The sequence below is a fragment of the Balaenoptera acutorostrata genome, chromosome 7 (assembly GCF_949987535.1).
Source record: "Balaenoptera acutorostrata chromosome 7, mBalAcu1.1, whole genome shotgun sequence".
NCBI classification, from domain to species: domain Eukaryota; kingdom Metazoa; phylum Chordata; class Mammalia; order Artiodactyla; family Balaenopteridae; genus Balaenoptera; species Balaenoptera acutorostrata.
Window position 1 is genome coordinate 100,177,470 of NC_080070.1, and position 69,530 is coordinate 100,246,999.

The 69,530-nt window shown below is 40.4% G+C and overlaps 1 protein-coding gene and 1 non-coding gene across 2 annotated transcripts; both read right to left on the reverse strand.

The window, feature by feature from the left end:
• Window positions 1–6,615: 6,615 nt before the first annotated feature.
• SYPL1 (synaptophysin like 1) lies at window positions 6,616–32,184 on the reverse strand. The gene is made up of 5 exons (XM_057550344.1): window positions 31,999–32,184; window positions 16,121–16,245; window positions 14,585–14,792; window positions 9,643–9,831; window positions 6,616–8,053 (listed from the first exon to the last, which is right to left on the reverse strand). The coding sequence occupies exons 1-5, from the start codon at window positions 32,065–32,067 to the stop codon at window positions 7,919–7,921; spliced, it is 726 nt and encodes a 241-aa protein (XP_057406327.1). The 5' UTR covers window positions 32,068–32,184; the 3' UTR covers window positions 6,616–7,918.
• Window positions 32,185–36,764: 4,580 nt separating this feature from the next.
• LOC114237078 (U6 spliceosomal RNA) lies at window positions 36,765–36,868 on the reverse strand. The gene has a single exon (XR_003622865.1). It is a non-coding gene; the product is annotated as a U6 spliceosomal RNA (small nuclear RNA).
• Between the last annotated feature and the right edge of the window lie 32,662 nt (window positions 36,869–69,530).

A 69,530-nucleotide genomic window follows, 5' to 3' on the forward strand; every position in this document is an offset into this window, starting at 1 on the left:
AAATCCATTTCTCTAGTTCTTAAAACAATCTGGTAATGGTCAGAACAGACTTTACATTCCCCATGCGGGATAATGGCTTGAGACTCCTTTCTGTAAATTATTGACAAATCTAGTTTTTCAGCTCTGTCCAGAAGGTGCTTTTTGTCAGTAGGAAGCGATACTACTCAAACTTTAATATACATACAAAATCACTGGAGGAATTTGTTAAAGTGCAGATTCTGGTTCAGTAGATCTGAAGTGTGGCCTGAAATTCTGCATTTCTTCAAGCTCCAAATTGATGCTGATGGCTGCTAAACAGTGGACAAATCAGATTAAATATTTCCCTCTCTAAAAAGGTGATCCTTGGGGCTTCCCTGGTGGCGCAGTGGTTGAGAATCTGCCTGCCAATGCAGGGGACACGGGTTCGAGCCCTGGTCTGGGAAGATCCCACATGCCATGGAGCGACTAAGCCCGTGAGCCACAATTGCTGAGCCTGCGCGTCTGGAGCCTGTGCTCCGCAACGGGAGAGGCCACGATAGTGAGAGGCCCGCGCACCGCGATGAAGAGTGGTCCCCACTTGCCGCAACTAGAGAAAGCCCTCACACAGAAACTAAGACCCAACACAGCCATAAATAAATAAATAAATAAATAAATAAATAAATAAATAAATAAAATTAAAAAAAAAAAAAAAAAAGGTGATCCTTAAAAGCATGGCCCATTTGGAAGTGATCTTCCCATCAAGGAAATGAAGCTTCAGCAGAACCAATGATGAATTTGTCATTTCAATCTCCTGGGGTTATGCTGATGGCTAATGGGGTACTGTGAATACCCAAAGACTATCAGTGTGTGACAGGGAATCAAAGCTATCCCTTGGAAACACACGAGATAGTTCATATCCATTAGAATAAGTGAATTTAGCAAGGCTGCAGCATATAAGATCAATATACAAAAATAAATTATATTTCTATATAAAAATATTGATAATGGCATCAAAAATATTAACTACTTAGGGATAAATCTGACAAAACACGTACAGAACCTGTACACTGAAAACTACAAAACACTCCTGAGAGAAATTAAAGACCCATATAAATGGAGAGCTGTATTATGTGCATGAGTTGAAAGACTCAGTATTAAGATACCAATTCTTCCCACATTGATCTACAGAATCAACACAATTCCAATCAAAACCTCATGAGGCCTTTTTTCTAGAAACTGACAAGATGATTCTAAAATTCATATGGGGGCTTCCCTGGTGGCGCAGTGGTTAAGAATCCGCCTGCCAATGCAGGGGACACAGGTTCGAGCTCTGGTCCAGGAAGATCCCACATGCCGTGGAGCAACTAAGCCTGTGAGACACAACTACTGAGCCCGTGTGCTGCAACTACTGAAGCCTATGCACCTAGAGCCCGTGCTCTGCAACAAGAGAAGCCACCACAATGAGAAGCCCTCACACCGCAACGAAGACGCAACACAGCCAAAAATAAATAAATAAATTTATTTATTAAAAAATAAATAAAATAAAATTCATATGGAAATGTAAAAGACCTCAAATAGCCAAAACAACTGGAAAAAGAAAAACAAAGTTGCAGGGCTAGGCCTACCTGATTTCAAGACTTATTATAAAAGCTACAATAATCAAGACTGTGGTATTGCATCAAGATATGGGTCAGTGGAACAGAATATAGTGCAAAATGACCCATACGTATATGAACAACTAATTATTTTACAAATGTACAAAGACAATTTGGTGGAGAAAGTATAGCTTTTCAACAAATGGTGCCAGTACCATCAGATACCCATAGGCCAAGAAAAAAAGGAACTTTGGTCAATATCTTGCATCACGTACAAAAATCAACTCAAAATGAACCATAGTCCAAAATGTAAAACCAAAAACAGTAACACTACTAGAGAAAAAAATAGAAGATATTTATGACCTTGGGTTATACAAAGATTTCACAGATACAACACCAAGAGCACAATCTACACATGATCAATTTGAATTCATCAATATTTAAAACTGCTCTTCGAATAAGAATGAAATGACAAGTCCAATAATGGATTTGTATCTGGACTGTATTCTTTTAAAGAACTCTCAAAGCTCAATAAAAAAACAAATAAAAGTAAGCAAAAGTTTTGAATAGGTACTTCACCAAAGATATACAAATGGCAAATAAGCACATTAACCATTACAGAAATGCAAATTAGAATCACAAAGATATACACACCTATTAGAATGACTAAAATGAAAAAGACTGACCATACCAAGTGTTGACGAAGATGTGAAGTAACTGAACGCTCACACTGCTGGTGGGAATTTAAAATGGTACAACACTTCGGCAGTTTCTTAAAAAGTTAAACATTTCAACCATATGATTCTGCTACCCCACCCACTCCTAGCTGTTTACCAAGAGAAGCATATGTTCATACAAAGACTTTTATATAAATGTTCGTAACAACTTTATTTGTATTAGCCCCAAACTGGAAACAGCCCAAATATCTACCAGCACGTGAAGGTATAAACCATATGTGGTATATCCACACAGTGGAATAACAGCTATAAAAAGAATGAGCTGTTGATATACACAATATGGATCTAAAATAATCATGCTTAGTGAAAGAAGTCCAACAAGAAGAATACATGTTGTATGAATCCATTTACATACAACTTTAGAAGATGCAAACTAACAGTAACAGAGATCTTTGGTTGCTGGGAAATATGTGGGATGGATGGGTGAGAGGGATTATCAAGGAGAATGAGAAAATATTGAAGGGTGATAGATAATAGGTTCATTACCTTGATGTGGTGACAGTTTCATATATACATGTATATTTAAATAAAATAATACACATATACATATTGGGTTGGCCAAAAAGTTCATTTCGGGTTTTTCTGTAAGGTTACAGGAAAACCCGAATGAACTTTTTGGCCAACCCAATACTTACTGAATTGTGTTCTTTAGATATGCGTTTACTGTATATCAATTATATCTGAATAAAACTGTTTTTAAAGCTCTAAAGAGCTAGGGACTTCCCTGATGGTCCAGTGGTTAAGAGTCAGTGCTTCCACTGGAGGGGGCATGGGTTCGATCCCTGGTCAGGGAATCAAGATTCTGCATGCCACATGGTGCAGCCAAAAAAAAAAAAAAATCTAAACAGCTATATTTTTCAAATTTGACTAGCAAGCAAGGCTTCACTTGTAATTATTATTCTTATACACGTAAAATCCAAATTGTAACAGTTAAGAAATAGACTCTGTATGACAATATTATAAAATATATTAGTATTATCTTAATCAGTTTAACTGATAAGTATTTTCCATCTATTTGTCCGTTCCACAACACTAGAATTGTTGATATTGATCAAATTTTACATATCACTAGAATGACCAATATACAATACGGTGTAAATTTGCAGTTTTGTGGTTAAGTTTACTACACTGAAACAAAATAGCAGCTATTATATTTTCAAGTAACTATATAGTTTTCATTTTTCATGGATTCCAATCACAAGTATAATGTAACTATAATTAGAGAAAGATAATAGGAGAAAAAAGACTTACTCTAACTTCCAAACACAATGAAGAAACAAAACGATCATTGTTTGCAGATGATATAATTATCCACAGAAAAAGTAGGAGAATCTACAAATCATTAAAATTACCAAGAAGTTTAGAAAGATTGCCTTGTAGAAAATCAACAGATAATAGAGAAATCCTGTACACCAGCAGTAAAAATTACAATTTAATTTAGAATATAACTTAAGTGTTACTATGTATAATAGTAACCAAGGCTACAAGACACAAATGTAAATCTAAGTCTTTATGCAGAAAATTATAACTTTATTGAAGGACATAAAAGACATAAATGGAGATATACTTTGCTCATAAGTACAAAGCCTTGGCATTATAAATATGACAATTCTCCCAAATTGATCTATAAATTCAATGCAATTCTTTTCAACTGAAACCCCAAAGGTTTTTAGGAACTTGACCAGCTGATCCTAAAATTTCTATGAAAGGGTATAGGGCTCATGACAGCCAAGACCACTGTCAATAACAATAATGATGGTGCTCTGGCGCTTATCCTCTCAGATGGTAATTCCTTCCATAAAGTTACATAATTAAAGGGTGATAGAGCTGATATGATATTGGTATAGAACATAAAGAGCTACAAATAATATGGAAATGATAAATGAAAGAGGGAACAAAAAGAACTTTTTAAAAAAATTTTTTTCTTTTTTAGGTAAGAAGTGGATTTATTTAGAGAGAAACACTTCACAGACAGAGTGTGGGCCATCTCAGAAGGTGAGAAAGGCCCAAAAGATGAACTTTTAAATAAAGGGTACTATGAAAGCTGGGTATGAATATTAAAAATTATAAAAATTAGATCCCTACCTCAAACTATATACAAAAATATACTCCCAATGGCTTAAAGACCTAAAAGTGAAAAACAAAACTAACATATTCAGAAGAAAACAGGGGTGGATATCTTTGTGATGGTGAGAAGAGGACTTCTTAAGACACAAAAAGCACAAACCATGACGACAGTGAAATCAGTATTACGATAAACTTTTGTATGACAAAAATGACAAACTGAAAATACAAGCTATGGACAGGAAGAAGATATCTGTAAAGGATTAGTATCCAGAATAAAGAGCACCTCACATCAATAGGAAAATGACAACCACAATAGAAAAACTGGCAAAGGACATGAACAGGCAGTGCAGAGTAGGGCAAACCTAAGTGGCCAATAAATACAGAAAAGGACTACCAAACTCAAATAGCAATCTGAGAAATACAAATTTAAAAACATCAAAGACATTATCTCAAATCCATCATACTGCCAACAGTACAATAACATCAAGCATGGGCAAGAATACAGGGCAACAGCAACTCTTACATATTGTTAGTGGGAGACTAAACTGATATGATACATGCACCTTATTGAACAATTTTGTAATACCTAGGTTACAACTGAAAATGTGAATACCTCACATTCCAACAGTTCTACTTCTAGTGATACGTCCTAGAGAAGCCTTCACACATTTTGCAAAAATATTTATTTCAGTGCTATTTGTGCTATTTCTAATAGTGAAAGGTGAGAAAAATCTACTTCAGTAAGGAAAAGGCTGTATCTGTAATGTTTTATTTCCTTAAAAAGACAAAACCAAATCTGACATAAATAAAACAAAATGTTAACATCTGTTTTCTTTAGTGGTGGAGACTTGGTTATATACTATTTATTATACTTACCTATCTTAAATGCTACACAATTTTAAATTTTTAAATTAAATGTGAAACATAAAGTACATAACAAGCAACTAACCTTAACATTTACAGTAGGCTAAAAATTAAGTATCTTTATCCAAGTGACTTCAATTCACAAAAACATTAGTAATAACGCTGTTTACAAAAAATTCTTTGCAACCTATCATCTAGTAAGTCAAAGCTTTTATTGCTTCTGTCCTGGAAATTATCCTATAAATCACTTAACCCTGTAACGTTGACTCAAAATCAGAGAGTGAAAGGCAACAGAATCGACTCTTTCCTAGATCTACTGTGATCTCATTAGCTATTAACATTTAATGTCATTAACTTTATGTACATCTAACATCAACAGAAAAATATACATCAAAACATCTAGGACTCTGAGGAATATAAAGGGAGACCCATGTAATCCTGAAGCTCATCCTACCTCTCTGCCCAAGACCACCACCCTCCCCCCACCTTAGCTCTGTGGACTCAAGAATCTCTATCTTACATGCTATCAGAAGTTAGCAATCACAGGCAAAATTTATAAAGTAATGCTAAACACTGTTCCAAGGACTTTGCATTTATTAACTCACTTCAACCTCATAAATACTCTGTGAGGTGAGCATTCTTATTCCTGTTTTTCAGATAAGCAAACTGAGGCATACAGAGGGTAAGTAATTTGCCTAAAGTTAACGAGCTAGTAAGTGGTGAAGCCAAGATTCAAATTCAGGCAGTTTGGCTCCAGAGCATACACTCTTAATCAAGAATCTTTGCTGCCAATTGGACAGTCAATTAGAAAAGGGTTATCAGTAAAACTTAACCTGAAAGTTACAAATAAGCATTTTAAAAATGAGACTGAAAAAAAAAAAGGATAGAACCAGTGTCTCCAAAGCATTTTTTAAAATTTCTTGCCAAATATTAAAAAAAAAAAAAAAAACTGGGCTTCCCTGGTGGCGCAGTGGTTGAGAATCTGCCTGCTAATGCAGGGGACACGGGTTCGAGCCCTGGTCTGGGAAGATCCCACATGCCACGGAGCAGCTGGGCCCGTGAGCCACAACTACTGAGCCTGCGCATCTGGAGCCTGTGCCCCGCAACGGGAGGGGCCGCGATAGTGAAAGGCCCGCGCACCGCGATGAAGAGCGGTCCCCGCGCCGCGATGAAGAGTGGCCCCCACTTGCCGCAACTAGAGAAAGCCCTCGCACGAACCGAAGACCCAACACAGCCAAAAATAAAAAATAAAGTAGCTATAAAAAAAAAAAAATGCTTTAAAAAAAAAAAAACTATTGTGATATTCTATTTCTTGCTTTGTAAATCAATTCTATTTTGCATTGCTCATGCCTTTAAGAGGAAGGTTCCTTTTTAATATAACAATCAGTGCACTCTTTCCTTTAACTTCTTTATTAAGCTGGTTGCAAAAAAGATATACATTCTCATATTGACAATTCTTGTCATGAACAAAAGCAACAAAAATAAGGCAATAGTAAGATGTGCTTCACATATAAACAATTATGTGGTAGTAGGAAATCTGGCCCTGTACAGCAAAAATATTAGGTAGCAAAATGTGAATAAGCCCTATATTCAGAAGATACCCAAATGTGTGAGCAACGACAGCACACCCATAATAGAGCCCACTTAGGTTCCTTGTTTATTATGCATAATTCCTTAATTATCCATTTGTGAAATAAGAATAACATTAAGAAACATGAGATCCAAATGGCATTCGTTTTCACAATATCAATACTAAACTCAAAATAGCAACTTCATTGAATATAAATGTTAAATGTTTCAAAAGTAAAAGGCAACCTTAATTTTTTGTAACCCTATGAATAGAGTCTGCAAAAAAAGGTAGATTATTTTACTGTACTTACAAAGAGACGAGGCCTCAGCCTGCACTGAAGGAGTATGAGCAACAAAGGACAGCAAACGAATTATCATTAGGAGTAATGCCCGTACATATCAAAATATCTCCGTGAACCATGTTCTACTTATATAGCCAATCTATTAAATAACCAGCATAATGGAAGCTTACACCTCATGCGAGAGAATTACTAAATTAACTATACATCTATTAGAAATTTCTAAACCCCACTCCCAAAACAATTTTAGTACACCTGTCAAGTACTGTAGGTCATTTAGAAAAACAGAAATAAAACATACATGCAGCCTTTGTATTAAAAATTTTTCATAACACATAAACAATGTTCAGATATAAACCATGAACTAAATGTTTTTTCTAAGTATGATTTATGTAATCAAGACTTTCTTAAACAAAGACAGGTCTTAGGAATATGATCTGTACAAACTTACAGTAGTGTATATTCCAAGAGATTTTCTTCCTATTATGATATAACAATATAACTCTTTTCTGAGTGAAGATATATGTTAAGGCTTAAGGTGTAAACACTTTGGAAGGCAAACAACTTAGTGAAGAAATTACTGTTCATTTAAAAATGTGTATCATCTCATAATAGGCCCCAGAATTTTCAAATTCACATGTGAGAATACATTTACATCTTAAATTTCTAGGAAAGGCACAAGCTTTATGTAAAAAAGCAGCAAAATTTTAAACCCACCAATTTTTTGAAAAAGCCATTACTTTTATTAGAAACAAAAAATGCTTCTCAAGATGTTGGCAACAGGTCATAGTATAGACATCTATTTCAAACAGTGTACTTCTCCCTTCAATTATATTCCAGTTGGAGGAGGAATACCTCCTTGGCTATGGGAAGTAGAAGTATTTGAGGGACTGTGTAAGCTGGTCTCCTTGTACACAAACCATGCATTTCCTCCCCAAAGTATCATATTCAGAAAGCCAAAGATCTAAGAAAGAGAAAAATAAACATGAAAATCTAGTATAAAATTAAAATTTCATAACTATCTTTGTTTTCCTGTAAATATTTAATATCTACAGGCCGTATACCATTATTTCATTTAAAGTTTGAACTACACATAAAGTGGAATTAAAAAAGGAAGACTTTGCATTTCAATGCCAGATTTGGATACATAATGACTTATTCCCAATGAAATCTCTAAATTTGTAACATATAAAATCATGACTAAAAGATATCTTATTTTTGCATGCTCATTATTACAAGATGGGATTAAATTTGAGAAAAGTAACTAAAACCTTCCTTTTATTACTTTATATTTAGACTTCAGTGCTTCCAGGTGAAGAGGAACAACAGGAATCCATGGTTCCTTCTTTGGGAGGGCTTTTACTTTTCTCCCATCTGAATGGTTATAAACATCCTTTGTGCATCTTTTCCTATTTCCCTACTTTATCCCCCTACTACCATCTCCCTTACTTCCACAGCTGCAGCCAGAAGAGAAAAGGAGTCACAGAAGAACTTTACTTCACATCTTGCATTAGTCAACCTAAAAGAAATTAGCCTTCCTAGGTATAAATCTGACAAGACGAAAGTCTCAGAGATAAACAAACTGAAGATACCCTATTTTCAGTTTTTTATAAATACAAGAATAATAGTCACTTATGAGGTAAGAGTGAGGTAAAAAGCTTGAGCACTATCATATTACTGAAGGCCAACTGCTTTCTATCTTTTTGTATATTTGGATATAAAAACAACATTTCTGAAACTGTCCATCTCAGATCACTGTCAATATATATGCAAAAAAAAAAAAGACTTTTAGATTACAAAGTTATAAAACAAAAGTTTGGTCAAATTGCTTTATAAGGCAGGACTGACTTTATCCGCTGGAAAAATATTTTCCTGAAAAGACATGAGACCTTCCTAAAAATAATACCCTTGTTATATTAATAATATATCTATATTTGGATAAAATAACAGACAAAATAATATTTAAATTTAAATAGACCAAAATTTTAGGATTTTTTACGGAACTCTAAAAGTATTTTTTTCATACACCCAGAGCAAATCAGATTAGAGAAGGGGCTTACTTTAAAGTCAGATCTGGTTCAAACCTCGGCTTCGCCAACTTACTAGTTGCGTCACCTTGGGTGAATTAACATACGAGCTACATTTTTTCCCAGTTGTAAAATGAAGACAGTAATACCACTTTCCACATTCCTCTCAGAATTGTTGGATAACTTAAATAAGATATGAGTGTAATGACCTTAGCACACAGTCTTAGTAAATGTTAGTGACTATTATTAGTGCCTTTTGGGTCAAAGTCTTGCCTAATCAATGTTAATGAAAAGAAAGACTCAACCATGATCTTGTTCAAACCTGTTTACAAGTAATAATTTTCTTTACAAACTTTTTTTTGTTGTTATAAAGGTAAAGACTATATGATAACTAGGATTCTGATAAGGCTGGTAAAAATAAAATACATTCATCCAGAGATTTATTAAAAACTACTGTTTTCTTAAATCACTAATAAGGTTTTTCTACTAAGTGAAATAACATATTTTATAAACACTGTATACTTACCACAGATACATTTAGGGATCCCATACTAGTCACAGAGCCAAAATGACATATCACGTCTAGTTGTTTACAAGGCAGAAGTTCCTGGACAATATTGCGACCGGTAGCTGTTTTAATATCTGTAAGAGCTTTAGCCCAGGCCGAAGTGCTCACCAACCACAAAAAAGTGGCAACAAGAGTAACAACAAAGTCCTAAAGCAAAAATAAGTATGAATTAATAATGAACAGTTAATTTAAAGATACTAAATTTCAAATCCATGATGAAGGAATTGAGATCACAATGAACCCTATGGCACTGAGAAATGGCCTTCATGACATACTTCATAAAAAAGGCCACAGTCAACACAGCAAACATTGCTGTTTACTATTGCCAGCCCAGTGCCTGAGATACAACAGTAAACAAGACTTAGTTATCTCCTGAGGAGTCAGATTTTCACATGGAGAAATCAAAGTTTTACACAGCCCTCACCACAACTTATCTAAGCCTCTCCCTCTCAGGATCATATATTGGATCCTGTTATCACTAATAACTGTATACCTCCATCATCTCTGTTTTAATCACCCCCTCTCCAATATCACCTCTCTCTTTCTAGCTTACTCCCTCTGGCACCCCAACCTCAAAAATCCTTTGACCTCACTGAGACCTACAATCTGATCTTCATTTCCCTCTTTAATTTATATTCTGAGGTCTTTCATTATAATCTCTTACATATACTCTCAATTCCCTTACCCTTCACCTGCTTCCTCATACTGTTCTGGAAAACCTCTAACTTTAGTTAAATCTACCTCTAATAATGAAATGGTGAAAAGCACACATCCTGGATGACTTGTCTCTTTTTAAATTCATGACCACAAAATTTTAAGAATAAGCATTATATTAAGAAAGGGACAACAAAAAAAATCTCTCAGGACACCCTGTCACTACCAGTTTTCTAAGAAAGTCTTTGCCACTTACTACATTCCAAGAATAGGACCGAAGTTTTTAATATTTTGGATAATCTTTTACTGAACTAATAAGATAAAGAAAGAAAAAAATTTATTTTCCTTAATCTATTCTGCTGGGGCACTAGAATTCTGTCAACTAGTACAGACTACAAAGATCTAAGTAACATTTTTTTAAAGTATGCATTTGGATAGTGTAAAGAGTAAGTTCCACCTCATTTGGTCTTCCTTTAAATTAACAACCAAAGTGGGAACAATATAAAATTTGTATCTTTTAATGTTATGTATTCTAAGCATTCAGATATGCTCAAGACTATGAGTCCTTACATATCTGCAGCAAAAATCTCTCCAAGCTCAGAAATGGGTTTTGGAGCTTATCACAGAATTGTTTTGTTTTTTAAATAAATCTGGTTAGTTTTAAATTACTTTTGCCAACGAACTTTTAGTCATTTATGTCGGATAAATACCAGTGGTCATGTATGAGATATAGAAACTGTGATATATATAGCTTGTCCACTGGGTCAAGATGGCACTGAATAAATGCCTTGTAATTAGAGAACCAAAACAATGACTAATTTTACAAGCATGGTGGTACAATGTATTTGCATTTTGAATTTGAGCTCCCCACTGCTACTGGCCCTCTTAAAAAATGTATATCAAAGAGAAAAGAATAGAGACATTATAGCTTAAATATTTTGCACTGTGGGAGTACTCCCCTTCTTGCTGCTGTACTCTGCTGTACTTTGTGCTGCAGGTAAACATCTTCTAAGCACTTGCTAGAAATACAATGCCTTTTGAAGAACTGATAATTAGTATGAGATTATCACATGTTAAACAAGTTCTCTCTGGGCTAAAGTTCATAGTTTTCACCAACAGATGTCAAATCCTCTTAATTTTTAGGTTTCTTCCTTCCAAATTCCTAATTAAAAATACACTGTTTTTTTCTGATTATGCTCTTTATGTCCATGTCGTTGATGGCTTAAGGCATGACATTCTTATATTTCAAAAGCAGGTACTTTTCTGAAAATGATGCACGAAGTAATCTTAGGGTGAGGGGAAGTGGGAGAAATGTGGGCCTCTGAAGACAGTCTGTGTGACTCAGGACTCTAGTTAGTTCTGGAGTTATGCAATGCACAACCTGCCTGTGACAGCCCTAGTACTACCAATAAGTTAGGATATGATTCATAACAGAGCTTATGATTTGGGATACCCTATCTTTGTTTAGTTTCATTTTATGGTATTTCTGATCCTCCACATGGCCTAGAACCCTTAAGCTCCTCCTACTTACCACAAAAAAGTGCTACATTTACTTAAAAACTAAAGTTGATTTTAAAATGTCACAGTTGAAATTCTCCTAGAAATACATTAGCAGAGAACTGAGAACATTGATAAAAGAGCATACCCTCATTAACAAATAGTACTTAAAAAAAAAATCCATGTCATATTTGGCTATAGTTAAAAATTTAGGTTTCACCCAAAAACATTTTTTTTACATTTATACAGTTAAATTAAAAGTAGAATCCAAAATTTAATTTAGAGGCTGGACTTTTACAAATAAGAACTATCCACCATACATTATACCAACAAAAAAACAACTTAACGGAACTAATTCTGGATTATTACTCTATATGACCACTAATTGATCACTCTGAGGTGGAAAATTACTTTTGACTTTCTGAATGATACAACTAGATCAGTTTTATAGTTTTATTAGACAGAAAAACCCTCTACAAAAATAGACCTGAATGCTGCTTTAAAAAGTATCATATTTTTAGGGCTTCCCTGATGGCACAGGGGTTAAGAATCCACCTGCCAATGCAGGGGACACAGGTTTGGGCGCTGGTTCGGGAAGATCCCACAAGCCGCGGAGCAACGAAGCCCGTGCACCACAACTACTGAGCCTGTGCTCTAGAGCCCATGCGCCACAACTACTGAGCCTGCATGCCACGACTACTGAAGCCTGCGCGCCTAGAGCCCGTGCTCCGCAACAAGAGAAGCCACTGCAATGAGAAGCCCGCGCACCGCAAAAAAGAGTAGCCCCCGCTCGCCACAACTAGAAAAAGCCCACGTGCAGCAAGAAAGACCCAAGGCAGTCAAAATAAATAAATAAATAAATAAATAAATTTTTAAAAAAGTGTCATATTTTTAAAGCTTACTAAACAAAATACAAGAAATAAAAGGCTCATTGCTAGATTTAACTTAAATTTGTTGGGATAATGACAAACTGGCAAGAAATGTCTTCATTTGGAATTTAAACTATAAAGAATTTTAACAAAATATAATAACTATATGATCACCATAGTTTTTTTTAAATAAGGCTTGTAAAGTTCACAGAAGTTACAGATTACTGATACATAATTTCTGTTGATTAGGCACTGCAAATTAAAAACGCTGATGTCGGGGCTTACCTGGTGGCACAGTGGTTGAGAATCTGCCTGCCAATGTAGGGGACACGGGTTTCAGCCCTGGTCCAGGAAGATCCCACATGCCGCAGAGCAACTAAGCCCGTGCGCCACAACTACTGAAGCCCGCGCACCTAGAGCCCGTGCTCCACAACAAGAGAAGCCACCGCAATGAGAAGCCCGCGCACCGCAACGAAGAGTAGCCCCTGCTCGCAACTAGAGAAAGCCCGCGCACAGCAACAAAGACCCAATGCAGCCAAAAATAAATAAAATAAAATAAATTAAAAGAAAAAAAAGGTGATGTCTATCTTTTTGAAAGGCACCTAACAACCAAGAAATATTTTATGAAAACGTCAGGTTTGAGAATTTCTTCTCAGATATATGAAATGGAATAAATGTGAAGGGTAAAATATTGTTTTATTCTTTACTTACCATCTGCATTCTTATGATCCAGGCAGCAAAAATTAAAAATAAGTAAATAAATAAAACCTGTTATTTAATAATTTGGCCTACCCTTTAAAGTAACTTCACAAATAATAAGCAGATGTCAGTGGTCAGTGTTTTCTCAGGATATAAATGACCAGTATCACGAAAACACCTCTGTTGTCCCTTCAAGTCAGTAACACTAATACTGACTTTGTAGTTATTCTTTGGTAGTGGAGGTCCAGTTTAAAACCACAGCTTATCTCTGGATTTGCCACCAATAATCCAGGGCAATTTTACTAACTAAGTCTCAGAGATTACTTTTATATCTAGCTCAGTAGACCCTGAAGCCAAAAAAGGTATCAGGACTTCAAATCCAAATCTTTTGTTGCCATGTTAAAGATTCAAAATTAGCTCATGAATGCCACTAATGTCAAATTCTATAATTCTTACAGAATTGCCTGGGTCAGATTGTAAATTAAAGAATTTAAGAATACAGACCAGGAGTCAGCAAACTTTTCCTGAAAAGGGCCAGACAGTAAATATTTTTGATCTCTGTCACAATGACTTAACTCTGACACTACACCATGAAAGCAGGCATAGACTATCTGTAAATTATTTGGGCATAGCTCTGTTCCAAAAAACCTTTATTTGAAAAAAAACCCAAAAACAATGAGTCAGATTTAACTTGTGTGCCATAGTTTGTGGATTTCTGATATAGACTATTAAGTTGAATTAAGGCATAAAGGGGGTCTCTTTGAGAAAAGAGAAAAAAGGTAAGAAATAGGATCACAGTTACAGGACTACTAGCATGGTCAGCAATTCTTCGAATCAAAGGCATTAATTTCTACTTAATTTCTCTGCTACTTGCAACCTAATATGCTCTATCACATATTTGAGTTCTTTCCAGGTTAAAACAGAGTTAGAAACAAACAAACAAACCTCTGTACTCTAGAGAGTACAGAGAAAGTGCTGCAAACAGGCTACAAGTATTGGGTTAAACATGACAAGGAGAGCAAGCTCAACCTCTTGGCAAACACAGGTCAAAATACAATGAAACTGGTTTATGCCAAGAACTTTTTTTTCCAGTGTAAGAAAATCCATATTTAAATTCAAATATAATGTATACTTATATCTTATATAAATTTTTTTTTTATAAAAAGAAAGTGATTACTTACAACCATGGGAAGTTTTCGACTATCACGATACAGGTTCATGTAACCAACATAGAGCAGAAGAGCAGCAATGCAGTACAGGAAGACAAAGACTGCAAAAGTAACATAGAATTGTGCAGAAGAAGAGTAATCTCCAATAAGGACATAACTTTTCCAATCTATATCACACACATTTACACCTTGAGGTGGCTGAAATGATGCTTCATTCAACCTATTAAAAAAAAAAAGTCTCAAATAAATTTATGAATTACTTGGACTCTTCCAACAGAGACAGAAATACATCTTCTGTATTTCTAATACAGAAGTAATAGAAAGGCAGAATATTGAAATAACATTTCAAAAAAATACTCCCCAAATATATTAAAACATTTTCCTTTTAAAAAAATGAAAAAATTCAAATATTTAAGTAAATTAAAATTTTCATAAGAAATGTACATAAATCATAAATTATACCTCATAACTGTTTTATGATAGACTGAATATAGACTGAATTAAACACTTTCACACCCAGATACTATCTTCCTGTAATAACAACTTAGCAGATTAAGAGCATTGTTACAAAATGGTTTACAATTTGAGACATGATATTCCATTCTAGGAGGGAGAGTCTGTGGGACTAGCACCAGGAGAATCAGTTGTAATGATTCACATTTTAACTCTGCATTAATTAGCTGCTAACTCCACAAAGTCTTTAATTTTCCCTATCCATAAATCACAAAAGCACTTATCACCAAAGAGGCTGTAACCGTTCCTTGCACTGGAATTTTATAAGACAAGGATTGAGAGATGGAGAGGAAATGACTGATTACCAAGCACTTGCTATCTGACATATCTTTAATGTAAGATTTTATTTAATCATCAAAGCAACCTTAGAAGATTTAAATTTATTGAACAGAAAAATTGAGTCCTGGAGAGGTCAAGTAAGTAGTTAGTAAGTGGAAGAAGATTCACACCCTGACTTAAACACAGGACACACCCAATAAACCTTTTAATGAATACTGAGGTCAAACAGAACTTAAAAACAAAATAGTCATAAAATAAATATTCAGAAAATAAAGTTTTATGCTAGTGAAAGAAACACAAGGAGCTCTTCACTTTATATAAATACATGTCTTAAAGCTATATAATGCACATTATTATTTAGTAATTGCAAATACATGAGAAATTTGGATTTTTCTTAAGTTGTGTTTGCTTCCACAACATGGCCTCTCAAACTAAGGTGACAGAGCAGGCTTGTTTTGTTTTGAAATTTCCAATCCACTGTGGGAAGATAGAATAAAAGTGTCAAGGCAACATCATATGAAAGTTTCTAAATGCTTACTGTCATTTTCTGTATTTATTTCATCACAGTCCAGGAGTCCAGGAGAATAGTCTGCAGACAGGTACTGGTCCCACGCACCACACTTTCAATAGCAATGATCACTACTTACAAATGAGCATGCAATTAAAAAATTTCTACCCCCCAAGATCAGTAAGTTGTTGGAAATTTTAATGAGTCAAAAAGAGTTGTTAAGCCATAAAAACAAACAAATAACTCACCTGAATGGATAACCAAAAGTAGCTGTAATCGTTTTATTGTCAGAAGGTTTAGTTTGACAAGCCACTTGAATTTCTGTTTTGCCCTTAAAACCTCCACAGGTGGCAAAAGCAAAGACAGAAGCAATCTACACAAAGTGAGACCAAAAAAGAAAAGAAGCATTACTGTACCCAAACATAGGTCATTAAAATTTTAAATATAGTGATTATTAAAAATTGGCTCGCTAACATTCTTAGAATTCTTATTTACAAATTAAGATTGTGAAAATTATTTAAAAATTTATTTGCAACTCTCAACAAATGTGATTTTATTTTCCCCTGAGTATAATATAGAAACTGGTATAACAGCCCATATAACAATACATTTTAACACACCATTGTAAAGCAATTATACTCCAATAAAGAAGTAAAAAAAAAAATACATTTGGGGCTTCCCTGGTGGCGCAGTGGTTGAGAATCTGCCTGCCAATGCAGGGGACACGGGTTCGAGCCCTGGTCTGGGAAGATCCCACATGCCGCGGAGCAACTAAGCCCGTGAGCCACAATTACTGAGCCTGCGCATCTGGAGCCCGTGCTCCGCAACAAGAGAGGCCGCGATAGTGAGAGGCCCGTGCACCGCGATGAAGAGTGGCCCCCACTTGCTGCAACTGGAGAAAGCCCTCGCACAGAAACGAAGACCCAACACAGCCATAAATAAATAAATGAATAAATAAAATTAAAAAAAAAAAACATTTGCTCAAATTACAGTGTACCCACTAAATATTAGTAGGAAATTCAGAGGAAGTCTTATTTATTAGTATCAAAATCAAAAGGGGGTAAATTGGAGGTATTTTATTTGGAACCTAAGGGTAACTAAAAAGCCAAGAGACTACAAGCAAAGAAGAGATCTTATTTCATGAGCTTATAAGGCCTCACTTGCAGGTATTTCGAGGTCTCAAAAAGTAGTTGCAAATTTGTTTTCCTGATCATAAATATGCTTAAAGAAATGTAACGGTGTTTTCTCAAATGCTAACCAAACAGGAAAAAAACTGAAAGTTTCCTAAATATTGACAGGGAATCAAATATACTGTAATTCATTTCCACAAGGGAACATTATGCAGTCATTAAAATGTTGGGAAATATCTAATGATAAAGAAAATGGTTCAATACATATAAAGTTTGTTTAAGCAATGTGTTGTGCATGAGTCTACATCTATGCATACACACACAACAAAAACTAAAAAGTCTATGCATCAAAATTTTAAGTGGTCACCTCTGAACAGAAGACAAAAGACAATTCCTTTTTCTATTTGTATCTTACGAATTTTCTACAAAACAAAACAAACAAAAAACCCAGATACAGTGTAGTGACCAAGAGCTCAATCCTCCAGCAAATGCTGATGGCTCTATTTATAAAATATATTTGGAATTTGATCACTTTTTACCACCACCATCACAACATCCTGATCAAAACCACTATTATCTCTTGCCTGAATTATATGGTAACAGCCTTCGAAACTGATGCTCCTACTTCTGTCCCTGCCCCTGCTTCAGTCTATTGTCAACACATCAGCCAGCGTCATCTTTTAAAAATATAAGGCAGAAAACTTTATTGTCTGCTCAAAACTCTCCAATGGCTTCTGAGTTCTCTCCAAATAAAATCAATGTTCATATAATGGTCTAGAAGATCCTTTCCTCCTTTAACATTTCTCATCTCACGTTGCTACTTTTTCCCTTGCCAAATCTCTTTACACAAATGGTCTCCCTGCTATTCCTTAAAGACATGGGATAAACTCCTTCAGAACCTTTGCACTGAACTATTCCCTCTGCCTGGAATACATGGCTAACTTCCTACTTCACAGCTCCCTGTTCCAATGTGACCTTATCAGAGAGGCCAGGCCTTTCCCTAACCTCACTACGTTAAATAACAGCGCCCCTCCCACCCCACACTATCTATTCTCTTTATTTGTACTGCTCTATTTTTCCTCCATTGTAATTACCAGTGCCTGACAGTACTTCATTACTTGTTTGCCCACTTTTCTCTAGGATGTAAACTCAAAGAGGGCAGGAACTTTGTTTTGCTCAAGGTCACAGACATCCAGCAAATAGATAAAATTCAGTACAGGTCTGGTATCAAAGCCTATACTGTTGAACACTGACATAATGCCTCCCATGGATTAATCCAGGACCTTGAATCAGGCCATAATCAGGATCATAACCATCCACGAAATTTTTTTTCCATGAAGAAGAGATATATGAAAAGGAATCTGGTTATAGATATGAAGAGTTTGGTATAATGTCCGCACATAGTTTGGAATCTTCCGTTAAAAGAGTTAAAAAATAAAGAAAGAAGAATAGATACCCTCTTAGCATAAATGTGCATGAATACACAGAGTGAAAACAGAAGGCCAGGAAATGAGTCTTGGGTATATATCCACGTTTAGAATTAGAAAAAAGAAACAGGATACACAAATTGAATCAATGGAATAAAGAGGCCAGAAATAGATTTGTGTGTATAGACAAATTATATCTAACAGAGCTGGCATTGCAGGGCACTAAGGAAAAGAGAATGGTGGTTTTAAAGATGTGACCACAAACTCCTTGATACTCCTCCCCTCAAAAGGTGGAGATTAATTTTCTCCCCCTCAAATGTGGATAGGACACAGTGACCTGCTTCTAGTGAACAGAATATGGTAGAAGGACTGGGATGTCCTTTCTGAGGTAAGGTAATAGAGACTACAGCTTCTGTCTTCATTTCTCACTCCCTTGAATCACCTGCTCTGGGGGAAGCCAGCTGCCATGTTGGGAGGATACTCAGGCAACTTACAGACTCATGTGGTAAGGAACCGAGGACTACCATCAACCATGTGAGGGACCTTGAAAGTATACTGTCTGAGGCTTGCCGACAGTCATATTAGTGAACTAGAGGGGGGCCTGAGATGACTGCAATCCAAGCCAACCTCCTGGGAGACCCTGAGCTGCAACAACTCAGCTAAGCCACTCCCAGATTCCTGACCCGCAGAAACTGTGAGATAATAAACTGTCTATAGTTTTAAGTGCTAAGCTTGGGGTAATTTGTTATTTGAAATAGATAACTAACACAAGGAAGGACGGTCCAGGTGGGCTTAAGTCTTAAATGTAAAAAGTGAGTCTAAAAATTATGAAGACAATATAAAAGAAAACTTGTGATCACAGAGAAGGGAAGAATTTCTTAAGAAAAAAAAAAAGCTAACCATACAGATTGTTAAATTCAACTACAGAAAAAGAGGGTTTTTTTAAAAATCTAAAGTCAGCTTCTGAATGTAAAACAAGCTATAAACTAGGAGAAAGTATTTGCAATAATGTCACAAACGATTAGTATCTATGTATACAGACCTAAGAGAGACTCTTGCTCATGCATACTACATGATGTGCACAAGAATGTTCACAGTAACATTGTTTATAATATCAAAATATGGGGAGGGGAAGCAACAGGAAAGTAGATAAAATATATTGATATACAGTACTTACAATGGGAGGTTACATAACAATGAAAATGTACAAACTACAGCTACCTACTTCAACAAGGATGAATTGTAGAAACCTAACGCTGAGTGGGAAAAAAAAAAAAGTTGCCTAAGACTACACGGGGGTATTCCCTGGTGGCGCAGTGGTTAAGAATCCGCCTGTCAATGCAGGCGACACGGGTTCGAGCCCTGGTCCGGGGAGATTCCACATGCCGTGGAGCAACTAGGCCCGTGCGCCACAACTACTGAGCCTGCACTCTAGAGCTCACGAGCCACAACTACTGAGCCCGCGAGCCACAACTACTGAAGCCCGCGCGCCTAGAGCCCGAGCTCCACAACAAGAGAAGCCACGCAATGAGAAGCCTGTGCACCGCAACGAAAGAGTAGCCCCTCCTCGCTGCAACTAGAGAAAGCCCGCGTGCAGCAACGAAGATCCAACGCAGCCAAAAATAAATAAATTTATATTAAAAAAAAAAAAAAAGGTTACACAGGGTATAATGCCATTCTTTTAAAAGCTCTGTTCACTTATCTACATCACTCCTGCCACTGTCTTTGTTCAGGCCCTCACCATTTTTCCCTGGGACTAACCCAGCAGACTCCTCCTTTCACTTTTAAACTCATTCCCCAAACCGTTCATCTTTTACTGTGGGCTTCAGAGCTGCAGTGTCCAGTAAGGCGCCATAAGCCACAGGTGGCGACTGAACACTTTAAAAATGGCTAGTCCGAAATGAGCTGGCTGTGAGTGTAAACTATACCATGGTTTATGAAGATTTAGTATGAAAAAAAGAATGCAAAATATCTCATCAATAATTGTTTATACTACTTGTTGAAACAATAATATCTTGGATATATTGGGTTAAGTAAAATGTATTATTAAAATTAATTTCGCCTGTTTCTTTTCACTCTTTTAGTGTGGCCAGTAAGATGCTTAAAGTTACTGTATGGCTGCCATCTGTAGTTTGCACTGTGTTTCTATCGGACAGAGCTGTTTAGAGTGATGTCACACTGATACGAAATAAAAATCTGGTCATGTCACCCCCATTTGAAGAGATTTCCTCAATGGCTTTCCAGATCTAAATTTAAGGGAAAAAAAAATTTTTTTTAGGCCCAAACTTCTTAATTTGGCATAAGAGGCAGAGCTCAGGTAGCCTCAACTTTATCCTTCTAGATTTATATGCTATACTCCCTGCCAGGTCCTGTACAACTCTGTCACACTGCACTATATACTGTACTTACTGTTCCTGAAACACACCAAGGATTTATGTCTTGGATATGTGTGTTTATCCTGCCAGGATTCCCCACCTCTGCCCCCACCCTGGTTCTCCAACAAGCTCATCCTTTAAGGCCCTGCCCAGTTCCTTGTGGTGGTACTATTCTGTCTCCTGGGCCGAATAGATAGACTTGAGTTCACTACTTCTATTATAGGCATTTTTCTTGTGTATCTTGCCTTATTAAAAAAACAAAACAAAAACCCAAAAGCAAAAATGATAAAAACTAGTTTCCCATTTAATACAAAAATTAGTATATAAATGGCATACTGTACCACAGCTTATTGCTTTTAAGACTACTGCCTTTATCTCTCCCTTGGCAGACTGTCATGTCTTTGCATTTGCTTTTATTCAGGATTTTCAGTGCCTACCTAGCAGGCCTGACATACACCAAGTGCTCACTAAATAACTGCTTAATTAAAGGAAAAAAAATCAAATTCCAAAAATGTACAAATAAAACCATATTTCAAGTCTTACATACTCATTATTTCAAGCTTGTCTTTTTGTTATGAGGATAAACAAATGTCATGTTTGCCATTTTGGTCTTTATCTTATGGGAAAAAAGGGATCAGGTACACACTTTTTACTAAATGAAGTACAAACAATCTGAGGGTAAACTATCCAACCATCTCACCTCTCCCTATATTGCACTAGTACTGATTTCGATGAGAAGTTATATACTGGCAGCCCATGGGTGAAACCTGGCCAGAAGATAGATTTGTGGTTTTCCCAGTGTTCATGAAAAATGTGAATTTGTTGTCAATATTTTTGTATCAGCATGCTGCACATAAAAATTTGGATTTCCTGTGTGGGTGTGGATAAAGATATGCCAGTATCAGACCTATATCCCCATAAGGCAACAATCACATGGAAATGAGTGACAGATGACGCCTAAGACAGGGTATGTGCTTTCCAGACTGCTGTCACTCTCTATTGTCTCTACAACCCTCAGGATGCATGTTAGTTACCAGTAATCAATGAACTTCTACTATTCTTTTTTCTCCCAAACACTTGTTTCATTCATTTACTTTATGAGGGGTTCCTATCAGCACTTCAGTTCGTACTTCTAGTCTAAAATGAGGTGTTCTAGTATGCTGATTTATATTTCCTTGCCACTTATGAAACTAATTCCCCCTTCTCTCTCTATCCCATAAAGAATGACTGAAACTGCTGATATGAAATTCCACCTGTAGAGTAACTAGTAAGAATCCAGGGACAGGATGACAGCAAGCTTCTTTTCAGGTCAAAAGGTTCCATATTCATTATGACAGCCTCAAGTTCTACTTATCTCTCTGCCCAATGGACCCACATTAGTGACACGACAGATGCCTCACTAATTTAGATACCTAGAATATCTATACTCTATATCTAATATCTGGTCCTCTAGAATACTACTCTCTAAAATAGACTGGAGTACTCATCTAACTGGTGTACAAGAAGAAAATATGTCTATTTATATCTACTTTTAGACTTAAACAAGGAAATAAAGCTTTATTAAAATTAATATACTGCTGAAACCCATGCTGGGTCTGTATGTCAGAGAGTCAGATGTCGGGGCAGTATGTTGGGTATTCTGAAGGTAAGGAAGTCCCGTAACAGGGAAGGACAGACAGTGATACCTTCACTTATTCTTCCACTTTTAGAGTTCATGTAATAATGTGAGTGTGCTTGGCTAAGTGTCTTTATGGAATAAATTATCTACTTTTAACCAAACTAACCTTCACAAAATGGACTGGTGGCTTAAAAATGTCTTCACAGAAACTACTGAGTGATAATACAAAACCTCATGTCCAAAAGAGAAAACAGAAGCATTAATACTCTATATGAGCTGCATTCATGAGCCACATTACAAGGTAAAAACAGATTCTACTTAATCAGATCAGAAGTTGGCAAAAAAAGAAAAAGAAAAAGAAAAAGAAAGAAAAAGAAAAGAAAAAGAAATTATCAGACAAATATCTGAAATAAGGATTTTTTAAAATTTGAAATATGAATGAAATTTACCCTGAGTGTATATAATATGCCTTAAGATAATGACATAGTAAAACATGCATCTAAGTTATAGATGCATACTAGGGCTTTGTGCATAGAATCTTACAGTGACAGAGTCAGCCAGAGTCCCAGTCCTACTTCCTATTCCCAGACCCTGCTCAGCTCACAGGGTTCTACCGGGGAACACTGGTACTCATCTAATTTATGGGTATCTTTCACATGTTTCTAGTTGCAGGGTCCTCACTGCTATTTAATTTCATGATTAATCTGTTCAGGAAAATGATATAATTGAAATCTTCAGAAATATTAATAGATCGAAAAGTATATTGTATATGAGGGTTTATGTGCCAAATCAAATGCATGCTGTCTTACTAAATCAAATGATCATTCAGTACTTAAATGAACTATCATAGCATGTTTGCCTTTACAATCAGTCAGATTAGAATGCCTTGAGCCAAGGTATTGATTTTTCTAAATCAAAGTCTGAAGCATTTACCAAAGATATTCATTTAAAAAACATTTTGTTACTGATGTTAATATTTCAGTTTATTCCCACTGTGCACTAAGCAGTGAAGTCAGTTTCAAAGTTCTTCAATTTCACTCTTCTGTTATTTCCCTCTGCTTGGAAAGTACAATCATAGAAAGTTCTAAATAGCCTTCTAGTACAGTTCCAAACCCTTAAGAATTTGGATCATGAGAAGTAAACTTGAGTTCCTGCTGAAATAAATAGCTAGAAGATTTTTTGCTAGCTCAATTATTACTGTTGAAAACATCTTTATGTCACCTTTATTCTTAAACAATTGTTAACCTGAGTATGGAACTAGAAATCTCTGAGGAACCTAAATATACTTATTTTAAAATCGTTTCAGACAGTTCTATTATTTTTATGTCTTTTGGAGCGAATCAATATTCCGATTGTTGATCTGGATGGCTGTCTTGAAGTGAGTCTGTCACTTCACAGAAAACTGATAGTATTTGTTGCCACTGATATAATTTGAGCTTTTAAGCAAACATTAGTTTTCTTCATGTATTTTAGGATATTTGACGTAAGCTCAACTTGAGAGTATGTTATTTCCCCCTTTCCCATCCTGGTCTAGTGGTTTTATAAGTCATCTCCCTGCCCAGTAGTTTTTTGGTCATTTCTACCAGGCCTTCTTAATCCCCTACTCCAGCGGTCCCCAACCTTTTTGGCACCAGGGACCGGTTTCGTGGCAGACAATTTTTCCCCGGATGGGGGTGGGGTGTGTGTGTGGGGGGGGATGATGGTTCAGACGGCAATGCAAGCGACGGGGAGTGGAAGATGAAGCTTCGCTCGCCCACCCACCGCTCACCTCCGGCTGGGGTTGGGGACCCCTGCCCTACTCCACAAATACCTTATCTTATGATGGGACCGCAAACTACCAACATAGGAGAATATTCCAGTTAACACAAATCCAGACTTTAAGCAGGTAGGTTGATTCAGGTCTTTGTTAGGGGGCTATTTCTCTCTCTCTCCACTTCTTTAAGTACTCCACTCCATGGAAATTATAAAGCCAAACAACAGGTTGAAGCTTTTTCTCAGATTTATTTCCCGGATACAGGAACAGTCCTTCTCCCACCCATATTTCCATTCCATTGCTGGTCCCCAATGATGTTTATCCTGTATTAGAAAAGCAATTCTCAATGTGTGGTCTGTGGACCCCAGGGAATACCCAAGACTCTTTCAAGGAGTCCATGAGGTCAAAAATATTTTTACAATATTATTACAACATTATTTGCTTTTTACACTACATTGACATTTGCGCTGATTTGCACAAAAGCATTGGTGGGTAAAACTGCTGGGCTTTAGTAAGATCAGCAAAAGCATCAAACTATTATTTCACTGCCATGCATTTGCAGTTAAAGAAAAAAAGCCAGTTTTACTTAAGAATGTCTTTGATGAAGCAGAAAAATTGTTACTTTTATTAAATCCTGACACTTGAGTCTTCTTAATATTCTGCGTGATGAAGTAGGATGTGCAAATACTTTTATTACTGAAAAGACAACCTACAGACTGGGAGAAAATATTTGCAAACGATGCAACCGACAAGGGCTTAATTTCCAAAATATACAAACAGCTCATACAACAAAACAACAAACAACCCAATCAAAAAATGGGCCGAAGACCTAAATAGACACTTCTCCAAAGAAGACATACAGACGGCTGATAGGCACATGACAAGACGCTCACGCTAATTATCAGGGAACCTCAAATCAAAAGGACAATGACGTATCACCTCACACCAGTCAGAACAGCAGTCATCAAAAAGTCTACAAATAATAAATGCTGGGGAGGGCGTGAAGAAAAGGGAACCCTCCTACATTGTTGTGGGAATGTAGACTGGTGCAGCCACTATGGAAAACAGTATGGAGGTTCCTTAAAAAACTAAAAATAGAGTTGCCATATGATCTAGCAAATCCACTCCTGGGCATATATCGGAGAAAACTAATTTGAAAAGATACGTGTACCCGAATGTTCATAGCAGCACCATTTACAATAGCCAAGACATGGAATCAACCTGAATGTCCATCAACAGATGAATGGATAAAGAAGATGTGGTATATAAATACAACGGAATACTACTCAGCCATAAAAAAGAATGAAATAATGCAATCTGCAGCAACATGGATGGATCTAGAGATGATCATATTAAATGAAGTCCGAAAGAGAAAGATAAATATCATAAGATATCACTTATATGTGGAATCTGAAATATGATACAAATGAACTTATTCACAAAACAAAAAAAAGACTCACAGACATATAAAACAAACTCATGGTTACCAAAGGGGAAAATAGGGGGGTGGGGTATAGGAGTTTGGGATTAGCAGATACACACTTTTATATATAAAATAGATAAACAACAAGGTCCTACTGTATAGCACAGGGAACTATAATATCCTGTAATAAACCATAATGGAAAAGAATATGAAAAAGTATACATATATATGTATGTATAACTGAATCACTTTGCTGTACACCAGAAACTAACACAACATTGTAAATCATCCATACTTCAAAGCAAACAAACGAACAAAAAACCCCACTTTTATGGCATACTTAAATACAATGGTTGTCTGCAGGGAAAGCATTTAAACAACTGAGTTGTTTGCTGAACTAGTCACTTTTTTCGTTAAATACTATGTTTACTTGAAAAAATAAGTAATAAACAAAATATAGGTATTCGGACTTGCATATTTGTCAGATCTTTTTCTTGAAAAAGATGAGCCTTTTACTTCAAGGAAAACCAGCAGCATTTGTTGCCATTAATGTAATCAAACTTTCAAGTGATTAATTATTGTTATTTAAAAAAAATATTTTTAAAATGTCTCAGCTTAAATTTCTAACATGGTAAGTATCAATCGATACAACCCCATAAACAAAAGCTCTTTGAGGCACTCAATATTTAGGAGTATAAAGGGGTTCTCAGACCAAAGTGTTTGAGAACCACTGTATTAAAGCATTTTCCCTTTAATGTTTTATCAGAGATTGCTATTTGTATGTGTGAAGTGAGTGTGTATGTGTATATATGTACATTCTAAAACCACTGACAACATATATATATATATATATATATATATATATATATATATATATATATATAGTCTATGAAAAAAACATCTAGTATATCCCATGAGAGGGTTCAAGGCAAACACTAAGAGGATTCCAGGTAGGAGAAACAGACAGCAAAGGCATAGTGGTAAGTCAGTAAGTCTATTACAAGTTTTACATGTATATAGAGTCCTAGTAGGCACAAAATGCCATTTGAAATCCTTTTTTCCCTTTCTACAATAGGGGAGAAAAGTGAACACAAATGGCAAGGTTAAGAGAAAGATAAGTTTCTTAAAAGGTAGTCTGTGCCACAGACTGATAGCCTAAAAATTTAAGTATTGAGCAAATGGATGAAACAAACATCATTCTGAGTATGCCTCACCCCTATACTCTGTAATATCATTTGTATTTTCTAGGCTGCTCCTCTGTGCTATATTATAACCACAAAATTAGAATAAAACATGGTCCCTGTTTGTAAAAATCCTATAATCTACTTGGGATGACTAAACTTTTAGAGTATTTTAGATAAACTAGTACATATTTCTGAAAGCTTGCTTTTTAAACAAATTGATATATGTAATGCTCAAACAGTTATGGGTTTTCTTCTCATCGTTTTTCATACTAATTTTCCTGGATAATAATTTACCCCAAAGTAATGTTTTTAAATGTTCTTTTGAATTTGCTCATTAATTATAAGTATAAAATCAGAAAAAAAAATTCAAACTTGATAAATGAATCAAGAAAACCCTACTTGTTTTTAACTCCTCCTAAGATCCTGTTATAAACATGCATGTAACAAGAAAAAAATTACTTCAGGTACCTTATGTTTTTCTTTCTTAAGCCTGAAATTTTGGGTAATCTTTTCATTAATTCATTAAAAGACCAATCAGAAACACAAAGGTAAGTTACTGAAAAGACTAAGAACAGACTGTTTGAGTCCAGGATGTAGTAATCACAACCATGGGATCTGAGTACATTACTTAATTTCTCTAAGCCTCAGTAACATGGAGATGACAACGGTAACATGTAATATAGAGATAACAACCCTCATAGGTTGTCAGAAAATTAAATGAGAAAATACAGGTAAAGCCCTAGAACATATACTGAACTCAATAAATATCTCCTGTTAACACTGAGAGTAAACTTGGCCAGTACAAAAATATTCATAATTCTAAAATTCAACCTAATTAGTCTATAATTCCTTTATATACTCCCAAACAGTATCCCTTCCACAATTTTGTGTGTGTAGAATTAGGAAAGCATATTACTTAGATTTATTTAGAGCTAAACATTTGACCAGTGTTCACCCTAAGTAGCAAGAAAGTCCAAAACACAGTGTTCAATATTAAAAGGAGATAAAATCATTTTAATGAAAAACTTTAATCTAAATACTAGTGATAACTGACTACAAAGTAAGATCCAAATTAAAATTTACTAGAAAAATATTAAATAATTGAAAAAGCTGCTTTGATAACATTAACCCTTGCCTTTTACTTCCATGTTCAACTCCTACACATGGGGCATCTAATCTCACCTAAATTTTATCTTGTTACCTTGACAGGCTGCTAAAAGCAGGAAAACACGCAAACAAATGAAAAGTCTACAATATACCATTTCTAAAGTTTAACATATGTAAACGAGACCTTAGGGATCTTGAAGGACCGGAAGATATGTTAGTCATAAAGGCTCAAATTGTATCCACTGTCTGGATCTAGTCTTCCTAGAAACACAGCATTTCAGTTCTGAAGAACCTACTAAGAACTGTTCAAATACATTCTCATCATTCACATATTTATAACTCAGTCATTCCAACAGCCCTGTGAAGTATTGCTATTCCCATATAAGTACAACAAAAATTCAACCTTTACTGAGTACTTACTACACAAACAGAGCTAAGGCAATGTCACTGCCAGGCACTGTAACTAAGGGCCAGAAGTAGATTAAAGTAGATTTATATTTATATATATATATATATATATATATATATATATATATATATATATATATATATATATATATAAAGCATGGTGGCTACAGTTTAGAAGCAAAATAGAAATGCTTCTGCTTTGGTGACTGTATTTTTATTCTGTCAATAAATATTTATTGGGTACTTGCCTTCATGTCTATGAGGCCTTCATATTTGTGACCCCTTGAAAGTTACATATTATCAGGTTATATCTTAGTCTAACATCTTCTAGAAAATTGCTAAAGGTAAGCTGATTTGGGGAATTATTCTTGTAGTTATATGGATAGTAAGCAGCCTTTATCTAGATTTTAAATTTGTTTGTAAACGTATTTATTGACTATTTTTAGAGGTAACACATACATCTCAATCAACACCTTATGAAACTTGAACAATTCATTCAAAACACATTTAAAAATTCCTACTATGGGCTTTCTCCTCTAGAACCTTGTCTTATGCCTCTCTGCCTCTGTTTTAAACCTTCTATTCACAAGTCTCTTCTCTACAGCGCACACACACATTCAATCATTCCCATCTTTAAAATAGGTTACCACCCAATCTCTCCCATCTTCACAGTCAAACAGTGGTCTACTCTCACTGTCTTCTCTTTCACCATACATCCATTCAGCCTACTACCATCTGGTTTCTGATTTTACCGAAACTGCTCTTACTAAAGCCTCTTGATTACCAAAATCAAGGGATGCATTTTAGTAATTATTTTTCTTAACCTATTGCACCTAATATTGCTGAGTACTCTTTTCTTGAAATATCTCTAATAGTGATGCTACAATGTTATTTCTCTCCACCTTCCTAACAATACCTTTTTCCTTTGCTGCCAAATACCTGCTGAATCTCCAGCCCATACCTGTCTTTTAAACTCTAGATCCATGTATCTAACTGCCTACAGGATACCTCCACTTATATGCTCTAAAGAGACCACAAACTCAATCATTCAAAACCTTACTGACCTTCCACCAAAAATCTGCTGCTTCTCCTTAGCGATCTGTCTTAGATAGATGTACCACTACTAATCCGAGTCAGAAATATGGCAGTCATCTTACAGCCCTCCCTTTTCTTCACCCTACAAATATATTCTAATTTCTAAACCTCTCTTTTCTAGTCCCACTGCAATTAGTTTTAGGCCTTCATTAAGTTTCAAACAACAGATTTCCCTTTCTTCAATTATGGCCTTTCCTCTCCAATTCATCCCGCACACTGCTGACAAAATAAAAATTTCTAAAAGGCAAATCTAATTATATTATTCACGTGTTTATTTACTCTTGAATGAGTGAATCCACCCTACATGGTAGGAATTCTGGGCTTAGATGGAAGCTGTACGATGAACAACCCAAAATTCTGTACCTGCACATATGCATTTTCTTAAGGAAAGGGCCCAGATTATCAAAGGTTAACCCAAAGGATTAAGAACCACTGGCCCATAGGATAAACCTCCAAACTATTCTGCAAGCCCTTTGAAACCTTTCAGAATCATCTCAAACCACACCCTCCCTCCCGGTATACATTCCAGTCAACCCCAATTACTTTTAAATTCGCAAATAGGGTTATGCTGCTTCAACTTCTCACACCACCGAGCGTTAAGATTCTCTTTGCCTGGAAAGCCACTCCCCAACCATTCCCCAAGTGAACAAGTACTCATCCTTCAAGTGTTCTTCCATCTATGAAATTCTCTCTAGCACCTCCAAGCAATCGATTTCTCCTTCCTTTCACCTACTACACTTTGCCTATACCTTTATTATAGTATTGGCCATATGGCATATTCATATTTGTTTTCATGTCTTTCTTATTAGGTCATGAGGAAAAGACCATGTTTTATTCACATGGTCTAGTGCTAGTGCTTAGCTCAGCACCTGTATATAATACACACTCAAATATTTGTTGAATAAATATTCTCTACACCATGAACGAATACTCTTTTCATACGATTCTCTTGTGTAATAGTAAGTTGTTCAAACTGAAAGTAGTATTTCCTTAAGCTTAAAAAGGACATTTTTCAAAATATGTCAGACCTATGATCACTAATAAACTTATCACTGTTTTAAAATATTAAGGAATATATTAAGAAAAAAATTAAGTCTACATTTAAAAAAATTGACGAATAATAATATAAGCATAAATATAAACAACTGCCTCTTCATTTAAGTGATATTTTAAGTTAATTATAAATTTAATTATAATTCTCAATGATATTAAACTACTAGGTATAATAAGACTTTTTCTTAAATCTGATATTTGATTAGCTCAGTTAAATGTGTTTTTCCTCCTGCAATTTGAAATTTTTATATACTCAAATAAGAATCTTCTTTATATTTAATCTGGATTTAGTCTTAACAGAACCCTAAATATATACATTTAGGTGTCTTTAAAGTAAACATTTGTGTGAAATTAGCACTATTTCAGCTTTCAGAAAACACCAAGTAAAACTTTGGGGGAAAAGTAGGAACCCTTGGGTGCGGGAAGGAAATCAGACTGAGCACCCATTAGAGAATCTGAGTTTCTGTGTTACTTTAAAAAACATCCTCGGCAGGTTATTAAAAACAGAAAATCCTAAGTTCTTACTCTTCACCACTTTATCACTAACATACAGGGTTGAAGAGTTACGGATGTAAATGCTGCTGGCTAAACAAGCAACTTGCCTGCAAGCTGGACAGATGCCAGCTGCCTATAAATACGGGCCTGAAAACCACCACTGGAATATGTCCTAGGCCACGAACTCCGAAGGCACTGTGCAGTGCCTGGTGTATTCACCAACTCCTCCAAAGTGACTGATCATCACCAAGATCGAAGTAATAAATCTGCTTTGATGCTAATGACTGAGAGTGTTCCCAGGGAAAGACTAAGAGCTGACTGCAGGATGTTGCTGGGAAATACCTAAAACAAACTGGATGGCGATTCCTAACTTGTGTTTCAGTCGACCGGACTAACAACGCATTTTGCTTAGACCTTCTCCCCTACTCCGCCGACCCCCGCCCGCTTCCCTGACCCACAGTTTATTTTTATCCATTTTTAACTTGGGGCCAATCTTAGAAGCAAATTAAGACCCGAGAGCTCGTCAGATCACTTGGGGAAGGCACACCAGCTTTCGACGGAGCGCGGCCTCCAGTCCGCACGGGGCAGAAATGCACGGGCTCTACCGGAGGCGCAGAGGCAGCGCCGGCCGGGGTGCTACTCCGGCCCGCCGGGTTTCGGTTAGACCGCAAGAGGAAGTTTTCTCTTCCCTTGCGGGAAGCAGTGAAGCCAAAGAGAAATTTGAACCACCACTCCCCGAGGGACACCCAGAGGTGAGCTTCGGTGTGGGAGGGCGGCTCCGCGTGGGACGGAGGCAGCCGAGGGACTCGTGATTTGACGCCGACCGCGGCGTCCCCGCCCCGCGCGGGCCCAGGCCGCGGCCTCCCGTCCCCTCCTCGCGCTTCCAGTCCCGTCCGGTCCCGCCTCGGGGACGACGGCGGCTTCGCTCCCCGGCGCGGAGCGAGCCGCGCCCCGGCTCCCAGAGCCCCCAGCCTCCCCGCCGAGGGCGCCGGCCGGGCCGGAACCGGAGCGGGAGCGGCGGCACGACTCCCCGCCCGGGGGGCGCGGGCTGCACTCACCCACTCGAGGACCTTGATGAAGCCGAGCGGCTCCTTGAGCGGGTTGAGGTTGAGCTGGAAGGAGGACATCCTCTGAGGGAAGGAGGGAAAGAGAGTCAGGACGGCGGGGCGGAGGGGAAGGGGGACCGACAAGACAGAGCTGCCCGGCCGCGAGAAAGGGCAAGCGGGGCGGGCTACGGGAGGCGGGCCTGGGAGGCCGCGGGGCGGGGCGGGGCGGCGGCGGTTGAGCCGCACGCCGAGGCGCTGGGGCGGAGACGGAGAGGGGCGGCCGCGAGAGGCAAGGGCGGGCAGAAGCAGGGAAGGGGAGGTGTCTCCCCGGGCCGCACCTGGCCCAGCCGGCTGATCCGCTGGCGAACTAAGTAGATGTTGGACGCCATGCTGCGTGCGCCGCGCCCCCTTCCCTCAAGTCCAGTGTGCGGCGCTCGGGTTCCTGTCGCGCATGCGCGCGCCCAGTCCCAAACCTGCGTAGCGGGGGTCGTTGCCCAGCGCGAACCCCCAGGGTTCAGTTAGGTCTCCGCACGCCTCTCCGGGCAACAGCTGTCTTCCCCTGGCTTCCCTTCACAGTTCCCAACTTTTAGCTGGATTTATAAAATATTAACACAGATGAAGCCGCGATTCAAGGCTGGTGTTAGGGACCTTTTATTAAAATGGTGGAAAGTTATTGCAGAACAACGGACTTTGAGCGACCATGCGGTAGGGTCTCTCTCAGAAGCGTGATTCACCAAACATTCTTACAGAAATTAAATTTATTGTCAAAGTTACCACTGGAGTCAGGGTTGGAGGATGTACAAGGAAGGTTATTATACCTAACGGAAAAAGGCTTCGCCGGACAGGCGTCTCCTGACTCGCTTACCCAGCTCTTCTACCTTGTCGGTCAAGTTCTCTCCGTGGGGCGCTCTTGGAGTCTTTCTACAGAAGGCTAATGCCTGCTCGCCCTTCGAGAGTCGCCTTAGGTGACGCCTCCCTTCTGGCACCCAGTTATCAGAGCCCCGAAGTAGTGATCTCCTTAATGGCTTCCCCAGTACCTTGGAGGTTATTGGAGAGTTGGAATGCTGGCCTTTTGGCGTGTTTGGTAAGGGGGCTGACACCATGTAACACTAAGTAAATAAGGAAGAAAGGCGTTTAGCAATGGAATCTCAATTTACCAACTTCGAAGTACCTACCTATATATACTGATTTTCCAAACACTTACCTATGAATTAAGTTCCTTGTCATTGAAGTTATTCAACTGTTACTGACCATCTTTCTAGGAAGCTAACCCTTTCTCATTTGAGACCTATTTACCTCCTTGTTTGCTTCCCAGAGAGTATAAAGAACATATTTAAATTTCCTGGTCCACAGAGACAACCTTCTCCTTCTGATGCTGACTTCCATTGCTCCATCCCCAGCACAGTGCCTTATGTTCGGTGGGCACCTACTGAATGACTGCAGATTCCTCTTACTTAAAAAGAAGGCATCAGAGACACCCCTCAGGGCAGAATCCCTGGAAGGTGACCATGCATTGGTATCCAGTGCACCTGAGACCAGCGTAAGTGATACTTCAGGTCTTCCTGCTTCCCGCCCCCCTTTTTTAAAATTTTCTACCTTGTTTCTGCACCTTTTCTCCTGGCACCCAGTTATGGGAGCCCCAAGGTAGTGATTTCCTTACTCGCTTCCTTGCTACTCTTCTCGTTGTATTCTCTTCAGTCCATATTTCTCCCATTCTGTTGAGGCTTTTGGGTTGGCACTGGAGTTGGGTTGTAGATAGCAGTGCTATTTGGCTTGGCCTTCATATTCACAGAGATTCAAATTAGACTCTCATGTTATTTCCAAATGAGAGGTACGCTGACAAATCAGAACGATGCTCACTTTGCAGCTTATACTGTAATGTAGTAACCCAGTTTGGGCATTTCTCCTGTTTTTTTTTTTCTTCGTTTTTTGAAGGTCTCAGAAATCAGAATTGGCCTGGCCCTTGCTCAGCTTCTGAGAAGCTTAACTTTCTGTTTCCTCTCTTCTGCCTCTTTTTGCTTTTCTCTCCTGCTTCTGGTTCATGCCCACCAGTGGAAGGCACGGTTGTTTCTCTTCAGGAAACCCTCAGTGCCAGAGTCTGCACCTTGAACATTAAGAAGTTCTCTCCTCCTTGGCCATGTGCCGCTAGTTTTGAAAAGATAGAGATCACTTAAGGTAGCAGAAGAGTAGTGTCTGGTCACTTATCAGAGCTCATTTACAGGCTCTGACTGGGCAAAACCAAGCAGGAGTGAACTACTGCTGTTACCCTCAGCGATGTGTAGCCCAGCACTGCTTGTGCCAGTCGGGTGAGCTCAGAGGAGCTCCTACTTTCCTCAGAAGGAGCTGGTACTGGCTGGCAGAGCAAGTGAGATCTGATTAGGCCGCCTGATAGCTGTGAATTTTTTGAATGCTGGAAAAACAAGAGTGTTTAAACAATGGCATCTCACTGAAGGCACAACTGTTCAAAATCTGGGAAGAATGTTCAGATGACTCTATAACATTGACTACAACACTGGTCATCGTCTGATTTGTTCTTCAAATCTGAGGAAAGAGCCAGAAGTTCTGGGCACAGCATGTTCCACCCTCTACCAGGGCCATAATGGAAAATAATACTTGTAATGCAAAATTGCCCTGTCTGAGGTAGTATTATTTTTTTTTTAATTTTTATTTATTTATTTATTTATGGCTGTGTTGGGTCTTCGCCTCTGCGCGAGGGCCCCCCCCCCCAGCTGTGGCAAGCGGGGGCCACTCTTCATCGCGGTGCGCGGGCCTCTCACTGTCGCGGCCTCTCTTGTTGCCGAGCACAGGCTCCAGACGCGCAGGCTCAGCAGCCGTGGCTCACGGGCCCAGTCGCTCCGCGGCATGTGGGATCTTCCCAGACCAGGGCTCGAACCCGTGTGCCCTGCACCGGCAGGCGGACTCTCAACCACTGCGCCACCAGGGAAGCCCTGAGGTAGTATTATTGAGAATTATCTCTGGTAGTATAATTATGGCTAAGTTACCTACATAATTTCTTATTGTTTTACTCTCTCTTTGCTGTTTATAAAACATGTGCCAGGTTATGATACTGGGATTTAAGGATGTGCCCGAGGTCAGGAGGAAGCTGTGTTTAGGGAAATCATATCATTGGCTAACTATAACATTCTTTTGTGTTTCTCAATGGCAATACAGTGTTCTGATCATTTTATTGGGAAAATGAGACAGTAACTCATTCTCAACCAATGTTTATCCTTTTTTCCTAAAAAGATAGTGTTTAATACCAATGAGTTCAAAATCTGAGTTTTGCCTTTAAACACAGTTCTTTTCACTGATGAATTCAACAGTCATTTTTAGAAAATTCCAGAAATCACTCTAAATTTGTTTACATTGTACTATAGACTGTAGACTGACTCAATGGACCCAGTAAATTAATCTCAAAATAATTAAACTGAAGTCTTTTTAATTTTAAATATAATTTTAGATTTAAATGTAATTTTAGATCTAAAATATAATTTTAGATCTAAATCTAGATTTAGATTTTAGATTTAGATTTATAATTTTAGATTTAGATTTAGTTGCAAAATACAAAGGGTTCCTGTGTACACTTCAGCCAGTTTCCCGTAATGCTAACATCTTCTATAACCAAGATACATTTGTCAAAACAAAGAAATTAACATTGGTATATTACTGTTCTCAGAACTACAGAATTTTGCAAACTTCACCAATTGCCCACTAATGTCTTTTTACTGCTTCAGGATCCGATCCGGGATACCACACTTAATCTAATGAGCTCTTTTTGAAGGGGTGTTCAGGAGTGGAGGGAAATGTGTAAAACAAAATCATTTTCCATTCTGTTGAAAATTGAACAAAATATATGAGAAGGTTTCAGTATATGACAAATTGCCTTGAGCCCAGTAGCCCCCTGCTCTGTGGCTGCTGCCTGGGTGTCAGCACCTGCCCCACTTTGACTCTCTTAGGTGATGGTGTCCAAATTTGTGGCCATGACCTACTGCAGCATATGACTGATTCAGGCGCATGCCTAAAGCATGGCGTCTGCTCTCATAGCCCTGGGCCTCACCACCCACTGTACTAAGTGTAAGCTTCTGGAGAGCAAGGGAACCCTCCCGTTGCTCTGCAGTTCCTCGGAGATGTGGTAAAACTCAGTGGTTAGCAGCAGGGCTGTGTTCTCAGACGCCTGGCTTTAAACCCTACCTCTACTTTGTGACTTTCAACAGGGGGTTTAACTTACCTAAGTTTCCATTTTCTCATTCTTTTTTTTCCCCCTATTTTTTTCATTCTTATTTTGCAAAGAGGAAATGAAAGTTGTAGTGAGGTTTAAATTTTACAATCTTTAGAGATCATATAGAGGAGTACAGAGTAAGCACTTAGTGAATGTTACCTGTTATAATCACTGTGTTCCAGAAATAGTGGGTGGATCAATCTCCCAGCTGGGTGGTTAAGAAGCAAACAAGACTCAATGCGAGACGCGAAAGTCATTTCAGGAAATCAAACTTTTATTTATTGACTAGAAGAGAATTAGAGTTCTAAGGAAGACTTTTTTTTTTTTAACATCTTTATTGGAGTATAACTGCTTTACAATGGTGTGTTAGTTTCTGCTTTATAACAAAGTGAATCAGTTATACATATACATATGTTTCCATATCTCTTCCCTCTTACGTCTCCCTCCCTCCCACCCTCCCTATCCCACCCCTCTAGGTGCTCACAAAGCACCGAGCTTAAGGAAGACTATTGCATTAATGAAAGAAATATGAAACTTGGGAATAGAATTCCAGAAAACAAAGAAAATGCAATTTTTCACTACTGAAAATCGTGGGGCAAAGGTCATGCTAATCCTCTCTGTATGGGTCCAGTTTTAATCTATTTGTAGCTGAAGTAAGCACAGTTCTCATCACCATTTTAAGTTTAGCTCACATTTAAGCAATGAATAAACGAGAAACATATTCTACTTTGTAGAGGCTAATTTCATGATAATCATCACAAGTACTGTAAGTAGGTTTCTAAAGAAAAAAGGCTTATTGTATAATAACTTTTATAATAACCTGGAGCTTATATAGTGTTCTGTGTTTTTCAGAGACCGTTCATAGTCATTTTTTTCACATGATCCTGGAATTAAGGGAGGGTATAGGAATTATGATCCACATTTTGCTGAGAGGGAAGCTCATGGGGAAGAAAGCCTATCAGGAAAGACCTTATAGAGGAAGTGAAGCTTGAGAGATGTGAGGGGAGTTCCACAGGTAGATGAGGGGGTTCCCTACAGAGGTGCAGCAGAAGGTAGGGCATGGTGGCAGAGGAGAGGGGAGTATATTGAGGCACCAAATACCTCAGTACAGATAAGGGGAGCAGTGTGGAGGCAGGGCTTCATATGCCAGGCTAGGAGTTTGGACTTTATTCTCTGTCAGTGAGTTGCTCTGAGGCAAAGGAGAGAAACATGGTCAGATTTCAGTTTAGGAAAATCACTACAGCAGTAGTATAGAAGATAAACTCGAAAGATCTTTAGCAGATAGGTTCAAGAGAGCTGATATTTTCTGACCCTATTGGTCGTGAGATCTCAGGTCCCAGATGTGGTGACTGTGAGCAAGAGCAGACAGCAGGTTCGCACCAGCAGCACGATACTGCCTGCAACAAAAGCACAAGATTTAGATGCGCAAACCACTGGTTCCTGCCCTGGCTTTGTCAGATCTGCAAATTTTCCTGGAGCATTACCATTTGATTTCCTTTGGCTTACTTATGTTTGATAGGAGTATTTGTAAGGCACCACCTCTGCATATGTTGATTAATATCAAAGGAGTACTTCTTTTTTTTTTTTCTTAACATTTTTATTGGAGTAAAATTGCTTTACAATGGTGTGTTAGTTTCTGCTTTATAACAAAGTGCATCAGTTATACATATACATATATCCCCATATCTCTTCCCTCTTGCGTCTCCCTCCCTCCCACCCTGCCTATCCCACCCTTCTAGCTGGTCACAAAGCACAGAGCTGATCTCCCTGTGCTATGCGACTGCTTCCCACTAGCTATCTATTTTACATTTGGTAGTGTATATATGTCCATATATACACTACCGCTCTCTCACTTTGTCCCAGCTTACCCTTCCCCCTCCCCGTGTCCTCAAGTCCATTCTCTAGTAGGTCTGTGTCTTTATTCCCGTCTTGCCCCTAGGTTCTTCATGATCCTTTTTTTTTTAGATTCCATATATATGTGTTAGCATACGGTATTTGTTTTTCTCTTCCTGACTTATTTCACTCTGTATGACAGACTCTAGGTCCATCCACCTCACTACAAATAACTCAATTTCGTTTCTTTTTATGGCTGAGTAATATTCCATTGTATATATGTGCCACATCTTCTTTATCCATTCATCAGATGATGGACACTTAGGTTGCTTCCATGTCCTGGCTATTGTAAATAGAGCTGCAGTGAACATTGTGGTACATGACACTTTTTGAATTATGGTTTTCTCAGGGTATATGCCCAGGAGTGGGATTGCTGGGTCGTATGGTAGTTCTATTTGTAGTTTTTTAAGGAACCTCCATACTGTTCTCCATAGTGGCTGTATCAATTTACATTCCCACCAACAGTGCAGGAGGGTTCCCTTTTACAAAGGAGTACTGACAGCAATCAGGACTTGGGAATGAAGACAAACACGAAGATGTCACAGGCTGGTCTCAGAATCCTATCCAGGGATGGGGGGGTAGAGGCAGCCTAGGCTGTGTAGCGCGGTGGATATGGAAATTTTAGAGTCCAATTCTGAGCCGTTTTATCATAATTAGTTATTTTTCCATATTTTATTGTCTCCCTGGAAAGCAGAGTGCCCCCTAAGTTTTATACAGAGATCGTAAGTTGAGTATTGTATTTTACTCGCTTGAAATCAGGTGGGAAACAAAACCCGAAATGTCCACTAGTTCTGTATGGATGGTTTGTTTATTCTGTTTGAAGTGCAGACAGCTGACTTCCTGCCAGGGAAAGAACAGGGCGTGATAGATGTGGGACAGTAAAGGGAGCAGATGGAATGCTTTGCTTTTAGCAAGCTGGACGGGCTCACCTCAGGATCTGAACCTCCTGTACCCAACACAGGAAACCCAAAGAAATGCACGGGAACCCTTCCCTCCTGATTCTTGCCCTGTCGATTTTGTGTCAGGACCACCATGATCTTCTGAGTGACACTGTAGCATTTATTAAGAGAGAACAGATCACCAAAATGACCACTTTCAGTGTTGACCAGTCACATGCCCAAGAAGCCTGTCATCTTATCAACAACAAAAACCAATCTTCTAATGTGATACAAAAGGGTAAAGAAAGGCCCGAGTAGGGACTGGCCAGGAAAAATCCGACGCTGATAGAATGACGGCAATGCAAGTTTGTTTATAATTTCTCTAGGAGGCAGAAAAAAGTGTTTTATACAGTAGCTTGTTTTCTAGAAAGTCAACTGTAAATGTAATTTTTGTAAATGGAATTTTACTTTAAATACACTTCAAGAGTTGGCCATTTAAAGTATTCTTTTGGAGAACCTCCTTGTGATCATTTTTTATGCTTCATAGGTTTGTATTTTTTATGCTCTCCACCCATCCCAATTTTTTTTAAAGCAACAATCACTTGTAATTTTCTTACAAGGTAAATAAATTGGTCTTTCCTTTCTGAAATAATTTCTTTGATTATTGTTGTTATTTTTCTTGAGGGAAAAGCAAAGTTTGTTGTTAAATTCTTCTGATTTCTTATTTGTCTTCATTTTTTTTTCATTTCCTAGAATGAGCAAATGGTGAGAAGCCTAGGAATTTATTGACTTTGACTTTGTTATCAAGGCATAACCCTAAGAGAATGAGGAAAGCGCCAACCACCCCCCCAACCCTGGAGAATTATTGCATTAAATAATCTATTACAGCATAGCACTTTAATGGAAAATTATCTGATTATTTTTTCTCCTGGCAGTGAGAAAAATGGGAGTTTTAATGGGAGTGTAGGAAAGAAGGAGTAATCTTAGAATCTGGGGCACCATCCCAGGAGGACAGTCTTAAATAAAGAAAAAGTTCCAGGCTGCCAAGAAGTTGCAAAAGGGATTCTGAATGCCTGGGAAGTATGGTGGAGAAGCGGCTCAGTGTTGAAGAAAAGGAAAATGGGAAAGCAGAAATAAAGCAAACTTGGATTCCTGCATAATTTAGTTTAGGGAAGACTGAATTTTCTTGGCATATTTAATTTTAGTGGTTGCCAATCATTTGAGAAGAAAGAGAGACCTGAAGAGAGACCTATTCCTTCCAATATTTATTGATCACCGATACGGACCAGGCACTTTGCTCATTTTCAGTCATAGAAAGTGGAACAAGATAGTCTTGTCCTCAAAGAGTTTACTTTCTAAAAGGAAAGATAGGCTGAAAGAAAAAAGTGGTAAACAAAAATATTTTTTCAAGTTGTGGTATGTGCAATGAAGAACACAAAACATACTTTTTATATTTCTTGTTTTCTGTTCTTCAGTTTTACTGCCCTGCAAAATTTATGGTAAAACAGAAATAAGTTGGCAATGACTGCCATCTTCATAATTTACATAATCAACTACTGTTGGCTTAGATCCTCTGTAAGTTAGGGCCTATGTAAGAAATTCCATGTAGGATTTCCAGGGATAACATTATGACACTCGCAGAATCTTTTGATATTCTGTAGACTCAACATCGTAAGCACTGAGGAGCTCCTCAGAGCCAATTCTAATAATTAAGTCGGTGAGGTTGACTGCTGCCTGTGAGGTTTATATTAAGACCAACTTTCAGGGACTTCCCTGGTGGTCCAGTGGTTAAGACTCCGTGCTTCCAATGCAAGGGACGTGGGTTTAATCCCTGGCTGGGGAACTAAGATTCCACATACTGCGCGGTGCGGCCAAAAAATAAAAATAAATTAAAAAAAAAAAAACTAAAAAAAAAAAAAAGACCTACTTTCTGTTTGCTAGCCCCACCACCAACAATGCCCATCCTTTGGCCAATTTCCAGAAATTTCAGGGTTGAGAATTCTAATAGACTGTCCTGAAGGAGCGGAAAACAGAGAGAGGTGTTTAGTCATATGCTGGTGACAAGAAAGAGAGAGAGGAATAAGGAATATACCCAGAGCCTCAGAAAAAAGCAAACAAGAAAACTGACTGAAAATGTTCCATGTAGGAGAGTGAACTCACAACAGTTCCAGATCAGTAACCAAGGTAAAGAGAAGAGGCAGAGTGGGGAAGAGAATTCCTCCTAAACTGAGGGGTAGAGTGTGGGGAGCCGCTGTGGTCCCCGCTTGCTCAGCTGTTAGAGGGGACTGAAATATATACTATGGTAGGCTGCAGGCACAGTCCTAAACATCCGTTTATGCGTGTGATTACTAAAGCCATTAGAAGTAGGAAGTAGGAAGATGACTTATGCCATTTTTATATTGGAAGGATAATTGTGCTGTAGTTGATAGAATGCTGAGGGACAGCATCCTTCTGGGAGAACACATCCTCCACCATCATTCTAAAGTATTCCTGGTCAGGTGGTTTGACCCAAGGATGGCTATGTGATCCAGGCTCAGTCAATCAGAGTATTTTATCTCCCTAGTCACCGTGATTGGCTCATGAAAGAGTATGTGATATAAGTTGTGCCAGTCAGAAGTCTTTCTGGGTATTTCAGCAGCTATCCAGAAAAATACCCTTCTCTAGGATCACAGGCTCTAAGAACTCTAGAGGTCTGGGACAGCCAGTAGTTCATCTTTCGGCCACATGGAGTCAACGTGAGGGTGAAGCCCAGCAGAGGCAAACGATGGATAGGGAGTGGGGGAAGAGAGGTCCTAACTGATACTATTGATATATCCATTCTAAGAGATTCTTGTGTGGGTGAAGCTGAGTAGAAGGCCAGGTTGCTAGCAGTCTCTGAGGATGGGGCAATCAGGGCTGTGGCTCACTATAGAACCAGTTGTCCTTGTCAGGAAGAGCTAAGCTCTCCCAGGAAATCTACAGTGGAAGGGGACTGATGATAGCAAGTAACCAGGATGGGACTGTTTGAAGCTACTTGCCTTTGCGTAACTTCAAGATTAGTGTATACCTGCCCACTCTCCTCGAAGCTTTCCTGTGTCCCCCACTGCCTTATGTCAACCAGAATTACTCTAGTCACCTGGGAAAGTTTGTGAAGAAGAAATAGGAAGACCAAGATAGCATCCAAGTCCAATCTAATTAGTCTACTTATCTTTCTCACACATCAGACTTTAAGATGTTTGAAGGCAGGTCTTGTATCTCCCACTAGTGGATTTTCACGCCTAGCACAGCCCCGGAACTCAAGCATTTCAATGAAGCATTGAGTGCGTGAATCTGACACAGCGTATAGAGTTAGAGGCCCTGAAATATTCAGCCTGAGAAGTTCATTTCTTTGGATTAAAGCACTGCCTCTCCTAGCATCCTCTTTAAAAATGCAAATACCAGAAGAGACATGAGGTATTTCCCTGTCAGCCAGCAATTCTCATTTTTGGCAGCTATCAGAACAAGGGGAACTATAAAAATTGGATTTTAGAGAACACTCTTAGTGTGATTAGAAAGGGCACAAATTTGTGTAACTAATTTGGAAAACACTTTGGCATTATCTCCTAAAGTTGAACATTCATATACATGTGACCCAACAATTAATTCACCTGAGGGATGGACCCAAGGGAAACCCAAGCAGATATACAGCAGGAAACATGTGAAAGAATGTTCATAGTTGCACTGATCGCAATGCAAAAACCTGGAAACAACTCAAATGCCCATCAACAGGAGAGCGGATGGATAAATTGTGATATATTCACACAACTGAATATTTTATGGCAATAAAAACAAATGAACTACACTAATTCTCAGCAATGTGAATAAATGCTAGCAATGAAACAAAACATTAAGTGAAGAAACTAAATGCTCAAAATGTATACAATATGATATAATTTTTATAAAGTTGAGAACAACTAATATGAGTATACTTTATAGAAAAATATATAGTTGCAATAAAACTACATATTTGAAAAAGCAAAGGAATTCTTGATCGTGGTTGTATTTGTGTGGGGAAAGATGGGGAACGGGATGGGAAACCACATGGTTAGATGACGGTTATGTCAAGGTTCTAGCATTTGTTTTGAATGGTAGGCTTGCAGCTACTTATCACATTACTAAGAACAACGAAATAAATACACAAGTAAGTGAAGACAAAACCAGAAAGCCTGGGTTCCCTAGGAAACAGCCTGATGCTGGTGCTTTACTTAGGAAGTGCAATCTCAGAGTAATGATGGTGAGGGAAAAGTGAAGGGAGGCAGGGAAGGGTGGGAAGTGATGCCAGGAATGTTTTCATGAGCAGCTCTGAAGACACAGGGCCAGGGAGTCCACAGGTGTGTCTGTTTAGCCACGCGGGAAGTCTTCAGGGAGAATGTTCAGAGAGTCTGTGCCTTGGCGCAGTCCTTGGGAGGGAGGAGGGAGAGGAAAATTGTCAGTCTGGGTCTCTCCAAAGGGAAGGTAACTTTCCCTGGGCACCACTTCTGGGTTGCTTCTCTGGCCCCTTTTGGGGGCAGTTAGGGAAACCAGATTTCACAGTCTGCATTTTAGCTAAGTCCAGAAGTGGTGGGAGAAGCCAAAATCTTAGGCCATGTGGCTTCTTGGCCCAGCTGCCCAACAGCAGCACGGGGCAGGTCCTGACCCTCCCAGGCAAGACTCTGGTTGACCCCAGGTGGAGTAAGTTCCTGGGCTGTGGAGGCACCTGAGCCAGGGCTGGTGGCCGAGTATCCAAGCCAGGATGGCATGGACGGAGTCTGAAAGTGCATGAGACCCGTCCCATATGAGCAGGGGCTTGAGAGTCGGACCCAGGTTTGAATCCTGTGTGAATTTGGATAAATTCCTTAACTTCCTTTGAACCTCATATGGAACATGGGAATAGTGACAACTACTTCCAAGTGTTGTTGTGAGAACTCAAAAGAGATAATGTTTATAATGCAAACAGCAGAATCTTTGGCACCTAAGAAGTCCTAAAAAAGTGGTATTCCCCTTGATCCTGCCCCACGGCATCAAGCAGAATTGAGACAGTACTGGGTGCAGGAGCAGACCTGGCTTCATTCCCCTTCACGTCTCCTCATCCCGCCTCACCCTTTCCTGACTCTGGGCAGCCCGAGGGCACTGGGCACTTGTGTGTTAGGATGAGGGAGAAAAGACAATTTTTACCCCCTTTCCAATACCCGTAGTCCTGAGGCTGTACCTCTCCTCTGCACTCTCAGTTTGAAAAGCTATTATATTTACAGAGATGGGTGCTTCAAGCAGGCAAATAATCTGCCACCGCCTCAAAACAATATTCTTCAAATATCTGTCCAATATTTACTTTGGTTGCGGGCAGAACTGGCCATCTTTCACCAGTGTAGCCAGAGTTGGACATGAGAATCTGAGGTCACCAATGGCAGATTTCCAATTCACTTCAAGGATGTGTTTGCCGTTTATGACTTGCTACACCGGCCACCTGGCCACCTGGTCATTCCTTTACATGTCTAGAACCCCTCAAAGGGTGACTAGGTCAGCCGGACCCCTTGGTAGCTGATGGACATCCCTTGAATTCAGGATCCCCTTTGTTTCTGGTCATTTAAGAATATCCATTTCCTGAGTTGCTTGCCTTATACAATGAAGTGCAGCGCCTTTTATAATACCTCCAAAGGTTCTTGTGTTTGAATACTTGCCACCGACTAAAATCAACACACACTGTTCTTGTGCTGGTAAAATGTAGTATTGCAGAAGCGGAGGTTTTAATTTTATAGGTTCGAGCAACTTAAAATTTTCCTTTCTTGTTCTTAATTTCTTACCTAATTTGTGGGGAAAACGAAGTTACTTGGGGGCTGGAAGAAGCTTTCAAAAGGGGCTCTCCTCATCATTAATGCGTATTTTACACATGCTCCAACTCTGAGACACTCCTCCTCAGAGCCTTTTTGAGGACAGAGAACATTCCTAATCGCTAGGTTGCCTCTCTTCCCTTGGAATTAACCCTGTGGCCTCCACAAACATGTAAAAAATTCTGGAGGAGTGGCACTCCTGAATGCTCTTCACAAATTTCCTTCAGCCTCCCCCTCCTGGCTCACATCCTACGTCTACAGATGCATCTGGCTGCAATTTTTCTCTAGTGGGCAGGGGGTAAGGGGTAGGAAGTCATTTGAAGACCTCATACCACTGACCCCAGTATTACCGGAGAAATTATCTTCTGCCTGTTCCTGTAATGCCTCTTGGGCCCTCAGGAGCCTGGAATTCTACTAACAGAACTTCTTTCCTTTGGCTGAATTTTGATTGTTCCTAAAAACCAAGTGCACTGGAGGACAGCTTTGATAGCAGCCATCAGGGCCTGTTACAGGCGGCAAGATACATTTGGACCTTGATTTCCCCCTCTCTTGCTGGCATAGCTGTTCCCTGCCTTTAACTTTCAAATTAGAAATGTTTGTTTATGGTAACCATGGAAAATGGTGTAGGTTAGCGAAGTCAGCAGAGGTGGGGGAACCCATAAAAAATAAAACACCAGAAAAGTGTCACCCAAAACGCAACATAAAAAAAAAATTGAACATTGAAAAAACCTGAGAGGGACTTCCGTGGTGGTCCAGTGATTAAGACTCTGCGCTTCCACTGCAGGGGGCTCGGGTTCAATCCCTGGTCGGGCAACTAAGATCCCACATGCCACGTGGCACAGCCAAAAAAACAAAACAAAACAAAAAACCTAAGAGCCAGGAAAAAAGGCTCCTCAAAAGAAGAAACATACACTATGATATTTTCTGCCCTCACTTCTTTTGTTTTTGCCCCGTGATATTGGGCCATCTTTTATGAAGGTCATCGCTTATGAAAACCAATAACTTTAATGTTAGGATGTCTCCTGAGGCAACATGAGATAATATGGTAAGTAAACAGTAGGCAGTTGCTGAATCAAAGGAAGGGCTCATTCAGGAATGAAATTGGCCCAGCACAGGAGCCCCTTTTAAACATTTTGTTTTGTTTTGTTTTGTTTTGTTTGTTTTAATTAATTAATTTTATTTTTGGCTGTGTTGGGTCTTCGTTGCTGTGCGCGGGCTTTCTCTACTTGCAGTGAGCAGGGGCTACTCTTCGTTGTGGTGCGCAGGCTTCTCATTGCATGGCTTCTCTTGTTGCAGAGCACAGGCTCTAGGCACGTGGGCTTCAGTAGTTGTGGCACGTGGGCTCAGTAGTTGTGGCTCACGGGCTCTAGAGCGCAGGCTCAATAGTCAAGGTGCACGGGCTTAGTTGCTTCGCGGCATGTGGGATCTTCCCAGACCAGGGCTCGAACCCATGTCCCCTGCATTGGCAGGTGGATTCTTAACCACTGCTTCACCAGGGAAGTAGGGAGCCCCTTATAACCAGACTCTTCACTCTCTGTGGGGCTAACCCTTTGGCCTGGACTTTATTTAGGCGTGTGAGTCAAGCCTCATTTTCTTCCATTTCTAATCTTAGAGAATCCATTTATTCCTTTTGTCAGTTGTCAGAACTAGACCCAGAAAATGTTAAGAATTTGGTGTGGATAATAATTACTAATATAATATGGTTCCTTGTAGTTTGCAAAGCATATCTACATGCATTATTGCATTTAGTCCTTCCAATCACCCTGTGAAGTAGGTATTATTATTACTATTATTATCACAATTTTGCAACTGGGGAAACTGAAGCTTAAAGAGGTGATATGACTTGTCTAAAATCATAGAGAAAGGGAACGGGTCTAAACTCAGATTTTCTTACCCCAAGTCCTGTTGTTCACGTTGATTCTGCACCCCTCACTCTTACATTATTACTAAGAACAGTGGTATGGTGGCTGGCATTTGGGGGTAGTCACAGGATGACAGGGACATGTCATTTAATCCTCGTACCAATCCTATGATACGGACTTTAAACTTATTTTACAGTTGAGAAAACTGAAGCTCAGAGAGGTTAGGTACGTTATCTCAGGCGCATAGCTAGTAAGTGATGGAGACAGGCTTCAAACCCAGGCCTGTTTGATTCCCCAGCTCTTAATCACTCGACTCTATGACCTTGCTGTGTCCTTTGGTTTCTCTTTCAAGGTTTCCAGCTCTTTCCAAATGTTTGATTCAACAGAGCAGAAGCAAACAGTGTGCTTTCAAGGGCAAATAACTGAATTACAGGCTGTGGGAGGATACAGAATGAACCATGGGTCCTCCAGGACTTGTTCTGGTGGGAAACATAACTGACCAGTAGAGCAGAGCTACAATATAAATGCATTAGTCAGGAGAGGCATGGAGCCCAGTGCGGGGACAGGAAAAATGGGGCTGAACAGTGCACACTGAGGCATTAAGTCCCCCACTAAGGGACTTACTATGGATCCTCTACCCTGAATCGTTTGCATTTTGTAGGCAGATGGGTTGCTTAACACCAAGATACCCTTTACTAATGACCTATGGCTCAGCGGGTACAATGTCACCAGCGGGTGTGAAGGCAGCAGCCTGTTCTGAACACGGCAGCACAGACTGAGGATTGTAGGATCCTCTGGTTGGTTACAAACGCTCCAATACTGAGTAAACCCGAAAAGGTAAACTTCTTGGAGGTAAAGGCCTTAATACCCTTAAATGCAACTTAGGAGTTTGCTTTAATTAAAAACCATAAAAAGTTCTCAGTCACCTTTTCAAGATATTTAGCTCATTCCCTTGCTGAGCCATGCTGGCAGAGGGGTGGGGGAAGTTGGTGAGAGAAGGTCTGGGAATGAAGGTTTGCCCAACCCCATGAAGATCTGGAGGAATTAGGAGCACCCACGTGTCTTTCATCTTCCTCCACTCTCCGGGGAAGCAGTAGAGCTCCTTTTCTCCCCGTCATGGCTCGCGGTTCTCAACCTTGGCTGTACATTGGGATCACCTGGAGGGCTTTTAAAATCTACCTGTGACTGGGACCCACCACCCAAGAATCTCTAGTATTGTAATCCCAGGTACTTGTAATTCTTACAAGCTCCCCAGGTGATTGTGAAGCACAGAGGGTATTACTGCTCTAGAATTTCACAATCGGAAACAAAGAACTGCCACAAGTGTCCAATTAAACTTTCCACCATTTTGGTGAGTTTGAAAGGGAAAGAGGCATTGCAGACTGATTTTAAAGACAGGGAAGAGAGGCACAAAGAAGAGAAACAATTTGCCAAGGCCAGAGGGCTGGTGAGGGCAGGGCTGGGGTAGGAGACAGCCTCCTTTTCTCTTAGTTCTCCCACATCCTTTTTTCTGGAAGTATATTATAGTATCGACTGTACTGATGGCTTAGTTTGCACATACCCAGGCGTGAAATTTCTTCTCTTTTTCCGGGATGGCCTTTCCAATTAGACCCATGATCCTGTTTTCATGTGTTTCCTGGTATGGAAGCCCAAATCTTTCTTTTGTTATTCTTACCACTTTGCCAGCCCGAGCAGTGGGTTATCTGTTTAGAAGGGGTCAGGGACCGCCAGTTTGGTGTGTTCTGTACAGAGCATAACACGTGAATGTGCACTGAAAACCCATCAATGAGGGTGGAATTCACACCTAACTCAGTCTCAGCTTTCAAGCCACTGAATCTACAACAGTTAATTCACTTAGAACACAAAGCTAAATCCCCGAGGAGGCCTGGCCTGGAGAGGCCACCTGAATTGCTGTCTGCTTAAAGGTGCACTCATGTTTCTCGATTTAACTGGGTTAGTACGTCTGTTTATTTTTGCCATTTGACTTCAGGGCAGGGCTGGTTTCTGTGTGCTGGCAATTCCCAGTGAGTGCAGGCTCTGAGTGACTGGGGCAGGTGTGCAGGAACCCTCAGTGACTATTATTTCATTTGGTTCCTCCCCCAGCCCCACAGTTTATGTATGAGTTGTTATGTGACCAAGTCCTTTTTTTAACTGCCAACATGTTCTCTTCAACTGGAATCATGTTCTTTAGACACTGCAATATGCAGGCTGGCTCCCAATTTTGCCAGGAGTGCTAAACTCAACTGTGACAATTCCCAGCCATAGTCACCGAGCCCCCCCTCAGTGAAGCAAACAGCATGCTTACTTGCTGCAAGATAGAGTTGCAGTAGTATTTAATAACCGTCTATTGCTACCTGAGGAGAAAGCTATGTCTGGCCACTTCGATCAGCTTCTCTCATCTTGTCTCCTGTCTAATCCCAGAATAAATCCTGTGGGCCTTGGGGGAGGGCCTTAAAAAGGCTTCTGGTGAAAAAGATTAAACTTGAAACAAGTGGCACAAGCACTGTAATGCTCATTGTGTTGTATCTTCTCCGGCGTGAGCAGGAGGTAAGGTGGTTTCAATGGAAGGCATCCAGTTGAGGAGTTGCTCTGATGTAGGGTCCCAGCTGAGCCATTTACTATCCAATTTTGGACAAGTCCACTGGCCGGTTCTCAGGTTTTTCCTTGGGGTAATCACAGAAAGTGTCTTTCAAGAACTGCACAGAGCTGGGATCTTTTCCTCTGACTACTTCTGGAGGACTAGCATCTGGCTTACCCAAGATGATCCAGAGAAGGGGCAGAGCTAGCATTCTCTGGAGGGAGAATGTTAGTATCACTTAAGACTCTTTGGTGGCAAGCAAAAGAAATCAACTCTTTAATAAGAGTTCACCTACTTAAGAAGAAATGGACTTGTTAGAAAATAAGTTCCATGAGCGCGGGGGCTAGCTTGTTCACTGCTGTTTCCCCAGTAGGACAGCATCTTTAATATATAGTGGGCATTGACTATTTACTATAATAGGTAAATGTTTGTGGAACTAAAAGAAGATATAGGGTGGATCAAAGAATTGTTAGGAAGACTGAGAACCAGCTTCAGAAAAGGATAAAAATGAGAATATCTCTGGAGGGGTTTAGGTAGCAGGAACTCGGTCCCTGACAGTTCCCATCAGGACACCACTGCTGGAATGAATGCTCTCCGACTATTCTTATGTTTTTGAGTGTCTGTACTTATGCATCAAAATCCAGAGGGAGAGTGTATTAGAGTTTTCCTGAGGAAAACAGAATCAATAGGATCGATCTATCGATCTATCTATCTCTCTCTCTATCTAGAGGCAGAGAGAGATTGATTTGCAATAAGGAATTGACTCACATGATTATGGAGGCTGGGAACCCCAATGTGCAGCTGGGCTGGCAGACTGGAGTTGGAGACCCAGGGAGAGCAGATGTTTCAGTTCAAGGGCTGTCAGGCAGGAAGCGCGATGTTGGAGACGAAGCCCAAAGGTAGTATGCTGGAGAATTCTCTCTTACTCGGGGAGGTCGGTCTTTTTGTTCTGTTCTGTTCTATTCAGGAGGAGGCTCACCCGCATATGGAGAGCAATCTGTTCTACTCCAACTGATTGAAATGTTAATCTCACCCCAAAAGACCCTCGCAGAAACAACCAGAATCGTGTTTGGCCAAATATCAGGGCACCCCACGGCCCAGTAAAGTTGACACATAACATTACACCCTACAGTGAGGATACAACTGGCCTAGCTGGAGTCATGTGACCACCCTTCTGGCCAGCACAAGGCAGGGTGTTTTGTTTGGTGATTCTGGAGACTTTGCACAAGGGGCAGATTTTATTTCCCGAAGGGGAAGTGGGAGCTATTACCAGGAGAAAAGGGAATGGATACTGGGGGGCAGCTGGCTCTTCTCTCAGGAGAGTCTCACTTTGGCACTTGCTTCTGTGGGATTGACATCCAAACACAGTTCTCTGTTTTGACAGCCTCTTCTGGCTCTTCTCTGTGGGAAAGGAGAGCAGTCAGAATGAGGAAAGAAATAATTTCTGTGCCTTTGCCCCTTCACCTCCAGTCACGAGTAGAGGAGACGGTTAGAGGGTAGACAATCAGCTCTGGGCCCTTACCCTTAGAGGCTTGTGCTCACGATTCAGCACTCAAACGCTGGCTCATTCTGAATGTAAAGGCTGCTCCCAAGATACCCCTCTGCCTCAGAAGAGTTTTAATCTATTGTATTCTGTGTATTTCCCTTCTTCTCTATTCTTTACCTACTAGAGGTGTCATATAGCTGCGGCTGCTGCTAACCCGTGCAGTGTGGAATTAAAAAGGCACCCTTTCCTCAAGATACTTGACATTCATTGGTCCGAAGTTGTCCTAATGTACTGATCTTGTTAGAACAAGATGCTGCTATATACCAGAAAATTGACATAATAAAGTCTACCATATTTACTGTGTGAATGATACCACCTTACTTACTGGCCCCTTGTGCAGTGTACAGTCTGTTCACCTGTCCATGGCAGGTCTGACTACCAAGAAAGAGGGAGACCACCAGAGGCCAAGGAAGCACAACTTGTTCAACACTCTTGTGAATGGTGTATGTGTGTGTGTGTGTGTGTGCGTGCGTGTGTGCGTGCAGGGGCAGGGGTGATGGCGTGTTCCCTTTCTTTGGGTTCTGACCAATAGCTGAGACACTGATCAGATTTAAGACTGTGAGACTAAGACTCCTCTAGTATGACAAGTCCATCATACTCCCCAAAGAAACTGCCTTCGAGGAATTAGGAACCACAGCTCTCCTCTTGGGTAAATTCCAGGGAGACATGCACAGCTCAGACTGGACCAGCAGGGAGAGGCAATGGGCAGGTCTTGCCAATCGAGGGAACATCTGCCGTGACATTCTCTTCAGAGATTTGTAAGCCTGACTTCTAATTAGTACATTATACAGGACTGACTCACTGTAAATTCCATGGATCCATGGTGAAGTAGACAAGATCAATAGTCTAATATGAAAACAGATTAGATAAAAATAAATAGAAATTCTAATTTTTTTCACATAACTCAATGAATCATGTGGTATACATCCTGGGGGGGAGCACAGCTCACTTTGTGGACCACTGATTTAGAAACTCTTACTCCCCTTACAGCACCTGTGCTGACACTAACTGATTACACCCCTCCCCCTGAGCTTGGAGGCATCCTGATACTCTGTTACAACACAGTGGTCAGTGGTTGCTAGATGGGGGGCAAGTTGGCAAACTATGGCTTCTCCTGCCTGCTGCCTGTTTTTTTTGTTTGTTTGTGTTTTGGTCGCGCCATGCAGCATGTGGGATTGAATCTTAGTTCCCCAACCAGGGATCGAACCTGTGCTCCATGTAGTGGAATCGCGGAGTCCTAACCACTGGACCTCCAGGGAAGTCCCTACTGCCTGTTTTTATAAATAAAGTTTTATTGGGACACAGCCACACTCACTTGATTATGTATTGTCTGTGGTCACTTTCCTACTCCAGTGGCAGAGCTAAGTAACTGCCACAGAGACCATACAGTCCAAAAGCCTAAAATACTTATTATCTGACCCTTTACAGAAATGCAGGGAAGCTGACCCCTGCTCTAGGAAGCCAGTATTGATCACTGTGTGTTGGTAGTGAAAGGTTCACTGGTGTGCCACCCCTGCTCTGGAGTTAGGCGAGAGTTTAGAGAATAGCTCATAGTGCTGATGAGGCCAAGTTTGGCCTTGCTGTCTTCTGTAGGTACTTAATCTTTGCTAGCTCTCTTAGAAATCGAATCCATTGGTCACAAGGACACAGAGAAGTGAGTGTGGATGAAACTGGTCACCTAAAGTCCACGTCCTACACAGTACGGTCAGCAGTGTCCGCTTCACCCTCTGCTACTTGCCTCCGGGTGGGTGTACGTGCCCCTCAACACAGGAAGCACCAACAGCCCGGAGGCCTCCACCGCTAGAGGGCTGCAAAGACGCTGCACATCACCTAGGGGCCGCGGGAATCTGTGCCGAAATGTTTAAATTTCTCAAGAGGAATTTTTTTAAATTCAAGATTTGAGGTAGCAATTGGGAAAGGAACTGAAATGGTTTGTTTCCACTAGTTCAGACAGTTTCCAACTCTGACAACACTACCCTACCCCTTCCTCTTTGGCTTCAGCCACTGCAAGTAGGAAAGAGAAAAGAGAATCAGTAACAGCTGATACAGGAGGTGAAGAGAAAAGGAAGGCAAAATAACATAATTATGTTCTGAAATATTAAAAGTGTTTATATATACTAATGTGGTTGAATTTGAACCTAAGTAAAGTCCACCCCTGTCACGTTTGGGCAGTTCTCACAAACTGTAAGGTAGCAGCCTCAGTCCTTACACAGAGGCTAAGAAATCTCCCGGGAGAAAAACGTCATCCGGGAAGAGCGCAGCAAACCAGCAAACGAGCTGACCTTGACCTGGTGAGCGCAGTGTGGGCCACTAGGAGCTGAGCGCGGGAGGCCTCCTCCCACTCCCTCGCGCTCGGCCCCGCCCATTTCCCCTTGGCCCCGCCCCCTCCCCCCACGCGCCGCGTCTGCCTTCAATTTTGAGCGGAGGGCCCGAGAGCTGGAAGTAAAAACGGCAAAATCTGCTCCTTGCAAGCCGTCTGACCCTGGGTAATAAGAATACTGTTTTGGCCACGTCTAATGGACTGGAACGCAAAGAAAAGGGCGGGGGCTCCCTGTTTCCTGGGTGGTCACCTGTGGCTGCAGACGTCACGTTTGAGGACCTCGGAGATTCCCCTGGCAGCCGCTCCTCTGTGGCTCCGGGAGGCAGCGGCAGGGCCATTCGCACAGCTTAGCAGGAGCAAAGGGCTTGGCAGAGGGTGTTCCTGGAGAGAGCCAGGGCAGGAGGAGAGCAGTGGACACTCCGTTTCCTGACGGGATCTGCTGGGCGCTCACAAGGGGACACTGGTTAAGGTACGACCCGGCTCCGGCTAAGTTAACGCTGGGCCATACCTGATTTTGTTATGTTTCGTTTTTAAGGCTGCAACCCCTCTTTTGGGAACTGCCACTTTCCTCCATGAGGCTCCAGTGGGGCTGTTAATCAGGTGGCTTTGGCTAACCAGCCACAGAGGTGGTCAGTGTTGGGAGAAAGGGTCCTCCCTGGGCTTCTTGGGCTCACACGCTGGGCTGTGCCTTCCCGGAAAGCAAAGTCCTGACCGGTGTATTATCTCAGCCGTTTCTCAGGCTGTTTATGTGGTTGGTAACCTTGTGAGACAAGATATTTTCTCCTCCTTGACAAAGAGCAGGCTTGCTTGCTATAAAACCAGTGGGTTCCCCAAGCTCAGTGTTCCTCGGCTGTGGTGCACACAGCTGCGTGCGTGGTGTCCCTCTGGGTTATGTCGTCTGGCTGCTCCCATGAGGCTGGGGGAGGCCCAGTGCAGTGATGCTGACGTTCACGCTGCATGCTGTGATGTAATTAGGTCTCTTATCTCTGATCTGTCCCTTGTCTTCTGGCAGCATGAAAGAAACAGCAACAGGCTAACTTATCAGCTTGAAAATAGGGTAAAATGTAATCACAGAGAGGGTGGACATTTGGTTTCCAGAAATGGACCCAAACAGGACTTCTCTCAAGTCCTTTTTAGGGATTGATGTGGATTTAGGAGAGAAAATATTGTGCACTTCCCCGAGTTTGCCACGTGTGTAGAAGATGATCTGGCAGCTATAAATGTCGGGCTTTGATTCATACTTTATAAATGTAGTTGCTGTGCCTGTTACTCAGATTCCTTCCCATTAGGGCTTTGGTGGGCTGTAAGTTACACATATGTAAGCACGGGGATTCAAATGCTAACCTGCTGTGTGCTCTCCCTCCCCCCAACTAGCCCCATCTCCACCTGTATGCAATGAACACCACTCCCCTCCTGATTTTTTTCCTGTTAGCAAGGGAACTTGCCCCCCCTGAGGTCCGAGAGCAAGCTGACCAAAGTGTAAAAGTAGATGCCACAGCAGAGGTGACATTTTTGTACCCTGCATAGCCTAGAGTACATGTCCACAGGCACTGAAACTGCCATGCCATTGAACTTGTGTCTGAACAGCTCGGCACCTGCCTCTGCGGGGACACCTGCCACACTCCCTTTCTACCCACACACCCAACTTGGGAGTGAACCCTCCTAGCCCATCTGATGCATTGCCTAGGTTTTGCCAGGAAATGGACCTCTAACTATTTAATTTCCAGCAGTCGCTGTGGGTTTGGGATGGTGGTCATTTTAACTTCAGAATTTAGGTCCTAGGCTTCATATAATTCAGATTTCAGTACTATATGAAAAACTCCTGAGGTTCATTTGAGATGTCTTGACTACCTTGGCGAGTATGGTAGCGACAGCTATAAAACCAGGTTTTGTTGGTGGGGTGTCCCTCAGTAAACTGTTCATCCAGGGGTGGGGTGAGTCCTGCTTCACCTGCTCAGAAGGATGCCTCTCCTGTACTTTGCACAAAGGCGCCACATGTCCTAATGCTGGCCCTGGTTTGCGGCCACGAGAAAAAGGCTGAGAGAATAGCAGTGGTATCCTGTCCCCCACCCCACCCAATCATTGAACCCACACCAGCAACGACTTACCTGAAGATTCATTGTTAGATGAAAGAAAGTGAAAACCTCACCTGGTTCCACTGGTTTCCATTACACACAGCTGAATAAAATTCCTTAATGATGAATGAAAACATTAAGGAAGATCTCCAAGGGAACAGAAACAGGAGAGAAGCTTTCCTTCTAGGAGCATGGATGATGCATCTGGCCTGGGTTTGAGGTCCGGATCTGTAATCCTGTTCTGTGCCCCTGAGCCTGTCTCTCTACCCCCGGCCCCCAGTGTCCAGGCAGGACCACCTTCTTCTGAGCACCAGCCCCCCTCAGTGGGGTGATGTCCTCTATGTTCTGCCTTGGGCTCCAGGCCTTGAGTATAACAACTACGGGAGATTTTCATCTTCCCTCACAGAGCTTACAGGCTGGAGGAATGAGAATTACCTCTCTCGTAGGATGGGCACAATTCCAAAAGAAGTAATTTAGCTTACTTCCTAGACACCAAAACTCAAAGGCTGGTGACAGCTATCCTATTCCTCTGCAGCAAGGCCAGTGGAAAGGCTTTCCCTGAAGGAGCCCAGAAACCTGTGGTTTCATTTCAAAAGCCATCTTCCCCCAGGCAAACATGGTGCAAAGGACTTTTGTGCAATAACACTGAGAGATTTTAGGCCAGATTTTAATTTTTTCTGCAGACGGTTTTTGCCATTTATTTTAAATCTCTTCATTGTGAGCTATAGCACTCATAGAGAAAAGTATATTAAACATAATATACGATTTAATTTTTTATGTAAAGTAAATGTATCAGGTCAAGAAATAAAACACTGCTAGCCCCCTGGACCTCTCCTGCATATCCCTTCTGCATTGTAGTTCCCCCTTTCAAAGATTATCACCGTCCCTACTCTTATGGTCATTCACTTCTTTGCTTTTCTTTAAAATTTGACTAGATAAATAGACATCCATGGACACTTGTTTGATTTTTATATCAAACTATTTAAGTGTATAGAAGTGGATCCATTCAGTGTGTGTTCTTTGTATCTGACTGCTTTTACCAACATAGTGTTTGTGAGGTTCCTGCACGTCGTTGCACACAGCTGTAGTTAATTCATTGTCACTCTATTATTGGATTGAGTAATCAACAGGTGTTTACAAATCCACCTAGTTGTAGACCTCTGCTTGTTACCAATTTGGGGATTTTATGAATACATCAGCTCTGAGCATTCTTATCGATGTCTCCCTGTACTCAAGTGCACACATTTAAGTAGGGTAGATATCTTGGAGGAGAATTGCCAGGTCATTGGATATGTCCAGGCAAGTTGTCTTGAAGAAGCATCACATTCTGCATTTGTCTGATGTTCCCTCTTGGTGTCTCACTTGTTCTTCTCTGGTATTTTTCTATACATTGGAAGTTAGGTGTAAAGGCTTGATTAAGCTAGTCGCATTGTGGTTTTAATTCACATGTGTTGGATTTCTAACAAGACTGAACACCTTTCCATATGTTTGTTGGTCGTTTGGATTTCTTCCCTTGTGATGTGCCTATTCAAGTCTCTTGCCTACTGTTCTGCTCTGTTGTTTCTCTTTTTCTTACTGATTTGTAGGAGTTCCTTATTCTAGGTATGCGTTGTGTCAACTGAAAAAAAATGCACAACCTAAAAGTTGAGAATTATCTTTTATTTGGTGGATAAACTGAGGACTTAAGTCCAGGAGACAGCCCCTCAGATAGCTCTGAGGGACTGTTCCAAAGAGGTAAGGGAGGAACCAGGATACACAGGAGTTTTGCAACAAAAACCAGGTGGTCAGAACATCAAAAATTACTGCTAACTAAAGAAAAAACAGACATCTCAAGTTAATGAATTTAGCACTTTCCTGTGTATGAGAAGATGCAAGAGTCTGGGCTCACTGAAAGCATTCCTTTGATGTGCTCCTTAACTTTCTAGGAGTGGTATCCTGTTTTCTTCCATCCTGTATCCCCTGAGGGTGCACAGTCCAGGCAGCTGTAGTGGCTGATGGCTTGATGGCCTTACTGATATGGCAGGTGACATTCTTTGTCAACAGTTGAAAATATCTTCTCTCACTTCGTCGTTTGCCATTTTACTTTTGTAAGAATATCTTTTGACGAGCTTAAGTTTTTAACTTTAATGTCCAATTTATCAATATATCTATGACCTGTTTAAGGAACTTTTCCTAACCTGGGGTCAAAAAGATACTCTTCTAGATTTTCTCCTCAGTTGCCTTTAATCATTGGATCTAAAGTCCTCTGAGAAGTGTTTTTTGTGTATGGTGTGAGGTACAGGGAAAATTTCATTTCCTCCCCACAACACCATGTTTATTAAAAAGATGGTCCTTTCCCAGGTACTCCATAGAGCTACCTTCGTCATGACCCAAGGGTCCCTATGTGTGTGGGTTGGGAGATCTCCATTCTGTCCATTGTTCTATTTTTCTATCCTTGCACCAACACATTTTCTTAGTTACTCTAGCTTTATACTAAGTATTGACATCCAAATGTTCAAGTTCTCCCTCTATATTACTTCGAGAATGCCTTGGCTAAGATTTTGACATTTTGCACAAGAACTTTCTCCAATTTGGAACTTCCCTTTTGGAATAAGGATCATGGGGTTATTATTCTTTCCTGGGCTATGTTCTCAGAAGTGATTTATCTAGATTCCCAGTTGGTCCTTTCCAGGAACTTTGCCATCCGTGTCTTAAATAAATATCTGATTTGAGTCCATGCAAGTCCGATGTTTGGAATCCCCATATTTGTTACATTCTACTTCTCGGAACAGGCTGAAGTATAGCAACTGAATCTGAAATAGCTGGTGAACTTTTTAGGACAAAACACCTGATCTTTGGAAATGGATGGCTGACTGAGAGGTCATCCTCCTCTGGGGACTGCACCCTGGAGAGAGGATGAGCTCTGGAGTCAGGTTTTTGGGTTCACTTCTCGGGTATACCAACTGCTAGTCGTGTGACCTTGGGCAAGTTAGTTAACGTCCCTATCCTCAATTTCCTCATCAGTAAAATGGGATAATAATAGTATCTGCGTCATGGGTGTTTGTGAGGATTAAATGAGATAATACATGAAAAGTTCCTAGCATAGAATAAGTGCTTGGTAAATGTTAGCCGTTGTTCTTTTTGAGAAGAATTCCTCTTCCTTCCCGGGGCTTTGAGACTCACATAGGAGAATGGCGGACCGACATTCCTCTTGCGTTTCTAGATGCAGAGGGCTTTCCTTTGCACAGTCATTGGCAAGGTGGCCTAACATTATTATCTGTCCCTCAGCAGTATGAAGGGAAAAAACAGTTGGTTTATGTCCTTGGCTGAAAACTACCTAGCACACTCACCTCTTTCAATTCTTTGAACTTAATGTTTCCAAGGTCATAGAAATTACAACTGGAGAGAGTCAGGGTGATGCCCCAGGGTCCTGTTCAACAGCAGTTTCAGATCAGCCCTTCCTTACTTACTGGTGCAGTGGGGTATTTACTGCCCCGGGGAGCTCTCCCACATCAGGGGTGTGTGCACCACCTCAAGGAGAGTCAGGGTTGTTAGGGCTGCTGTATATGTCAGGGAGAAACTTAGAGTGTACGTTTAGTTTATCAGGGAACCAGCATGAAAGAGCCCTGTGGAGCAGAGCAATGAGATTAAACCTCTGTCTGGAGAGCAGTGGGAGAGAGAGACAGAGACAGGGAGGGGGTGCCCTGGAGCACACTGGAGGGGGCTAAGGGCCTGGAGGAGGGCAGAGATGTGATCCTAGGGGAGTCGAGGGGCTGGGGTCAGGAACTGCACTGCGTAGTTGGTGTCGGCCAGAACAGCCTACACGCCCAGGGGCAAGCCAGCCAGCCTGCCCCTCCCCCAAGCCATACCAGTTGGTAACAGTGCAGAGAAGTGGCTTTGGCTGTCCTGGCCTCAGCGCCCTCCCCTGAAGGTCTCCACTACCTTGGAAGCCCTTCTAGAAACAGAGAGGGAGGTGGTGGTATGGGAGGGACAGTCCTAGGTCCAGTATCTGGGTGGAGCTGGACGGAGGAGCGTGCACTTGTTGCAATGAAATGGAAAGATGTTTGCCATGCCCTGAACAGGGGTTGCAGCTCCACAATTATACCTATAGCATGATCTTATCTAACGATAAATTCATGTATTGATGTGTGCATCTGTCTGTCTCAAAGGATCCAAGAGGTTATTTCCATGGCATAAAAGTTACTGTCTCTGGGTGGAATTATTGGTGCTTTTTTATGTCCTTCTGTTTTCTGCATTTGTAGTATGTATCTGCAGATTTTTGTAGTTAAATGGGTTTTTATATTACTTTTGTAATTAGAATAAAAAGGGAAGGAACATTATTAGGATGTTTCCTTTAACTTGTCTGGGATGAGGGTGCATTCGTGGATTCCCATTAGAATCAGCATTTGGAATCAAGCCTCACTCGTATTATACACGTAATAAGTATCATTCACTCACACACCTGTAGCAGGTTTACCTCCACATGTTGGCCACTGACCAGCTGCTAAAATGTGGGGCTCCTTCCAGTTTTAGGGTGAGAGCCAAAAGATCCCCCTGACCTCCCCCCGACCCCGACTCCTTAAAGGTTCTGGCTAAGGTTGTTTGCATGGCAATATGGCAAAAAAATAAAACCAGAAGATTATGTCTATCTGGATTGGGGAAAGACTAAGGGGGCATCTTTTGTCTAATTATCCTCAATATCTGGCAGTGATGTTCGTTATAACATCAGTCAGCATTGCCTTCCGCAGTTGATAGTGGAGGCTGATGTCAGTGACCCAAGAAAATTAGGGGTCTATTCTCTCAAGTAACAGAAGGAGGGAGGAGTCCAGGGCTGGTGTGGTAGCTCCAAAGATCCTCGGTGCCCAAGCTCCTATCGTCTCTGCCCCACCACTGGGCTCACAAGACCACAGCTGGACCTTCAGCCATTGTGTCCTTGCTTAGGCTGGGATTGGACGAGGGAAGAGGCAGACATGCCTTCCAAGAGGCCTCACCCCAAGGCTTGCACTTGTATCTTGTGACATCCAATCCACACAAGAGGCTCAGACTTGTTACTTTATTTAGTTTATTTATATATAAATAAATATTTATTTATTTTATTTAAATATTTATTTATATAGATAGACAAATAACCTGGCACATTGCCCTGAGGTCTGTTACTAAGGAAGGAGAGAGACTAGGCCCTAGGCAGGCGACAAGCAGTCTCAGATATTCTAAAAGCGTATTTATTTATTTTTTTGGTCACTCCATGTGGCGTGCGGGATCTTCCCTGACTAGGAATCTAACCTCTGTCCCCTGCCGTGGAAGCACGGAGTCTTAACCACTGGACCGCCAGGGAAGTCCCTAAAAACTCTGTTTTTTTGCTGCAAAGTCCATAATTTATAGTGTTCCAGAGATCTTAGGATCAAGGTGGATTTTGGAAAAACTGGAAAACCAAAGGTGTCACAAAGAGTCCCCTGGGAAGAGTCTGCTCAACAAGATGGTTCTTTTGCTGCAGTTGGTCAGCCCCATGTTCACCCTCAGGGCAGAGTGTAGCAGATCCGCCCCTGGGCTGGCGTCTCTCAGTCCTCAGTGGTCTCAGTACAGATGATCAAGGAGAGCTAGCACGGGAGCAGGAGATTCTTATTTGTCATTCCGCTATTCCCTCTATTCACATACGGTTGGGCCCCCTGGCATTCTTTTGACAGTCACTAAAGTTGCAGACATGCTTGGCATTGCAGTTTTCAGAGGGAACCCTGTACCCTTTTTTGGGGGGGGGGGGAGAGCCTTGAGCAGTGAGACCCAGGGACCCCCAATGGCCAGAGATGGGCTTCTTGTAAAAAGAAGAACTGTCATGGACTCTCTCTTTTAGACACATACTCCTTAAAGTATGGAAGAAAATTTGTGCTAATATACATTATCTGGGCCTGAAAATAATGATGGTCCCTTTCAAAACCTGGGTGGGACAGACCTTAACTGCAGAGAACCTGCTGACCAGAATCAGGTAAGGCAGGGGGCAGTCCACGGAAGAAAACATAAGGCTGCTTCACGAACTGGCCCTGTTCTTAGCATAGGGAAGCTGTCCCTAGGAGGAATTCCCAGGGAGAGGCAGGATTTAGAAGGAAGGTGGTTTTCCAGGAGGCCGGTTTTGAGTCAGGAGGAAGGTTGTTGCTTCAGGATGTTACATAAGAGGAAACGGAGCCCTCTACTCCACTCCCCCACAACCCATCCTCATCCCCTGCAGTCTAAACTTTGAATAAGTACAGATCACATCAGGGCTGTGATCACTTTGAGATCTAAGAGGCTCGTGGAGCATTCTAGCTTTGCTTATTCTCTAACTCTGGAAAACTTCTGCCTTGAAATGGGAGACTCAGGACTTCCCTGGTGGTCCAGTGGTTAAGACTCCATGCTTCCAACGCAGGGGGCACGGGTTCGATTCCTGGTTGGGGAAGTTCCGTGTGCCCCACGGCCAAAAAAAAAAAACAAACTAAAATGCCTCCTCCCCTCATCGATCTCCCAAATGCATCCTGGAGCCCTGCAACAGGTTACTGCCCTTCGCTCGGCCCTCTTCTGCCCTCTGCTGGAATGCTACTGCCAGCACCACTAGAGTTTACTCAAAGCTTTCTAGAGCTTTTGGTCAATTCTTGATACTTCTTTTTGGTCTATAACAGAGAAGCTGACATACAAGTTACAGACCTTTGTAACTTTGAATACTAAGTAAAATCAATGCTGTATTTACACAGAATGAGTAACATCACTGCTAACAAGCAACTGATGAAGACGGTTGCTTTTTAACTGAACTTAAATCAATCAAGAAAAAAGAGACAGTAAATTTCTTGTACTTAAAAGATATGCTTATTGATGGCTGTACTATACAAGATATTGTGCTCATCCTTAAAGGGACACATAGAATGAATTATACAGTTTCTGTTTGCAGTGAGTTTATAATCACATAATTCAGGAGGAAGGGAAGTAATTATAAAACCAGACGGCTCAAGGTAAGTCCCATGAGACAGTACGAGACCGTGATGGGGCTCAGATGAGGGAGTGCTCAGGTTCAGTTAGAGATCAGAGAGGTCTTGGACAAGCAGCAAATGCAGGTAGGCTGTGAGGAGGTGCGAGTGTTCCAGTGACAATGAGCAATAGGAACGGGTCTCGACAGAGGGGAGACAGGGCTATCTTGGATGAGCTGTGAATTGGAGAGCGGTCAAGCGTGTCTAGAGAGTAGAGCACATGTAGGGTGGCAGGGAGAAGCTGGGGAAGGCAGGTAGGAATGTAGTTCTTTTTTCTCTCCTTATTCCATATTCTGGTATTGTTTGAAGTTCGTGGTTAATAAACTGAATTTACTTATTGTCACTCTAACTACACACACACACACTCACACACTTATATGACACATGCATATATATAAATATATATACACACAAGTATAAGAGACCTATATATATATATCTGTGCCCATATGTTAGTAAAAGAGTGGAATGAGATTGTCTTAGCTTTCTTAGAGACTAATCCTGAGATCTATCAAATAGTTCATGTGGGATTGGATCAGTAAAGGCTATGCAATGACATAGTATTTTGAGATTAGAATCATTTCCCCCCACTTTTATATTTTTATTGTGAAATGAAACCAGATACAGAAAACTACAGAAGTATAGCTTAATGAATTATTACAAAGTGAATATCCACCTTGTATGAACAGACATCCAAACACAACTGCTTCTTCCCCCTGAAAGTAGCCATTATTCTTCTATAGCATTTATCCATACTTCCTCACGTTTGTCTTTCTAGTTTGTCAACCAGGTGTGTAATTCTAGACACTGTAGTTTAGTAGTGTCTCCCCTTTGAAAGTTTATTTGATATATCCAGTCACTTTTAATCTACAGGTTCCCCCTCCATCCTTTTCTTTTCCTTAAAATTTATCGGTGGAAGAGCCTGGGCCACGTGACCTGTAGTTCCTGTTTTTTTTGGTTTGTTTTTTGTTTTTTTGTTTTTCTTTTGGCCACACCCCGAGACATGCGGGATCTAAGTTCCCCGACCAGGGATCAAACCAGTGCCCCCCGCAGTGGAAGCATGGTGTCTTAATCACCGGACCGCCAGTGAAGTCCCTTGACCTGTAGTTTTGACCCTGTGATGGCGTGTGCATGGCATGTCTTGTATTCCTCTGACCTCCGTGTTCCCTGCAGATTGACAGCTGGATCCAGAGGCTGGATCCCACTTGGGTTTGAACTGTTTGGCAAGATGCCAGGTGGTGAAGCTTCTTTTATCTCCTAACCTTTGACTGTGTGATGTTAGTAGCCATTGATTCTCAATATCTAGATCCACTAATTTGTTGGGCATTACGAAATGGTGATATTCTGAAACTATCATTTCTTTTTCATTTCCTTTATCAGATAGATTACATCTATAAGGAGATGCTTTCCCATGGCAGTGGTTCTTTAGAGAAGGGTACTGCTAACATGTAATCCTTGGATATTCACACCCTCCTAAGTCTGACCCCTTAGCAGTCATCTCTTGCAGGACTTCGTAGAGCCCAAACTGGCCCTAGAAACACTGGCTCAGACCTTGTCTGGCACTGGCCACTTGTGGACCCAGCATCAAAGGATCCCTACCCCCTTGGTGACCCACTCTTTGTGGGGTGGGATAGCTGTCTCTGTTCATATGGTGGATTAGATACTCTAAATGGTCTTCCAGTTGGAAAACACCAAAATGCTAGGGAAATATTTTTAAAATATGTTGTTGAGATTCCCTAAAATCTGCAAGGGTCAAAAAAAAGAAAAGAAAGCAAGAATCTTGTGAGGTAATTGAGTGACAAAGCTGGCTTCTGCACAGAGAGTTTCTTTTTTTTTTTTTAATTTTTATGTTATAATAGAGTATAGTTGATTTACAATGTTGTGTTAGTTTCAGGTGTACAGCAAAGTGATTCAGTTATACATATACATATATCCATTCTTTTTCAGATTCTTTTCCCATATAGATTATTGAGTAGAGTTCTCTAAGTCCTTGTTGATTATCTTTTTTTTTTTTTTGCCCCAACCCCGAGACGTGCATGATCTTAGTTCCCTGATCAGGGATCGAACCTGTGCCCCCTGCAGTGGAAGCACAGAGTCCTAACCACTGGGCCACCAGGAATTCCCTATTTTATATACAGTAGTGTGTATATATTAATCCCAAACTCCTAATTTATCACTCCCCCCATCTTTCCCCCTTAGTAACCATAAGTTTGTTTTTGAAGTCTGAGTCTGTTTCTGTTTAAATAAGTTCATTTGTATTCTTTTTTTAGATTCCACATGTAAGTGATATCATATGATATTTGTCTTTTTCTGTCTGATTTACTTCACTTAGTATGATCATCTCTAGGTCCGTCCATGTTGCTGCAAATGGCATTATTTCATTCTTTTTTATGGCTGAGTAATATTCCCTTGTATATATGCACCACATCTTCTTTATCCATTTCTCTGTCCACGGACATTTTGGTTGCTTCCATGTCTTGGCTATTGTAAGTAGTGCTGCTATGAACATTGGGGTGCATGTATCTTTTTGAATTACGGTTTTCTCCGGATATATGCCCAGGAGTGGGATTGCTGGATCGTATGGAAGTTCTATTTTTAGTTTTTTAAGGAACCCCCATACTGTTCTCCATAATGGTTGTATCAATTTACATTCCCACCAACAGTGTAGGAGGGTTCCTTTTTCTCCATACCTTCTCCAGCATTTATTATTCGTAGACTTTTTGATGATAGCCATTCTGACAGGTGTGAGGTGATAACCTCATTGTAGTTTTTTTTTTTTTTAAAGTATAAACAGAATGTAACTAGGACAGAATAATAATTTTTTTTTAAATTTTATTTATTTATTTATTTATTTATTTTTAGCTATGCTGGGTCTTCGGTTCGTGCGAGGGCTTTCTCTAGTTGCGGCAAGTGGGGGCCACTCTTCATCGCGGTGCGGGGACCGCTCTTCATCGCGGTGTGTGGGCCTTTCACTATCGCGGACCCTCCCGTTGCGGGGCACAGGCTCCAGACGCGCAGGCTCAGCAGCTGTGGCTCACGGGCCCAGCTGCTCCGTGGCATGTGGGATCTTCCCAGACCAGGGCTCGAACCCGTGTCTCCTGCATTAGCAGGCAGATTCTCAACCACTGCGCCACCAGGGAAGCCCTCATTGTAGTTTTGATTTGAGTTTCACTAATAATTAGCGATGTTGAGCATCTTTTCATGTGTTTGTTGGCCATCTGTATGTCTTCTTTGGAGAAGTATCTACTTAGATCTGCCCATTTTTTGATTTCGTTTTTTGGTTTTTTGATACTAGCATGAGCTGTTTGTATATTTTGGAGGTTAATCCCTTGTTGGTTGCTTTGTTTGCAAATACTTTCTCCCATTCTGTGTGTTGTCTTTTCATTTTGTTTATGGTTTCCTTTGCTTGCACAGAGAGTTTCTGCTAAAGGGTAGAGATCTTGACCTTCCTCTTTGATAGCTGTGGGTGGTTCAGGGTTAGGGGATAAGGCTAGGGCATGCCCAAGGGGGAAGTTTGTTAGGAGACCCTTTTGCTTAAGGTTGGGAATCCAACAGGTTACAATCTAAGGGTAAGTGTGAACAAGAAATAAACCTGATGTGCTACAGACGATGGCAAGGAGACTTGCCTGTTTCAACCTTGCCACGAGGAAGGAATAAAAAGTCTCCCCTGAGAATCTCTAATGACAAGCTGGTTCTCATAGAGTTATGATCCAAATTTATGTAACCTGTGTGGTTAAAAAAAAAAAAAAGTGAAACAGATAAATTAAGAATGGTTCATGGTTGATAGTGTCTTTAGGAAAATGGTAGAATTAAACATAAACCCTTTCTGGAGGAATACAGCCTCAACAGCTCCAGAGACTTTCTATAGAGAATTTCTTCATTTCTGAGTAAGTGAGCAGTTCAAGGTCAAAAATTATTTTTTTAAAAAAGGGGGTGGTGGAAATGAGGCACATGACTGAGGTCTAGTTGTAAAAATAGATGTCAGAAACAGACCGGGAAGACTTTGGATATTGGAATTTATCAGATGCAAACTATAAAATAGATATGTCTAATGTGTTTAAATAAAATAAGCCTGCAAATATGATTGGAAAAGAGACTGTAAGTAAATTTGAAAAAGGAACAAATAGAATTTTAGCACAAAAAAAAATCATTAAAAATTAAAATTCCAGGGATGGTTTAAATATCAGATTTTAGAGGAAGCTGAAGAGAGAAATGATAAACTGGAAAAGAAATTCAAAGAAATTATCCATAATGCAGATCAGAGGCACAAAGACAAAAAATGAGACAGGTAACAAGACTTGGAGGAGAGAGAGGATCTAACAGATGATCAGCTAGAGTTCTAGAAGGAGACAGTGTCAGTGAGGTGACATTCAAAGAGACAATGGTTGAGAATTCTCCACATCTGATGAAAGCAACCAATCCTCATATTCAGGAAGCCCAGGAAATCCCAAGTAGTATAGATAAAATAAATCTTCCAAGATACATCATAAGCAAACCATAGAATGCCAGTATAAAGAGATCTGAAAAATAATCATATTAAAAAGGAACAGCAATTAGAGAAGCCTAATTCTTAACAGAAAAAAATGGAAGCCAGAGGGCTTCCCTGGTGGTGCAGTGGTTGAGAATCTGCCTGCCAATGCAGGGGACACGGGTTCGAGCCCTGGTCTGGGAAGATCCCACATGCCGCGGAGCGACTAAGCCCGTGAGCCACAATTGCTGAGCCTGCGCGTCTGGAGCCTGTGCTCCGCAACGGGAGAGGCCACGATAGTGAGAGGCCTGCGCACCGCGATGAAGAGTGGTCCCCACTTGCCGCAACTAGAGAAAGCCCTCACACAGAAACGAAGACCCAACACAGCCATAAATAAATAAATTAATTAATTAAATTAAAAAAAAAATGGAAGCCAGAAAATAGTAGCACAATAGCTTTAATTTGCTAATAGAAAATAACTTTCAAACTAGAATTCTGTACTCAAAATATATCTCAAGTATTAGGACAAAATATTTTCAGAGAAACAAAATTTGAGAGTTTACCAACAGACCTTCACCAGAATCAAATTAAAGGAAAAAGTTCAGGGGCTTCCCTGGTGGTGCAGTGGTTAAGAATCCGCCTGCCAACGCAGGGGACACAGTTTCGATCCCTGGTCCAGGAAGATCCCACATGCCGCGGAGCAACTAAGCCCGTGTGCCACAACTTCTGAGCCTGTGCTCTAGAGCCTGTGCTCTAGAGCCTGTGAACCACAACTACTGAGCCCGTGTGCTGCAACTACTGAAGCCCATGCACCTAGAGCCTGTGCTCTGCAACAAGAGAAGCCACCACAGTGAGAAGCCTGCGCACCGCAACGAAGAGCAGCCCACTCTTGCCACAACTAGAGAAAGCCCGTGTGCAGCAACGAAGACCCAACACAACCAAAAATAAATAAATAAAATAAATAAACTTATATCTAAAAAAAAAAAAAGGATAAAGTTCAGGAAGAAAGGAAAGCTTCCAGAGATGCAAAAAAGAATGATGAACAAAAATAACTGTATGGGTATATATAAACTAATATTGACTCCTTAAGATAATGATAGTAATAAGTATTTATTTGTGGAGGCAAAACAAAACCAAAATACTGAACAAAAGTAGCATGTAAGTTATAAGTGTGTGATTGGAATTAAAACGTTCTGTCCTTCTTGTGTGATTTGGGAGGTTAAGGATATTGATTAACATTAGTCTTCGTAAAAATACGCATCTTAAAACATCTAGGGGTAGTCATTAAAAGAAGATAGGGAGAGTGAAAGAGAAGTAAATGGACTACAATACAGTTAAAAGATGCAGAATGTCAGACTGGATTGAAAATAAAATCTTACTGTTAAATGAGACATAAGGACACAAAAAGGTGCAAAGTCACAGGAGAGTAAAGCTGGTTACTGTATAATGATTAAAGATCTACTTCACTGGGAAGTTATCTAAACTTATATGTATCTGGTCACACAGCATCTCAATACTTAAAGCAAAATGACAAATCTACCAGGAGAAAGTGACAAATTCATTATTACGATGCAAGATTTTAACACATCACTTTCAGTAAGGTTTGGATCAAGTAGTAAGATATCTGAGATTTGAATAGCAGAGTTAGCAAGCATTATATAAAGAACATATGTGAACAATTGGAGAATACGCATATTTTTAAAAGAGCATATAGAATTTGATAAAATTACCCATATACTAGGTCACAAATCTAGCTTTTACAAATTTCAGATATAATTGACATATAACAGTGTATAAGTTTAAGGTGTACAATATGTTGATATGATGCATTTATATATTACAAATGATTACTATTATAGCTTTAGCTCACGCCTCTATCACATAATTACCATTTCTTTTTGTAGTGAGATCATTTAAGATCTACTCTCTTAGCAACTTCCAAGTACATAATATAGGATTATTAACTATAATCACCATGCCACATATCATATCCTTAAAATTTATTCATCTTATAACTGGAAGTTTGTACTTTGACCAACATCTCCCCATTTTTCCCACCCCGCCCCTGCCCCCTCCCAGCCTCTGGGAACCACTATTCTACTTTTGTTTCTAGGAGCTCAGCTTTTTTAGGTTCCCCATATAAGTGAGATCATCTAGTATTTGTCTTTGACTTATTTCACTTAGCATGATGCTGTCAAGGTCCATCCATGTTGTCACAAAAGTAGGATTTCCTGGTTTTTTATGGCTGAATAATATTACATTGTGTCTGTGTATACACCATGTGTATACACCACATCTTCTTTATCCATTCAGCTGTTAATGGACACCTAGGTTATTTCCATATCTTGACTACTGTGAATAATGCTGCAATGAATATGAGAGTGCAGATATCTCTCTTTTTTTAAAAAATAAATTTATTTATCTTATTATTTTTGGCTGCGTTGGGTCTTTGTTGCTGTGCATGGGCTTTCCCTAGTTGCAGCGAGCGGGGGCTATTCTTCATTGCAGTGCGTGGGCTTTTCGTTGTGGTGGCTTCTCTTGATGTGGAGCATGGGTTCTAGGCGTGCGGGCTTCAGTAGTTGTGGCACCCGGGCTCAGTAGTTGTGGCTCACGGGCTCTAGAGCACATGCTCAGTAGTTGTGGCGCATGGGCTTAGTTGCCCCACAGCATGTGGCATCTTCCCGGACCAGAGCTCGAATCCACGTCCTGTGCATTGGCAGATGGATTCTTAACCACTGAGCCACCAGGAAAGCCCCAGATAGCTCTTTAAGAACCTGTTTTCATTCCCTTTGGATATGTACCCAGGAGTGCAATTGCTGGATCATATGGTAGTTCTAATTTTGATTTTTTGAGAAACCTCCACACTGTTTTCCATAGTGGCCACACCAATTTATATACCCACCAACAGTGCA

What these genes read in the sequence shown, in the direction of transcription:
- SYPL1 (XM_057550344.1), bottom strand. Translation starts at nt 32,067, where the DNA reads ATGTCCTCCTTCCAGCTCAACCTCAACCCGCTCAAGGAGCCGCTCGGC. An exon ending in ACTTTTGGTTATCCATTCAG is followed by an intron (nt 14,793 to 16,120) that starts GTGAGTTATTTG and finishes TTTTTTTAATAG; the next exon opens with GTTGAATGAAGCATCATTTC. An exon ending in GTCGAAAACTTCCCATGGTT is followed by an intron (nt 9,832 to 14,584) that starts GTAAGTAATCAC and finishes TTTTTGCTTTAG; the next exon opens with GACTTTGTTGTTACTCTTGT.